This window comes from Gymnogyps californianus, chromosome 19 (genome assembly GCF_018139145.2).
Source record: "Gymnogyps californianus isolate 813 chromosome 19, ASM1813914v2, whole genome shotgun sequence".
Classification (NCBI taxonomy): domain Eukaryota; kingdom Metazoa; phylum Chordata; class Aves; order Accipitriformes; family Cathartidae; genus Gymnogyps; species Gymnogyps californianus.
Genome location: NC_059489.1, coordinates 10,697,487 through 10,768,086, shown reverse-complemented (window position 1 = coordinate 10,768,086; position 70,600 = coordinate 10,697,487). Strand labels below are relative to the sequence as shown.

At 52.1% G+C, this 70,600-nt stretch overlaps 1 protein-coding gene across 1 annotated transcript; it reads left to right on the top strand.

The window, feature by feature from the left end:
* The first annotated feature begins 26,610 nt into the window (after window positions 1-26,610).
* Window positions 26,611-62,245, top strand: LOC127024209 (heparan sulfate glucosamine 3-O-sulfotransferase 3A1-like). The gene is made up of 3 exons (XM_050908664.1): window positions 26,611-27,161; window positions 35,441-35,461; window positions 61,627-62,245. Exons 1-3 carry the CDS (start codon window positions 26,611-26,613, stop codon window positions 62,243-62,245), a joined length of 1,191 nt encoding a protein of 396 aa, XP_050764621.1.
* Window positions 62,246-70,600: the final 8,355 nt, after the last annotated feature.

Genomic DNA, 70,600 nt, shown 5'->3' with positions numbered 1-70,600 from the left:
AAGTACAGACACACCTGTAATACGCTTCTGAGACTGTAAACAGCGCTTCAGGCATGCGGGGTGGATTCGCGTGCTTGTTTCCCATGGTGTTATATATGGATTTGTACCTGTTCCTGCTGGAAATTAGAGCATCTTTATATCACCTAGTTGTACTCTGTATTTGTACAAGCAGGCTGTGTCCGCAGCGGGGTCCGTCACCTGTGTGCAGGAGCCGCTGCCGGTCCGAGCAGCAGTGCGGGTCTCAGCTCGCTGCCCAGCTGCGGGCATGTCAAGCTGAGCAGGTGGTGACACCATTTATTCTGATGTTTAGCCACTTCTTTGCAGCATGTGTAGGAGCTGCCCTAACTGCTCCAACACCCAGCAGTGACTTCTTGTCCTTGTAATATCAGAGCGTTGTTTCTCAGCAATTTTGAGGGGAGCAGGAGTGGGGCTGTTAACATGGGAGGTTAAATTTTCTTAAAATGCTGGAGATAGGCAAACGTATTTCAGATATTCTGTTCTGGCTGAGCTAAGAGAGAATACCAATACCAAGGAGTTGATTGAAATCCGTGGTGATTTCTATGCTGTTCTAGACAACACGTTCAGCTCTGATACAGGAAACGGTTATTGCAAAAACCTTCCAGGTCTTTTGTGAAGGACTTGGCAGTGGATGGGCATTAAAGTCCGGATGCCCATCCCCTTTAATGCTAATGGGAACCCAGCCTCCAGCTCAGTGGATTATGTCTGCATGCGGCTTAGCAGAAACGGTGTGGGAGTACTAGCAGAGCTCTCCTAATGTGCTATTCTGGTCCGGCTATGCTTCATGCTTGTACAGTCAAACCACTCCCTGCGATATAAGGGACCATATGGGAACTGCAGCTTTGCCGATATAGCCGTCTGTGTGCTGGGACTTGAGTGGACACAGTCCTGTCCATCGGTCATGTTGGTCTGTCCAGCAGCAAAAGGCTGGTGGGTTCCCATGGTGTGAGGCTGAAAAACCTCAGTTGTCTCCCTCTTCTCCTTCCTGGTAGCTGTGGGGAGAAGAAATAGATTTTGGGAGAGGGCGAAGAGTGCCAACGGCGCTCTTGCTGCTGTAGTGACCCTTGGGCGGCTGAAAGGTCATTAACACAAAGTGTGACACATGGCAGTGTCGCAGCACCAAATAATCCTGAAGGACTTTGCTTTGGGGTGTAATAAAAATCACTTTGTGCTCTCCAGCCAGACTGGTTGCCATGCTCCCTCCAGGTGGTCCATGCAGTCAGTTATCTCTGCTCTACATCAGGGAAACTGAGGCACTGCCATGGCAAACCCAGACTGCACAACACACCGGCCCAGGGAGCCTGGAGTACCCCCAGGTAACAACCCCCAGGTGATTTACAATGAAGGGAACACAGACTGTCTGGTTCTCCAAAGGAGAGGTGTCCGTGGTGTACCCAGGGCTGACAGGAGGCAGGGACACGGGCACTTTGCTTTCTTTGCCAGGACTCAGGAACATGCCGGGCAAACCCTGAAGCTCCCAAAAGGTCCTGGATTCCCCATGGAGAAGATGATGGGCTCTTGGCTACCCTGGGTTTACTAGGAAGACACTGTGCGATGACCCCTCATGAACACTAAACAAGAGCAAGCAGGAGCTAGCTGCTTCCTCCTCCAGCCGCCGTTATTGCTGTCCCCAAGCGCGAGAAAGGTCTGTGCCACAGCAGGAGCAACTGGTGAACTTCATTTATGGAAACCCCAGCTCAGCTCCCAAGGCAGGGTCCACTCTGCTGCCTGCAATGAGACTGGCAGGGCAGGCAGCACCCTGTGCTGGGTGCAGGGCTCAGCCCCAGCTGCACTGATACTGCACGGCACAAAGCCCTGGCACCGATCACAAGCAGGGCAGTTTCTGCTCGAAGCCTCAGTCTGATTTAGTTTAGGTTTCAGAGGCAACATATAAACATTCCCAGTGAAGACACTTCTTCCAAGGGGCTCGGCCAAGTGGGGTTTCCTCCTCCGTGTTTATGGGAAAGCATTTTGTTTAGATAGAAAAGCAAACGAGCAGATCCCCGCATTCCTCCCCAGCACATCTCAGCCAGCTTGCCGGCCTCTGGGATGGGAGATTTAGCACAAGCTCAAGGGAAATTTGCGTTAAGAGTCCCTTATTAAAATCCCGGCAGTGTGTCTGTGGGACATGAGGCACCACAGGCTGGCTTAGGAGCTGGGAGAGGGTGGGAGGCATCGTTGGTAATGCAGCCTGCAAATCAAGAGTTATCCTGAGATTCATTACAGCAGATAAATGCTTCTCCTAAGGACTCTTCTAGCCCATGACTCAATACCACAGCCTACTTACAGCCCAGGAAGGCTAGAAAATGTGGTATTGCTCGTACTGTGTTCTTGGGAACTATGAAAGAAGAGGTAGTTTGGATTTTGCCCTTCAGGGCTACAACTAGGTTGAAAATTCACTTCTGTATGAACACCAGCAGAAAGATTTATGCCCATGAAGTACCACTCAAAATAGGCTTTAAGTGAGAATTAATTGGTATCTATACCTCTGAGCAGGGTGAATTTCCCCTGGGCCTGAATATGTTCTGCCTGAGCCTTTCATGGAGTTATTATTTCTTTCATTAAAAGGGGAGAAAAAGGGATGAAAATCTCTACTGAGAACAGCTGGCTAATTTTCGCTCTTTCTTTATAACAAACTCAGGCCAAGATCTGGTTGCTGGCAAGCACAGACCCAACATCTGCGGGAGGAGAGGCCTCTGGCCTCCCCAGCTTGCTGGAATTTTCCAGCTGATGTGAAGTATTTCCCAAGTTAATGACAGCGTCTGTCGAGGCAGGGATGGGGTAGCCAGGTGGTCATTTTTTTGATACATAGCTGGGTATCACAGGGCAAGCGACTGAAGAAAAACCCAACCTTGTCCAGAGCTGGACTCCACAACCATGCTCCAAGGGGTCAGGTTTTCTTTCTGGGGCTGCTCTGAGGAACAGGAGCCTCCTAATCTCATGTTGGCCTTGTCCAGTTTGCTCCTTGATTTGGGGGACCAGTATAAGGGAAGAGTCTAATATCACTCCCATGTCACCACTGACCTCAAAAGATCCACCATCAGTCTCGTAAACACTGATACCATGGTGTCCTCACCAGCAAATTTCCAAGAGCTTTACACAGCAGGTCAATAAAGCTGTTTATTCCCATGCACCCCTTGGGAAAACGAGGCCCAGTGCCTCGTTCACTTCACTGAGAAGTGAATTCCCAAGCTCGCCCGTCCAGCAGCACCATCAACCTCCTAAGGGCCAATGTATGGCCATGGCCATGTTGGAAGGGCTGGTCCTTCACCTCCCGTATCTTTGTGATTTGACTCCAGATGCTTCCAAAAGTCCTTTTAGGGCTGATTGATGGCTTCAGCACGAAACAAGACAGTGGGATGCACCCAGGGGACCTGCAGAGCAGTGATCGCGTTTCCACTGGTATTCACAGGACTGGCACTGAGGGAGAAGGTGAGGCGTGGAAGCATCAGGACCGATCTTGCCTCTAATCCTGATCAAGCTGAAATCCCCAGACAGAGGCATGGGAAGGCCCCAAATTAGCTAACATCAGTCTTAGAGACTAACTGCCCTGGAGCTGTGATCCGGCAACTCTCACCTCCGAGCCCCTAAACCACCTCCATCCTCCTCAAAGTTCAGCCACAAAACAAAGGGAGCCAGTTCCTGATCAGTGACATGCTGGGCATCCGCGGGAATGAGGCAGCTCAGGGGTTAAGGCTCTTGGCAGCATTTCAGTTGTACGATGCAATAAAATATTTTATGACATTTTTACAATATTGTGCAATGGGATTTCGAGACCTCAAAAAAACCCACTGTGTAGAAGTAAGATGCAGCTGAGTGGAGAAAGCCCAGCAGGTACGAGTTTATCTCTTTTCCTCCCCTCTCTGCCCTTCTCCCTCTGCCCTTGCTGCAGGCAGGAGCACTTGCTCCCCACACCGTGGGCCAGCCCGGCTTCCCTGGCGCTTCGCAGCACATCTGTGCCATTTTTATGTGCGTGCCACATACTTCCACAGTGAGCACATATTACATGTTGCTACAAACAGCCCCAATAAACGTGGGAGCCAAGTGTGCCTAAATATTACAACATATTAAACACCTTTTAGCCTGATCTATAACCTTGTAATTGGTATAAAAATAACAGGACTCGTCTTTAAATGGGATTCTACAATTGCCATTGTCCATTTGCTGCGTGACATCGTGGCTTGGGACACCAGTGGCAGGGCCAGGAGAGGCAAGCTTGCAGCAATCAGCTAAAATTCTTTAGGTCACTAACTCGGTGGCCCCGAAACTAACCCAAGTGATCCTGAATCAAGGAAAAACACGCTCATCTTGAAAGGATAGGGGGTGCTTCATTTTATGGTGAGACATGGAAAAAGAGCAGATGTCTGAAAGGAAGCACTGAAGGGAGTTCATCAGAAATGAAGCTTATCCCAGTGGTTCAGCATCTTCATAACCATGTGGAGGTCACCCTCATTGCAGAAGACCAAGGTCACCTCTGGGCAGCCCTTGCCCTCCTGGAACAGCCACAGCAAAGAGCCTTCAAGCAGATGTGGAATTGTCACCCAGATGTGCTGAGCATGGTTGTATCTGTCATTGCACCGTTAGTCCTTGTAGGAGATGGTCTAAGGTGAAAGCTCAGGTTGTCTCCGAGCCAGAGATCACTGAGGCTCCAAGAGCATCCTGGGGAAGTGCCACTGTCCTAGGAACAGGACACTGGACGAGCTCAGCCTGGTCAGGACCAGCAGGGTCATTTTGATGCTCTTCTGTTACTGCTCCAGAAATGAGGCTCCCCTTTGAATGCAGCAGATAGATAGGTAGAAAATTTGTCTGCAATTCCGAGGTAAATTGGACCAGGACTGAGATCAGAGATCACTATGTAAAAACATGCAGGAGCTTTAACACAAATCCCCAAAATTGGGTGGTGGAAGAGGAGTCTTTAGCTCCCCCTCGCATGCTCTTCCTTCCCTGTTTCAACCCTTCTGGAAACAACGTGGGACAGGAATGTACTTTTATAACCAAGGCAGCGATGAGGTTCTTCTGTAATCACTTTATTCCAGGAACTGACGCTCTAAGAAATATCCCAAATATCACAAGGCTTGGCATAAAATCATACAAGTTGGCAACACTACATTCAGAGTGAGGCAAGCTAAGAAAAGCCTAATCCAATCTTACGCTTTAGAGTACCAGCATAGCGGCAGCAGATTGCCTGGGGTGGTTGGGAAGGAAACGCTTGTCCCTGCATGGGACGTGTCCAAGCTCTCAGCGGAACAGAGAGGGGGTCTCAGAAGAAGCCCCAGCGTTTGAACTTCTGCAAGCAGAGACATCCAACGTCACGGCTTATTTGTCTCATCAAACAGAGCAAATCCCTTGCTCTGATCCTGCTGATGGCTCTAAATTGCTTTAACCGTTGTTAAATGAACCACACAATATATTTTCAATGTAAGCAATTTTTTTTTTTTCTTTTTAACAGCTCTTTGGCCTGACTTCAGTAGGTGTTTCAGCTCCCTTGGAAGGTACTGCTGAGAAACTGGTGTACACGAAGACTCACCTGAACTAGTTTTGCTCTTTTGTTTCCTCCTGTTGACTATTAATGTGGTTTTTATTACATGGCTCCAGCCGTGCCCAGAGCCTCCTTACAGTGGATGCTGCACACGCTCACACGAAGGCACCTCTGTTCCGAAGCGTGTAATTACAGCCTAATTCGGCAAGAGGGAGAAGGCTGACCTGCACGGGGTCAGCCGCCAAGTTGAGGGTGGACACGAGCCTCCTGGCCCCCCTGCAGGTGGGAAGCCCCTGGCTCTTCCCAAAACAGGGTCCCCCTTGGGTGCCCTATGGGAAGCGCATTGGCAGGAGTTGTCACCCATCCTATAAATCCCGGTTGTGTCAGCTCCTGCCTCTCTGCAGCACCACTTCTTGATGCCAAAGAAACTCCATGGGTAGAAGCAATGAGAAAAGTTGTACGTTGAATTGCACTAAAACACCAGCACATTTGCTGCTGTATTACTCAGAGAGTTTTCCTCACCCCTTCCAGTTTTGAGGGTCTCCTGTGCCCCTCAGACTTCACATTTTTTGCAGTACTTTTGGAACTGGGTCAAACCTGGTAAAAATTTAGATATCAAAAGTTTGAGCAAAACTAACATGTGACACCATTTGTCAATCACAATGAATCTTTTCCTGCTGCAAAAGGTATTATTTGAAAGCCCTAAATTTTCTCACAGTGTGTATTTTCCAGCCAAATGGTTCCCAATTCAAATTTGTCATGAAATGTAAAAAAAAAAACCAAACCCCCAAAAACCAGGAAAAAAAAAAAGAAATCCTAGCCATACCTAGCTATATCTCCCTTAAAATGCTAAATTACTCTGCTTCTTCTGTCAAATACGTAGCAAGTATCTCCGATTATGAGGAGTTTGCCTGTGGGGTGGTAAGGAGATTTTTTTGGTACTACAAACTTGTGCCTGGAGTCTGTGTGCAAAATCCTGGAGGGATGTTCTGCTGGAAAACACCATCCTGCCTGGCAGAGGTGCTTCCCAAAGTGACACCTCAGGCTATGACTCCTCACAAGCCACAGAACCACTTCTCTGGGGAGCTGCTCTTGGACTGATGTTGTTTTACTGGGGAACCTGGGCATTATCCTGCTCACACATATATATCCTGGATATTTGTGGGTATCATGGGTGACCTAGTGAGTAAAGTATCTTAGTGTTCATCCATCCTTAGCACGATCTGCCTCTCACCTTGGTATTTCCCATGGGTTTTTTTGGTGAAACTCTTCCAGAGCTGCAAAATAATCCATCTTGCAGCAGGAGAGGCTCCTGGAGTCCTGAAGAGCTTTGGATGGAAAGCAGGAGCCCTGCAAAGGGACAGACTGTGTGCCGAAGCTCAGCTGCATCAGGGTGTGGGACACTGCTGGGTGGTGACAGAAGGTGACAAATGTTCTTACCATGAAGGGAGCTCTTCCTTGGGCTGCTTCTCCCCTGTCTGCAAAGCCCTGCAAAGTCACAAGCCTCAACGCCTTGAAAACCTTAAAGGAAACAAGAAAAAGCTTTGGCTCGGAGGATAGAAAGGATTTTTACAAGTGATGGCAGGAGGGAAAATTTGTGTCTCCTCTGAAGCAGCTGTGACTCCACCACTGGGCACGTCCACGCTCATAACAAGGGATCTCCTCAACAGGTGTCCCCTTCAGCTCATGTAATCCCAGTGAGTGGAAAACCCTTCCCATCTGCCTGCGTATTTATCCAAGTCCCTCTCCAGCATCTCACAGAGTGCCCACCATCACCTCTCAGTTGTTTTTCCCACTCCAGGCTTTCTTAAGACATGAGGTTTTGGTGCCCCAGCTTGGGCTCCCAAAGCACCTGCAGATCATCGTGGACACTTCTTCTTTCAGGGATGCTTGCAAAGCATCTGCCAGTGGCAGCGGCTCTCCCAGGAGAGCTGCGAGTGTGCCTGGACACCTCCCCAGGCACCCTGGCTCCCGGGCCAGCTGCTATCAATGGCATCAGAACTTGGATTACATCGATTCTTGTGACATTGCCCAACTGAAACCCTGCTCCCCAAGGGAGGCTCAGCTTAATTGACTGTGGTTATTAATATTGTATTATCAGCAGCCAGATGGTCCAGAGACAGGCAGTTTTCATACATTTTACTGATGTCCTTCAGTGGAAAATTATTTCCACTTATCTTTTGTCCTCATATACTTCAGGTAGAACAAAGTGTTAACAGCGGCACCCTCCAATGTGAGCAAAGTCACCATGAGGAAGTGCCTGGCTGGAGAGCAGACATGAAAAGGTGTCTGTGAGGGCTTTAATTACAACAGCTCCGTGGAGTGGTTGGGGGGCAGGAGGCGGCAGTGGGTCCTTCCTGCCAAGCCTGGAAAACGCCCAGAGCGGCTTTGCTGGAAAGGCTCTCCCCTTTGCTCTTTTTATTTCACTTTTCCTGACTTTTTGACTGATACTCAAAGAGCTTGCAGTGGTGGGTGCTCAAAACACAGAAGCCCCCAGAAGCATCACCAAAGACTTTCCAGGTAAAGCCTCCACACACAGACAGACAGGATCTACACAAGTCCCTGGGCCCATCAAAGCCTAAAACTCATGTGGATAAATAGAGCTCAGGAGTGAGGGGAAGAGCATCTTTACCAGCACGGTCCTGGGTAAAAAAGTGACCATGGAGAGGTGCTTCAGGGAGGTCTTTAACCAAGAGGTTTTCTGGCTCCCAGGGGAGATTCAGTCCAAGGAATAGCCAGATGGGTACCTCTTCGTAGGTCATTTCACTTGATCCTAGTCCCAGCACTGTCCGTTTGCTCCTTCTACACTTGAGATGCAAATGATGGTTGAGATAAACAGAAAGAAGACCCTGGGCTTTATATTGCCATAGGAAATTGTCCTGCATTGCTCCGCACGCTCCGTGGTGTGCAGGGCTGCCCCCACCTGAGGTCCCCAGATCTGAGCCCAGTCCTGGCTCTGACACCAACTCACCCCATGGCCCTTGGCATGTCCCTGCAGTGCCTCGGTGCCCACATTGATACCCCAGCACCACCCCTACCTCATATACCTGCAGCGTCGTGGGGTCTGCCAGGGCTTGTCCTGCAGGAAAGCATCTCTCCAAGGCATGGTGATGACAGGGTTATCCGATGACAAGCTAACACCTCCCTCAAAGTGTCACCAGCATGTCAGATTGGGAATGCAGACCTCTGTCGTTAACTCCCCTCCTAATGAGTGTTGCTGCTGACAGCTCCAGCGTGACCTCAGGGAAGGTTTGAGGGTGGACCGGAGGCTCAGGGGGTGTGGACGGCATCTCAGGAGAAAGTGCTGGTGGTACCAAGAGCTCTGGGGAACGAGCTGCACTCAGACTCATGATATAATTACAACAACCCTGCTATTCCTGTGCAAATTACAGCTTTGGCCCAGCCTCTGTTTTCTCCTTGCAGCGGGAAGGGTATAATTTGGGGGATTTGCTAGGCTTTTACCCAACAATGTGCCCAGCCAGCCTCCCTGCTGGGCAGCCCTTTAGTGCCATGACCGTGGCTCTTGGGGCACAACGTGCATCCACCCTGGCCACAGCACCGATCCTTGCCCACCACCCTCCTCCCCTCCCCACAACACAGCCGAGGGTCGGAGCTTGCTCCAGCGGCTTGGCTAAAGCACGTGGTCACTTGTGGGCTTTGTGGGAAGGAGGGGGAATGGTGGAGTCCAAGGGTACTGGGGAGGCAGGACCATGGGGGGATCCTGACAGCACAGCTCTGGCCCACGCTGGGCAGCTCCCAGTCATCTCAGGATGGACAGGCCACCAAAGAATAGGTAGGAAGCCTTTGAACAGACATTGGATATCTAACAACATTGATAAACTACATGGCAAGCTATGGAGCCTACTAAGCATTGCAAGGGTTTGTTGTACCCTGGGGAAGTTGTGGGGAGCACAGCTCCCCAAAGACAAACAGGCATTTCTAGAGTGTAAGTCCGTCCCATCTCAGGCATAGGTTTAGGTGCAAATTGCTCATTGCAGACAGTAGAGGAAGGCCAGATCAATAAATACCTATTTAGGGGTCCCAGTGAAGTGCTTAAAATGAGGTGAGCTGAATCCTCTCTAAGTGATAGTGCTCAGACAATCACGATGACATTTTTGGGGCATTGGATGATTCAAGGCATTTTGTGATTTGCTACGGAGACTTTTACTCCGTGGCCAGCAAGGTGATTTGGCTGAGCTCAGTGGAGGTGCACCATCTCCTCCACGGTTGCTCCTTGCTTGGCCCATGCTGTACCAGCCCCAGCGATGGGTCCAGTTCCTACAGGCGTGGGGTCCAACCACCCCCTCCCCTTGCCCGGGCCACCATACATGGGAACACGGGGCACAAATTTGTGCCAGCAGTGTAACTCTCATTCCTGGCCCAGATGCTTTGGTGCTTGGCCATGATATTTCACTGCCTTGGCCAAACCTGAAGTAGCTCATCCTTCAAGTATTGCTTCTTAGATAAAGTTTCCCCTCTTCCTACAACCATCTGATGAAGAGACACATCTCACACACAACCAGAAGTAGAGCCAGTCAAAAGCACGTTGCTGCAAAGGAAACCAGCTGTGGGCTGGGCTGGAGCCCCAGTGTCCCCAGTGATGCTTCTCCAGCCGCACGTGGCTGGACCAGCCCGGAGCCATGCTCTGACGCGGCAGCCGGGACCTGCTCCAGGACAGAGTGGCTGAGCCCTGGTTTAGTTTTTTTCCTGCTGATCCGCCAGCGAGGGCTCACCTGATGCCTGCGCTGCCAGGACCGGCGTGTGCTCCCCAGGCCGGCCGCTCACTGGGAACATCACCAGCAAAATAGCAAACAGATGTCATCCAAGATCGTTCATAAATATTTCATAGTGGCCTCTGAGCCACCCGGTAGAAGACAGAGACCTCAGCCCCGGCTCTGAGCTTATTACTGAACACCGACAAATGCTTCTAATTGGGTCGGTGGCAACAACAATGTTCTTGACAGCAACAGAGAGAACAACCCGCTACAGTTTATTTGCTTTGCTGTGGGTACCCATGCTAAGAAAATGTAAATTGAGGGGATGGATAAGACTTTGTGGAGAGCTTCTTCTCTGTCTTATTAAATGCAGAAACCCAAGCAAAGAGGGAGATGTTAGGGAACGAGGTGAAGCCTGCGGAGATAAGCGCTGCTCTGGGGTGCAGGCAGAAGTGCAAAAGGAGTCACTTGGCATTAAGGCATTCAGTGTTTTCAGCCAGCTGCACCCAAACAGGAGCCATGGAGTGAGGAGGGTAGAGGAATATTTTCCAGAAATCCAACCCGTTTGCTGTTGGATTGAACAGCAATCCTGAAATCCCACTGTGCTGCACGTGGATGCTGCGAACAGGGTGTTTTCCCAAAGGGCTCCTACTGCAATCAGAGCAAAAATCCCATTTTCTCAATTGTTTCCTAGTGCCAGAGATCTCAGAAAATGGGAGAAATGAAATGAAGTGGGAGAGGGTGCAGGACTCAAAAAGACTTTTGGCTTCTGTTCCTGGTTCTGCCGTGTATTTGCCACACACCACTTATTTCCCAGAGGCTGCAGTGCTGTCCCCGTGTCACCAGGGATGATGTGACGCTTGATTTGTTGCTGTTTGCAGAGCATTTTGAGGTCTTTGCTTGAAAGGAGCTTTTATTAAAGTTCCTGCATGCTAAGAACTGCCTAGGACTAATAAACACGGTTTAAGAAAAGTAATTTGGGGACATGACAGCAGCTTGGTTCTGTGTGCTTTTGGGTACATAATCGTGTGTGTGTGTGTGTGTGTGTGTGTGTACAAGTGCATGTAGTTCACAAATTCTCCTGAGATCCCCCTTCCGTTTGGAGGCAAAAGACTCCCATATGAACATAAGTCTTGGTATGGCAATATTTTATATGCAAGTATTAATCCTCTTTTTAAGCAGCCCGTTTATTAAAACTCAGCAAGTTTCAATTTTTGAAGCTTCTTGAGATGTCATTATCCTCCTGCTGGAGCAGATTAGCGGATTGCTAGGAGGAGGCAATTTGAGCTCAATTAATTCTGCTTCAAGTCCCAATTCAGTGTTGCTAAATAGCTCTCAAAACCTCTCATCAGGCTATCCAGCACTCCGCTGCCTGGTGAACGCTGCCTTGGGACTGCCTTTCTGCCGGGGCGGTCCTGCCAGGCTCTGCCCGACGCCAGCCCCCTGTCACTGGCAGACACCGGTCGTGTTTGCACCATTGCTCCCTCTTTTCTAGAGGACTTTTACAGGACTTTCTGCTCAGTTACTCTATCTTGTGTCCAGGGAGCAAACGCTGAGCTGGTCTTGCAAAATACCAACCCCAGCATTCAATTTTTCTCCTCTTCTGTATCACTTCTGTTAAACCAGTTAATCCATTGGAGCAATCGTTTTCATGTCTGCTTGAATACAGCAATGAGAGGGAACGGCAGAGCAAAGCAGATAAAATATAAAGCAGTCAAATAAAGATAGTCAGTTCACAAGCCAAGGTTTGGGTTTTTTTTTCCTTGGGTAAGACTTGCCTTGACTGTCATAAGTAGGATTAAATCAGAGCCTTGACTTAACCTGCCGAGCCCAGAGCCTGCAAATCCTCACTCATGTGGTTAGGTTTATGCGGGTGGAAACTGGGCTCCTGGCATGTGTAAAGTGAAGACTGTGTAAATCACCGCCGGAGTGGAGCCATCGACTGCTCGTTCTTCCAGGCAGGAATTGTCTTTCCTTTATACGCCTTTGCAAAACCTGTAAAATTGGGCCCGGAGCCAAGACTATCCAAATCATTATTAATCTTGACCTAGTTTACAAACAGGTATCAGGTCCATTTCCTTCGTTCCTGTCCTTCCTCTCTCTTCCTTCCTTGCTCTCCCTCTTGTGCTCACAAGTATATACTGCACGTCCCCTTTCCTGCTTCCAGCCAGCATCAGTTACAATGAACCTACCTTATTTATTTTTTTAACATAAATTCAGACCTTATCATGATATTCAGCAACCTCCCAGTCTGCCATATCTACTCTCACTGGATGCTCAAGAGAGGGGAGTTTAGGTACCAGGAGGCCATCTAAGGCATCACCATCAGCATGAATATGGAGCAGATGACTCTTGTAGCTGCTTCTACTACTTTTATTTTAAAACAAGGAGGACTTCTGAAATGCAGACCATCTGAAAGAGAAAGGACTGGGGCAGGTGGGGGGATGGAGCTGTTTTCTTGACAAGGGAGATGCAATGCACAGGGTGTTTCCAGCAGTTGTGCAGAGGGAGGTAAAGACCCATGACAGCTGCAGGCTCATCACCCACAGCCTCCTCTCTCCAAATGCTCAAGCTGCAACGTGACAAAACAGACTCTGAATTGCCAGGTGGGACCACAGAGCCCAAACAGCAAAAGCACTTGCCCCGAGCTCTAAGACACTAGTGGAAATGCCCACGTTGCTGTCTTCTTCCTCATGGTCTTCTAGATGTCTCAGGGACTTGCTTTTGTGCTGCCATACATCTGCCCATAACCTTTCAAGCATCACCCCAGGGCAGCTACACTGAGAAGGTTCAGTCCCGTGGCATCACTGCAAGCACAAAGATGCAAAACAGACCAGACACTGACTCTCACGTGCCCTGAGCTTGATGATCATTTATGCCCAAGTGAGCGTGCACATAAACCTTTGGAGCTGGCAATGTTTTGCACGAGCCGAGGACTGTCCAAGGCACTGGCAGCGCAGATGAGCCCTTCTGAACACGTCTCTCCACTGAAAGGCAGAAAACGCGGCTTGCTGAGAAATGTCAGCTTCAAAGGGATTCCCCTGGCACATTCCAGACCCTTGGCCCATCAGGCAGCAGCCTGAAAAAATACTTGGTCCCTAAAGGTCAGCATGCGTCGCAGCGGTGGCCCAGCCGGGGAGTGAAGGGCACAGCTGAGGGACGTGCCGGGAAGGTCCTGCCACTGGCCACAGGTGCCACACGCCAGCAATCCCCCGCCAAAATGCCTCTGCTGCCTCGGCGTATTCTGTTTTCATTCCCCTTTGCATTTGAGCTGGGACAGAAAGCCCTGTCCCTGCCCGTGCTGCACACTCGCATCTGCCAGGACACCCAGCCTGCGGAGCAGAGCGGGCTCCAAGTGCGGGAGTGCTGACGGCAGTGAGACCTTGCTCCCTGTGATGGATGGGGAAACCTTGGGAGAGATGCCACCGCCTCCGTGGTTGGTGTCTGAGTGCCGTGGACCTGCTCACCTGAACCCCGCGGGGAGGACCACGGCAGCGTGGGGGCAGCCAGCGCCTTCTGCGCTCGATGAGCCCCAGCGGTGATGAGGAGGCGACCTGCATCCCTGCGCTGTCCCCTCTCACTTACGCAGCCAGCAGCCTATGCTCTCCTCTGAAATTTTCTCCTTCCCTGCTATAAAGCTTGAGGCGTCAATGCCAACTGCCCTCTTGCCTGTCCCACATCTTACAGTTGAACACACAGGCAGGATTGCTTGGCTTTCCCAATGCTGTCCTTCATATATGGTGATATTAAAGTGTGGGAGTGCTCACAGGGACATATGTTAGCAGGTATTCCCCCAGGGATTTGCTCTGACCTACCAATCCAACTGTGCCCTATGGAGACAATATCCGAGCAGGGAAATCTGCACCACCCTCCACGTCCTGCAGCACAAGCCCTGGCTCTGGTGGGTCTGTACAGCCATGGCAGCACTGGGACGGGCAGCTCTGCATGCTGGCAGAGAAGCTGTGTCTGTGCTCCATCATCTCCTCTGCCCAGACCACCACTGCCACACTGGTGAAGATGCTCCCGGGGGTGCTGAGGGCATCCATCTCTGCTGCCAGCCGCCCCTGAACTGGTGGGTACTGGGACTGCCTGTTTTCCCATGCACTGCCATTGCCTCAGGGCAGCACATCCACAGCTGCTGGGGCTTTGCTGCAGGCAAGGGGAGGTAGGGACACGGTGGCATTTGCAGAGCGTGGGGGAGCAGCACAGTGCCAGTCCTTCAGCTGGTGTTTGTTCTACCGCTGGTGTGCAGAGTGGATAAATGCAGCCCTTCGTGCTGCTGAAACGCCCTTTCGCAAAGCCTGTACTGCGGATTGGAGGTTGAGGTGGGCACAAAGTCAGGGCAAGTGGCTCAGATGGGCCGCCTGTGTCCAGCCCACCCTGACAGGGCTGAGTGAGCCGGGGCCTCGTGGCACGTTGTAGCTCGTGGGACTTTGCTACCCTTCTAATGCAGCTGCACCGCGACCCAGCCCTCTCTCAATAACGCTGATCAGCCCTTTCTGCTTGCAAGGACCTTGCCACGGCTGTGGGTGGTTTGTAGCTATTGACTGAAGGGAGCTGGATCGATACACAATCTGTATTGCCTTTGTGGCTGGGAATCCTCCAAAACACAGTTAAATGCTTGGACAGGCCCAAAGGAGGATGTTGCAGCTGGGGATCATGACCCCAGCAGATGCCTGCTCCCGCGGGGCCACCCTGACTTTCCCAAATATCCCCATGGGGTGATTCCCAGCTCATGGGAATGACTGTGAACTGCACAGGCAGGGCTCGGATGCCAGCACATGGATATCATCTTACCATCCTGAGGCAGGATAGCCTCATGCATAGACCCAGCAACCTGTACCCAATAACTACCACCTGGAATAATCTTTGTTTTGGAGCGTGCTTCCAACCTTGAAGCCTTTCAGATGCACAAGTGTCCCAGCAGAGCTGAAAGCACCAAGCCATCCAACATCCCCCATGCCAAGGCTGAGCTGCCCTTGCCGGGGCTGTACAGAGCTGCTTGGAGGTCAGAACAGCCGCAGCCCTTAACCCGAGAGGCCCTGCAGACCGTGATGCCTTAAAAACTTCTCTTTACACATTAATTTTCCTGGGCAAACCCCATGGCTTGGAGACTTAATAAGAGCATCAGCTAAATGGGGAGGTAGACGGATGGCGCAGACGGACTTCAATGCTACACTTCCCTACCACAATTTCCAAGGCATTTTTGCCAGCTTACGTTGACAGCTTAAGTCTTTCAACCGCCACTGCATCAGTCAACCAGCAGCTCATAATGCCCAGCCCGGCTGGAAAGAGAACAAGCAGCTTCCAAAAATCGCAGCCCGGAGTCTCACCGCCAGCCCCAGCGCTCAGGGCAGGGGCAGGAGCCGAACAGGCCTGGAGAAGGGGCAGGGCAGGGGATGCAGCGGAAGAGCAGGCGGGGAGGAAGATGCTTTTGGCAAGCAGAAAAAGAACAGATTAGTGGAGATTTTGGTTTTTTTTTTTTTAAATGGGAACGCCCTCTGAAACACAGGCATATTTTTCAAGGACCTTTCCCAGTGGTGCCATATCGCTGGAGATGATCTACTGTTAAAATTATTATTACTGGTTGATTAAAAAAACCTGCCCCCACCTTAAGCCTAGCCGATGCACCACCTTTCCTTGGTGACGGTGATGTCGGAAAACTAGAACGCCGCCACCAGACCCCTTAAACGGGAGGTTCAACAGGTTTGACCCAAGGGTGAGGATCAGCTCCACAACAGCATCCAGAAGGAAAAATCACCTGACATATCTCTAGAGCAATTAGGTCCCAAAAGAAGGTGATTTGTTAACGCTGCGGGTCCGTCTCTTTTGTGCGGAGCCCGGACATCTGGCAGAAGCACGAGGGGCCGGTGGTGGCCGGCTCCATCCCCATTGCCGGCCAGCGAGCTGTGCTCATTGAAACACTGACCGCGATTCTCATGCAAATGGCCGGACTGCGAGAACAGATGTGAAACATTTGGTTCTGTTCTTGTTGGCTTGTAAAGAAATAATGCGACTGGAAGCAGGGAAAAAAGGGGCCAAGCAGGGTGCAGGGGGAGAAAGTTTATAACAATGGTTCTCCCTTGGTGGCCTGAAGCGATGGAGTTTATGTCAGGCTGTGCCAAATTCATATCTCTAAGTGAATGGGACTAGCCCTGTCAAGCTTTGAGGTAGGGGCAATACACAAATATTATAAATACAGGGAAGTGTAGAAGCTGTGTCATGTCCAGTGTGGAGCCATCAATCATCTCCTTCCCATCCTGAGTTTATAAAGTGGTTTCTGACGGTACTTAGACAGTTTACGCCGGCCGTGTGGACTGGTTGGAAAAGCTGACTGCATGCTCCAAGTATGTCGCGTTTGCTCTCAGGGAGCTCCGGTGATGAGGTGCCCTGGCAGGTTTTGTTGATATTAGCAGACGGAAAGAAAAAAATCCACCGGTGCAAAGAAACAGGCAAGCCAAAACCACAACCCACGCTCTGGCTGACCCCCGGCTGGAAGGAGCATGGGGCGTCTGTCACCTCCCTCCCCACGCCCTTGTTCAGCGCACGGGATGGGGAAACGGGGATGGTGGGAGAAGAAATCTAGTAGTGACACAGATGTATGATGATGCTCCGTCTTCTCTGCCGGTTTTCATCACGGCTCTGTAACTAGAGAGTTACTGCTGGCTGTCAGCATGGGACGCCCATCCAGACATAATGTGTCTTCAAAAATGTGTATAAGGCCCTTTTTCTGTGGACATACATGCAGAGAAACCTATGAAGACACACAACCCTCAGTGAAAAATATGCATGACATGCAGATGCATAGAGTTTGCACATTACAAACATGCAGATGCCCCCCAAAACCATATACATGCCCATACCTCCGTCTGCTCTCCTGTGCGTGCATACAACGCAAATGCTTAGACACAGACAAGAGCATCCCTTTGCACGCACACACACTGGATCCTGAGCTTGATTTTTCCCTTCTTTATCTATCTGGATACCTCTGAGCTGGGACACAAGCTCGCAAAATGAAGGGGAACCCCAAGGCTGAGGTTTGCCACCTTCAGTAGTGACTGAGCCCTCCCAGCATATTGCTGCAGATGCCTCTGACAGCTCCCAGGAGGGAGAGAAGGGCTCATGGGTGAACATGGAGGCCAGGAAGGAAGTAGAGAGAGTGGGAAGGGGGAGCCTGAGGACTGGGGCAGCTGCGAAATGACAGATGTGGTGGCCAAGAAGAGCCGTTGCTGGCTATCAACATGTTCAGACTAACCTGACCTCGTCTCAGCCCTCTTCCCTGTGTAAAGGAGGTGACCACGTCTCCCTGGGCATGTCCAACTGAGGCTGGTCAGGTGGACCTGTCTAACCTCCACCCAGCCGCATTGCTTCTCTTAGCTGAACCTCACACGCAGCTGCGTCAAGGGAAAGGTGTCTGCTTATGTTTTGTGAAGCACTAAAGATCATGTTTTGAAACAGCCGAGCTGACGACTGCCTGCGCAGCTCAGTAATTACACACTCGGCGCTGTGCTGTACATGCAAATTAGGCCTAAAATGACACTGGGATGTTGTGCTCCCAAGCTGTCAAAAGCTCCGTCCTGGGATTGCCTCCAAAACCCTCCAGTGCCTGGGACGCGCTCGCTGGCTGGGTGCTCCTCGGGGCGGGGGGGGGGGGGGGGGGGGGGGGGGGGGGGGGGGGGGGGGGGGGGGGGGGGGGGGGGGGCTGGCTCTGGGGGTCGTGGTTGCACCCCACTCTGGTCGTATCCAGACCTCATCCCAGCGGGGCGATGGGCTTATCCGCGAGCTGGCGTGCGGGGGTGAATCCCCATAAACACCCCCGGCGCACACCGGCAGGTGGGTACGGACACGCTGCCAAACGCACAACAGGGCAGGTTCCCCTCCCCGGGATTTTTCTGGTGGGTTTGGTGCAGCGGTCGCCGTTGCTCAGCCATCACCCAGCGCTATCTCAAAGCCTCAGCGAGTTATCCAGGCGTGACTTCACCCGCCGCTGAAGCGCAGCCATCTCAGAGCTGGCAGCGTTTTGTAGCATTGCCTAGCAGGAGCGCGGGCTGTCTGAGGATGGGATGCTAAGAATATAGTACTCATCCCAAACTCCTGGGGTGATGCAAGCAGGCCAAATTTCCCATACAAGGCAGGAATGTGCGTCTCTCGTTCCCCCTTCCAGCAGGAACTAATGCTATGTTTCTGCTTTGCTTCCTTTTAAAGTGCTCTCTTCAGCCCAGCAAAGCCAATAAGCGGAGCTGTCACCAGCTCCACTCAGCCAGGACGGAGCAGGAGTGGCAGCGCAGGGTCTCCCGGGGAGGGGGGCAAAGCCCGCGCCCTTGCCCTCGGCAGCCCCCGGGGATTTGCCGGCTCTGAGGCTGGTTTGATGGGGGGTGCATCATTGCCCCTCTCTGCTTGCGGGTTACACCGTAGGGCTTGGTGTTTTCTGGGTGTTACAAACGCCCCGGGAGCATTGTGGGGCTCCGGGCTCAGGTCCTGTCGCTGGACCAGTTGTTTCCAGCTGTGGTTTCAGCCCTCCTGAGAGGGGGTGGGATATTTCAAAGGGGTCGCATGGAAAGAGCAAGCCATGAGGCTCAAATTGGTGCTTCTGCTTTCAACCCCCACACATGCCATTGCTGTACAAAGGACAAGTTATCCCTTAAAACCTGCTGTGAAGGGAGAAGCTCGTGGGCTTTACACCCAGCCCTTCATCAGTGGGTCTCTGGCTCTTCCAACCAGTACGGCTGCCCTGTCCCAGCCCTTTGGGAGCCTGATTCAGCCCTCAATGCTCTCCAAGCATTGCTTGGTATTCAATAAAGTCAATTAAAAGACTGCCCTTAACTTCAGAGCTGCTCGGTTAAGCCTTTGCAGAGAGCCAAGGCTTTGTACACTCTCTCATGAGGAGCAAAGTGAACCAGGACGTGAGCATGGGCAGCTCCCATCTCCGCGGAGGGTGCACCTTGTCTCCAGTCCGGTCCTTGGGGTCATTTGGTCCGGCTGGCATGTCCATCCTGGACTGGGAAAACTTTACCAAGTATATCTTCATCAAAGCCAGCCCTTCTCCACGAAACACGCCACTTTCCCCAAAAGCTCATTTTTAAAAGAAAAAAAAAAAGTTTTATCAACAGTTTGAAACCAGCCTTCCCTGTGTATTTAATATAGAACCGTAAATGCAGATTTAGGGTTTAATTTTCCCTGTATTGTTTTCATTGTCTGGCTTGGCATTTTTTTAAAAAATGGAGAATAATATTAAAAAGCACAAAAGGCCTAGAAGGTATTTATTGTTGTTCCAACCCGTAGCCAGTCACAACTGTATCAAACCCAGCACAATGAAGCACGCAGCGCACAAATAAAACGAGACACAAACAAAGGTAATAAAAGAGACAAGTATCTGTTTCAAAAGCACTGGAAGAGCAGCAGGAGTGTAACTACTTCATGTTCCAGCTAATATAGCTGTCTGGAGTGATCCTCAGAAAGCTATACCAGGGAGCTGTTTATGGGTTTCCCTTGAAGAGCTCTTGTAAATATTTGCCTGCAGTGGCTGAGGACCATTGGGAACGCTGGGGAGGGGTTCATCATTTCGGTTTGCCAGCCCAGCTAACAAACCCGCTGTTTGGGGTGTCTGTATAGCGCACCCTGCACCGCGGGCTGTAGGCATGGACGTGTAGACAGGGCATCATGCCGTTATTCTCAGGACGTGCCCGATGCTAGGTTACTCTGAGAGTGATTTTTCCATGGATGAGAGCTGCTGATGCATAAGCACTCTTGGGTGTAACAGCTCGCTTCAGGTGTGCAACTCCCCTGTGTGCAGATTTGGGCTGAGCACGGCACATCCCCATCTCTGCTGCCTGCCCCAGCTCTCCAGGTGGAAATCCATTGCTTCCCGCAGCCCCGTGCTACCTGGGGAGGGGTGGATGTCATTTGAGCCAACCCAGAATGACATAATGCCTTTCCCCATCTGATAAAAGCCAAGATGAAAGCTGGGCTCAGCACCCAGACCCCTCAACGTAGCACCTAGACCTCTCAATGTAGTTCTCAGACCCCTCAATGTACCACCCAGACCCCTCAATCTAGCTCTCAGACCTCTCCATGCGCTTGCTCTTCAGGCTCACAGCCCTTTGCAGCCAAGCGACTCCCACCATGGCCCCACGGTACTGGCCTGCCTGGTGTAAAGGGGTCCTTGCCTGCTCTTGGGGTGCACTGGGGGGCTGCAGCCATTATCATGGTGCAAACAGCCTCCCTTATGCAGACAGGATGGGTGGTTGCTTGCCTGTGGGGTAAGTTGCCCGTGACTGGCAACGTACCCGACGTGCCTTGTGTGTTTTAGATGGCTGAGGAGTCTGACAGATGCGGTGCCAGTCCCCTGAGGTTGCTGGTTGCAGTAAGTGCCACTAGCTGAGGTCCATGGGGCTGCTCCTCGTCTGGACCTGCCCCTGGCTAAGCACCAGAGGTGGACGCGGTGCACCGGCGAGGCCCCCGCTCACTTCATGGGCTGCAGAAGGAGCTGGGGTGAGCAGGCACCCAGCTGAGCATCTCAGCGAAGCACCAAGGCTGCCGAATTCGCCCTGCCTGACTCCGCTGCCTCCCAGCCTGTCCCAGTGTCACAGCAGCCTGAAGCAGTGGTAGGGCCACCAAAACCGTGACTGGGAGCTGTGGCTTCAGTAAACAGGGGAGAAGCGTGATCAGTCCCACTGGCCCTGGAGGGTCCGTAGCCCACACCAGTCTTTGGGAAACACTGATGCACCTGCTTTCATGGGAGGCTGAGCTGTTAACAAGCTGCGCAGGCCCTCCAGATAAATCATCAGCCCGTATATCTCAGGGCAGGACAAACAGGGATCATTTAAAAGTCAACCCTTTTGCCCCCTAGATTATATTGCGCATGACAAAGCGCCCCGCTCCAGGCCATGCTCTCCCCTCCTTTATGGCAGAGGCATCACCCTGAGCGTGATGGCCGCGTTGGGAAGGGCAGGTCCAGAAATCCGGACCCTGCCTGCAGCAGCCGGGCAGCCGTAGCTGGCAGCCCTGAGCTCCCGTCAGGGCTTTGAATCCCATTCAGTCTCCTCCTCTTACCGTTCTTATTAATTCATGCTCCCGATCCGAGGCTTCCCAGATGTCCTCACATCTTGTGCCAGCTCTCTCATCAAGTTGGCCTGTTCTCCATCCCTGCTGGGCAGGAGGTATCGGGTACAAGGTGGACAGAGTGCCATGGCCAGACATCAGGTACAGAGATACATTGCCTCCTGCCTCAGCCAAAGCAGGACTAAGATTTCATCTGCTTTCTGCTCACAGGTCTCTTCACTTTTTGGGTGCAGACATTGCATATTCTGTAACAGGCCAAGTCATTTTTTCAGGTTAAGTGAGTGCAGGCTGAAAATACTTCCTCAAAACTTGTTTTTCTTTTTTTTTTTCCTTCTTTTTTTTTTCCTGGTCTATGTGATATTTCCTGTGGATACTCTTGTCCTTCCAAAAAAAAGTAATATTAAAACCAAAAGAAAAATCCCGTTCCTACATTTTTACTGTCTATGGCTGAATATTTCAGGATACCTTTTCAACAAAACCCCCTTCACTGGAGATGCTGCTCGGCTGTCCAACATGTCTCCAGCACCTGCCCCTACCTGCTTGGCCCCTGCGGTGATGCTCCGTGGGGATGCGGTTCCCATTCCTAGCGCTCGCAGGGCTCCGCAGGGCTGCCCCGTACACCCTCGGCACATGCTGCGCCTAATGAGGACTCTGCAGATCCCGTAAGAGAAAGACCACAGTTCCTTTTTTAATAATACAGGAGCATTCGGCTGGGACCTCGCGGCGCCAGGCTCTGTACGTCCACACATACTCTGCCCCAAAAAGCTCAGTGGAGCCGGCACCCATCCGGGAGCCAGAGAGCACTGGGATGAGGCCAGCAGCCACAGTCCTCCTGCCACCGCTGCCAGCCTGGGGCTGGGGACATCCCAGGGCTGCCCAGGCGACAGCAGCAGCTCATCCCTGGCATCCCGGCCCCTCTCCGGGGCATTTCCCACCAGCCTTCCCCATGCCACACCTCGCTGGCTGCCGGTCCCGCCGGCTCTCGAGGACAATGCATGTCCCTCCAATCTCAAGCCAAGAAGTCCTTGAACTTTATGTGTGATTTCAAGGGGGGGAAAGCCCAGGAGATTACGGAGATCAATAGAGGATTTGGGTAAAACAGGACCCGCCATTGACTCCTCCCTCTCCTCCAGGCTCTCAAATCCTCGGCTGCTGCTGGCCTGTCCCCATTAGCTATTGTTCCTATTCATTTTCCATGAAGGGGCTTTTGTTGTAGGAGCCCATGCGGGGTCACATCGCCCCTCAGTTATCAATCTGTTTCTCTCTCCTCTGTCCCATACTCCATCTCCCCGGTACAATGGGATGTTTTCTTCGGCAGCAGCTTCCTGACAGGCAGCCGTTCCCTTTGCCTTCAGACCTTATAATCACTTGTTAAGCTGCGCTAGCCTCGGGCTCCCCGGTCCCTTTTCCACCATACTCCCAGTTTAACCCCTGATCCCATCTAAGCGATGGGTCACCGGGAAAAGGGGAAAAAATACAGCCGTCCCCGTGGGGCTGGCGTGGGCTGTGCATGCATGAGGCATCTGAGCTGGAAGCCTTCCACTTTTCCGACTGTACGGGAGCACCTGGAATTATCAGATGGTGGAAGCGAAGTCTTCAGCTTTTGTTTGCCAAAGAGTCAGAGGATTTGGGTGGCTGAGTTTAAGCCTTTGCAGACTCGCTTGCCAAAGGGCTCTCCTGGTAAGCAAGTTTCTTCGGTGCCCCATGAAGGGACCCCAAAAGATGGGCATCCCAAACCAGCCCATTTGGAATAGGAAACCTTGCTAATGGGCTGCTGCTGGCGGTGGAGGGGGATTTTGGCAGCAGCCGTGCAGGGAGAAGAGCCCCACTTGCTCTCAGAAGTAGCACCAGAAACGACTTGTGCAGCGGAGCATTCCTTGGAGTGGGAGGCAGGAGGGGAGCAAGCAATAAAACAATAAATAGATAAAAGGAGAAAGGAACAACCGAGCAAGGTAGGGAACGAGTGCAAACAGGACGACGGAGGAGAGCCTGCCAGGAGCATCCCGGGGCTGAGCCCATGCCAGCAGCGGGGCCGGTGCCAGGGAGCCGTGAGTCACGGGCATGACGCGCAGCCCTGCGAGCTGGGATGGCCGCACTCGCCTCTGCCCTGCCAGCCCACCGGGGAGGGTGATCGTATGCCCACGCTCCTGCCACGGCACACGGAGCTCCCCTGGACCCCGGGGGGATCCCGGCACCCCGAGGCACCCCGCTGCTGCCAGGCTTCGGGAAAGGCACGCTGGTGTCTGTGATGGCGTGTAGTGAAAGGCTTCGAAAGAGGTAGATCGATCAACGCGGCAGAAATTTAAGGGGAAAAGAAAGAGGTTGCACTGAAAATGTTAAGTCAGTTGTGTAAGAGGCTGAGTAAAATGGAAAGCACCTTTTGCTCCAAGCCTCTAAGTCATTAAAAAAAACCCCCACGTTATCCCTGAGAAGGGTTATTTTTGCATTAGGGCTAAAACAGATAAGAGGTGTAAATTCGCAGAACTGGATGTCATGACGTCAGCCACCCAGTTTTTCTGGCTTTATAGTACGGCGCTCACCAAACGGTCTTTGTACCGAGAGAAACTCATCTAAAAATAAGGACAAAACCAGGCTGCTAATAAAGCTCTGCGGAATCTCACGTTTGCAGCTGTACTGGCAGAGCCCGCAGCAATATGGGGTACAGAGGGGTGAAACTATTCACTATTTTATTTCCCTGTATTGCCCTTTCCACCAGGTAAGACAGCTTCCTTCTCGGAGAGCTGTTGCTGGCTGCCGGAGCCACCGGTGCCTTCAGCCCCAGCAGGCAGAAACGATGAGTCAAATTCTGAAAAAAATCACAAGATTGCCTTAAATATCGTAAGGCTGTTTTAAATACAGATATATTTGGCTTATTGCTTTCTAGACACTGAAACTTTTAAAATAGACTCTGGTCATATTTTCCCTAGGCAACTAGCAACTTTTTAAAGGAAAGCTGAGATTCTCACCAATGTTTCCAGGAAAAAAGCAGCAAACATGAGTCCTGCGATACGATCGCAGCAGATAGATACACACACATGGTCCCTCTGCACTCTTTCACACTGATTTCACTTCTCTTTTCTTGCTTTCTCTGCTTGAAATGACCATTTATTCAAACAGAAAATGTAGCATTGTTCTAAGTGTCTAGGAAAAAAGTATCATAATAATAACCAGCATAAAGAAGTCAAACCACTTTGCATTGATCGCACTCCTTCTACAGGGCCCACTCCAAAGCCCATTGATGTCAGCAAAGTCCTTTCATTGACTTCAATGAGCTTCGGATCAGAGTGCAGATTTATAAAGGCATTTAGGTTCCTAATGATGTAAGTAGTTGCCTAGAGGTGTTAGGGGCCTAACCTGCTTATAGCCTTTTGTAAATCACACCAGGCATCTACTTACATGTTGAAGCATTGAAATACCTGAAACGCTACAGTATCTTGAAGTCACCAAACATACCGAGCTGGAATTACGCTCACTAATTTTAGATAAAGTGATCTGGCTGCGTTGCAGCTGGGGTGGGTACGGATTTGGAAATCCATATATTCAAGATAAGTTTCTTTGCTTAGAGAGGAAAAATGTCATAAAGTTGGGAGAAGATCTAATAGAATAATTCATTGCAAATAACAGTTGTTATTAATTTTGGCCTATTTACTATTTGGAAACATATTTTTATTAGCTAGCCAGCTCTGCAGATGGCTGATTATTATTCATTGCAATTTCCCCCCCCCCTTTTCATTGAATAATTTGTGGATACACCAGCTTTATTTCCAAGTAGTTGAAGTTTAATTCCTCAGCTAGGTCCACACCAAACAGAAGGGGAAAAAAAAGATCTAAGTCAAGTGTTTCATGTGCAAGTTTGTTTAAAAATTCTATAATCTATGACAAACATTTCAAATTAAAAGGGCATTCCCACAGGCAATGAAATAATGAAGCCCTTAGAATCAGGCAGCCGAGGCATGAAGCTGATAGCTATTGCCACAGTTTATGTACTCTCAAAGGAGAAGAGCAAATTCTGAGAGCAATATCATGTGGTGTTTGTAGATATTTCTTACCAACTGCGGGCCAGATTCTGCAGCCAGCCTAGGGGTAATTTGTTCAAGTGAGCGGGGAAAAGTCTGATTTCAGGTCTTTCTGTGCTGTATTCAGTACAGTGCTTAGCATAACTGTTGGCTGTAATCCTGTAAGTATGTTTTGCACCAGTGTCAGTGGTTTCACTGGTTTTAAGGGGGGCTGTTCTTCCATGTAAAGGTATTTGTGTATGTAGGGGTGGATATGATCGTCAGGCAAATCAGGAATTTGTGCTCAGGTACCAGAGGGATGGAGGGGGGTTAGTTCAAAAATCTGAGTGGACGGACAGAAAGGGGGATAGAGAGCGGTCAGACGGACATCACGATCTCATCACACTGCACACGCTGAACGGAGAAGTCCTGCGGAGTTTGGCTGACAAATGAGCCTGTCCGCGGGCAGCGGGCTGGATTTCCTACTGCAGCTCCAGCGGGCGGCTGGAAAGTCAGTCAGCATCTAGAGAAACGCTGCAGAGAACCGAGACCCCCGCTCTGCCCTACGGCGCATCCCCGCACCCCCCGGGACAGCCTCCGGGGCATCCCCGCACCCCCCGGGACAGCTTCCCGGGCACCCCCGCATCCCTCTACGCCCCGGGACAGCCTCCGGGGCACCCCCGCACCCCCCGGGACAGCTTCCCGGGGCACCCCCGCATCCCTCTACGCCCCGGGACAGCCTCCGGGCACCCCCGCACCCCCCCCGGACAGCCTCCCGGGCACCCCCGCATCCCTCTACGCCCCGGGACAGCCTCCGGGGCACCCCCGCACCCCCGGGACAGCCTCCCGGGGCACCCCCGCACCCCGCTCCACCCGAAGGCGCTCGGAAGCGGCTTCCCCGCGGGGCCCGCACCGCCACCCGCACCCCTCGGCTCTACCGGGGCCGGGCCGGGGGCGGCTCTGCCCCCCGCCCCCCGCCGCGCCATTGGCCCGCCCCGCCCCGCCCCGCCCCGCCCCGCCCGCCCCGCCCCGCGCCCGGCGATGTCTCCGCCGAAGTTTGCCGCGGCGGGCGCCGCACGTGGGAGCCCCCAGCACCGGCGGGCTCCCGGCACCGCTTCCCCGCCCGGCCCCGGAGCGGCAGCGAGGGTCGGCGGCGGCGGTTCCCCCCCACCTCCGCCTTCCACGGGGGATGCCCCCCTGAAGCGCCGCCGCGGCGTGGCCCCCGCGCTGGGGATGCGGCGGCGCGCAGCCCCCCGCCACCGCTGAGCGCTGCGCGGAGGGGCCGCGCCGGGGGGCGGCCGCGGAGCATGGCCAGGGCGCCCGGCCGCCGCCTCGGGGTAGCATGGCCGTGAGCGCGGCGGCCGCCCCCGCCGCCGAGCCGCTGCCCCGCAGCATCTTCAAGAAGTTCCTGGTGATGCTCTGCTCCCTCCTCATGTCCCTCTACGTCTTCTACTGCCTGGCCGACCGCTGCCAGACCCTGCCCGGACCCATCATCGCCGCCGGCGCCGCCTCGGAGGAGGAGGAGGGCGGCGGCGGCGGGTACCTGGGGGGCTCGGCCGAGCTGCCCCCCTGGCAGGCGGCGGCGGCGCGGCGGAAGCGGCTGCTGCAGCGGCTCAAGCAGCGGCGGCGGCGGCAGGAGGCGGCGCCGGGCGAGGAGGTGCCGGCCGGGGGCGGCGGGAGCCGGGCCGGCGGCTCGGGCGGCGGCGGGGGCAGCGCGGCGGGCACGCCCGGCACCCTGACGCTGCTGCTGGGCGAGGGCACCAAGCGGCTGCCGCAGGCCATCATCATCGGCGTGAAGAAGGGGGGGACGCGGGCGCTGCTGGAGTTCCTGCGGGTGCACCCCGACGTCCGCGCCGTCGGCGCCGAGCCCCACTTCTTCGACCGCAACTACGAGCGGGGACTCGCTGGTACAGGTACGGGACGGGCTGGGGCGGGCGGCGGCACCGCGGCGGGGCCGGGGCCGGGGCCGTGGCCGAGCCGGCAGTGCCCCCCGCTGGCCGCCGAGCCCCTCCGCCGCCCACCCGCGTCTCCCGGACCCCCAGCCCCTCTGCCCCAAGCTCTCCTCTCCCCGCAAGCCCCATCGCTGCTCCTCGAAGCCCCCTCCCCGCTCCCCAGGCCCACCCGCCGATCCTTTTCTTGGCCCCTAGCCTCGCTTCCCCCAGCCACCCTTCCCCGTTTCCCAGTTCCCCAGGCACTCTTCCCCGCATCCCCTCTCTCTCCACCCGTTCTCCCATCCCTGCTCCCAAACCCCCCAGCCCTTCTCTCTCCCCACATCCTCCTCCCTGCTCCCTGCCACACCATCCCCTAATCCCCACCCCTCCTCTCCCCCCCGACGCCCAGCCCCGCTGCCCCCCTGCCCCGGTGCAGGGTCCCCCCGGGGGTGCCTCCCCGCAGCCCGGGGTCCTGCTTGCGGGGGGGGCAATTGGAAGAGCAGTGGGTGCCCCATCGCCCTGGGGACTGCACGGGGATGCTGAGGCAGAGCTAACATCATCACCGCCCCCCCCCCCCCCCCCAGTGAGCACAGGCCCCCCAAGATCTTGCTGCTCCCTGGCTTTTCGCGGGGGGGGAAGCTTTGCAAAACCTGTGGCTCATCCTAACTCCCAGCCGAGTCGCACCGCAGCCCCGGCTGCCTCCCCTTGCAAAGCATCGTATCATCACCTCCCGCAACTCCCCGCCCAGAGATGCAGCCGGTAAAAGCAGCTTTCCTGCATTTGGTGAGGAGAGAAAACGTATTTCCCATGCAAATGTTTCAGCAGCCCAGTAACGAATAACCCAAAATGTCAGTTCCGGGAGTGCAACCCGTGCACTCACCTTGCCTAAGAAACGAGCAAAAAGGTAGATGGGGTTGTTCTTTCAATTAATTAGTTTCATTAAACCAAATAAAAGGTATCCCCTTTAAAATGAGACAGTAAACGTTAAAGGCAAGGGGCAGGATTCTCATTAATGTTGTTTAGATGTTTTCCTTCTGTGTTTTAAAGTTAATAGAGGAACATCTTCTGGCAGATTCCTATGGAAAGGATTGGTTAGGGTGGGGACGAAACTACTCTTTCACAGAATGTGTCTGTGGCTTTCTTGAATGAACAAACAAAAAGGAGAGGATTTCGGGTACCCCCGGAACCTGTTTTACTTTCATGTTAAGCCCAGCTATTAGCAGAGAGGAGAGGATGATTTTGGCTCAGCTTGCAGTGACAGTATTGAAATGTGGAGTAGGATAGTACTGCCAGTCCGAGTGTTTATGTAAAAGTCTTAACACGTGGAAGTGATGAGCTTCCTTGTGTATCCGCCAGTGTCAGAAACACGCCGGGTTTTTGCAGGCAGCAGAGTGTGGGTTCTCCGAGAAGAAAGATTTCCTTTCGTGTGGGCTGAAGCTGTCTACAGAATTATATTTTTAGTGTGCGCTTATTCAATTTCCACATGCTGACCCTGTATCAGAAAGGAAACATTAAAAACGAATCTGAAAAACCTCAAGAACTTTAATCAAGTCTTGACTTTGAAAAATAAACACATGGCTTTGGGGTGGCATCTACTGAAATTTATGGTGGATATGCAGAGAAGCTCATTTATCAAAGATGCTCTCGAAGTGTTGAGGAGCAGATGGCAGTGGGATAGACCCGCTTCTGGAAACAGTGCCTGAGCGAGGAGTGCAGACCTAGACAGAGGAGGAGCCACAGGCATTTAGGGCATAGTACAAGTCCTTGGTGTAGGGGATTTAATTTTCCAGAGGTTTGGTCTTGATCTTGCAGCTCTTACTCATTCAAGGTGCTGCCCTGCACGCTGTTTGTGTAATCATTATGTTTTAGCGTTTGGTACATGAGCTCTCCCATTAATTGCTGCAGTTTGTTTGTTCTGGTATTTGATGTACTGAATTTCACCATTATTTTTTTTTTTTATGAGCCCTGTGGAGGCTGAGGTACAGTGAATTCTTTGTATGGGATTATTCCTTTGAGACCTAATCTTGCCAGCTTTGCTTGTATGAGTAATCTTTACTAACACACAGAGTCCCGGCGTGATGGCAGAGCTGCGGTGTCAGCCTGCTGGTAACCAGTTACCAGCCTGTTATAAATATTCATTTAAAAAAATATCTGTCTCTCTCCATGGGTTTGCTGTAATCTTTGATGAGGGTTCGGTGCTGGGGAAATTGCCAGATGTTTGCCAGGGGTCCTGATTTCTTATCTTTGGCATCAGAGGCTTAGGTTTCACGTGCATTTCTGTTTCCCAGCGGTCAGACTAAACAGCATCATTACAAGGTATAAACACTTGGGTTTGCTTTCAGCACCCGCAGGAAGCCGGCGCGGGCAGCGAGCGCCCTGTCCAAGGGAACAAAAAGCTCTTGGCTGTTTGCAGCGACACAGGCTTGCAAATGGAGAAGAGCCAGCCAGCCTTCGCGGCTGATGGTCGATGCCGTTGTCACTGGAGCGCGGAGGTGGGCTGTCACAAGGATGCCACACCAGGACCAGGGTGGCTGTGGGGTCTCCAGCATGAGGGGGACCTCAGTTCCTCCTGGAGATGAAAGAGCAGCTCCGGTAACAGCCGCTTGTTACGCAGCGTGAGGGGGGGGTAAACGGGGCTGAGCCGTGGCTGCAGCAGCAGGATGATGCTCCCGAAGCGGCCGGTTAGATGGTGGTACCTGTAGGGCAGTGGCTTGCGAGGCACGGGCTTGGCACGTGAAAGTCCTGTCACCTGCTGGGGTGCCACACAATGCACGAAAAACACTGTCCGTTAAATCAAGTGGAATAATCGCTCGGCTCTTATAGCCTGAGCTGCGCCTGGGTAAGAAGGCAGCTGTCCTACTGAGAGGCTGATTTTATAAAAAACAATCTGAGCGGTTTAATTTGGTAAGTGTGACACCTCCGTGTGTGCTCATGTGTGGGTTGAATATCAAGGGAAGTTGTGTGCCGAAAGCAGCTTTCTCCGTTTCGGGTTTACAAGTCCTCTCTTCGTACGGGGACAAAAGGAGGGAGCGGGCAGCCCACAATGCTCGCATTGACTTCCCAGCACAGAAATCTCTGCTCCAGCCCTGAACAAGGCTATTGAGCTAACAGAGTTCAATAGCAGGTGAGCATGGGTTTTAATAGAGTTCAACTGCCATCCTCCACCCCAAATACGGCTGTATACAGCCTGGGGAAAACTCCCAAGAATAGGGGCTAAGCCAGTCAAGTAAAAAAAGATGCCTGGATTAGAAAAAAAAAACGGTATTTGTGGGTGATATTGCAAGTCTGGCTGGTTCCCTCTGATCCTTTGTTAGTCTCGCGCTGATTGAGCTGCCTGTTGGAATGTCATTATACTGTCAGTCACCCCAGGAACATTTATTTCATATGTTTCAATCTCCCTGCCTCCGTAGCACCGATGCCAATTTCACCAGAGCAAAGCCAAGCTAATGTCATTAGATTACACCCGATCCAGGGGAAGATGAAAGATGATTCAAAGTTATTCCGTCAGGTTGGGATTTTAAGTATTGCTCCTCCCCGATGCTTCCAGAGCTGGGGAGTTCTGTCTCCTAATTAATGTCCCCTTGGGATTTTTTTTCCAAGGCTTTTTTTTTTTTTTTCCTTCTTTTTAATCTAGGCAACCACTGATGTTTCTGAATCAAAGGGAACAGTGAACGTCTCAGTTGCTGAAGAGGTCTGGGATGGAGGAAAAGGAGGTTTGTTTGGGGGGGACGTGCTTACAGCAGCTGTGAGCAGCTGCATCCCACCTTGTGCCGTTTCCCATCCTCTGTGCCTCAAATCATGGTGAAATCGGAGCCCTGGGGATGGAGGAGTCGGGCTGCTCCTCTAGCAGCGGATGGCCTGGAGGTCCACGGGGTTTTGTGGTCACCGTAATTCAGCAGCGCAGTCTGTGAGCGCTTTGTAAGCGTGGAAGTGAGGATGGGAGCATAGGTGTGGGGGGCAGGAGTGTGTGGATGATGCCAGGGGAGACTTTGGGGGAGCGAGTACTATTCATGAAAGGTGGAGCAGGACCAGATGGCCATCAGGAGGAAAGACCTTGTTGCAAAACCCCCTGCGGGAGGGAGATGCTGTAGCAGTAGTTGCCTTAAAGTGATCTTCTCCCCCCACCTTTCTTCAGCCATCCTTGCAGCCTCTGCAAGAAACACCAGGTCTGTGAAGGTGTTCAGGGTGTGCCCAGCCCAGAACATGAGCTGTGACGTTGGACATCGAGTTTCAGCGGTTTGGGTTTTCCACTCCCTGCTGTGTGCACGCCTGCTTGTAGGAAGGTCTGGTTTAGCAGTGCCTGCTCCTCGTCCTGGGAACATCTCGTCTCCCAAACACATCTGAATTACTAATAGCACCAAGCGCAGCCTGCAGCAGTTTCTCTGGAAATTGCAGCCTTGGACAACCACATGCTGAAGAGGATCAAGGTCCTTGTTTATTTATTAGCTGTGTAATCAGATACCTCCCCGTACTGAGCTCATGGTGCCAGGTGCTGTATTAAAAGGGAACAAAAGATGGTCTTGGCCCCAAAGCGCCGGTAATTCACTGTAAACAGCAGGTGGAGATAGGCTGAGACAGGCGCAAAGACCGTGGAGAGTGGGTGAGTGGGTTGGTTGGGCAGCATGGGTCTCCTGGCCAAGGAGACATTGGAGATGGAGGATGAGGTGGGTTTATGGGTGGTTGAAGGGACTACTCCGTGCTGGGGAAAAGCAAGGGGGAGGAGGAGCTCGTTGGAAATGCTGATGAGATCAGGGCTGGGGTCATTGAGTCTGTTATAAAAAGACAGTAACTGGTTCTGGTGTCATGTGCTTTGCCACTGCCTTTGTGCATGATCTGGACGCCGATACACCAAGGCATTTTGGTAAAGATTTGAAATAGTTTGAAGGCTGGCACCCTGCTGCTGGGGAGATGTCTTGGTGTGCCTCAGTTTGCCCATCTGTAAAGTGGGAGGGAAGTCACTGCCCTGTGCTGCAGGGTTGTGACTCTGCAGCACCTCTCTCCAGCGCAGAGATGAGGTGCTATATGGAGTCTGAGCTTGTTGGGCTATGCTGTGGGTTAAATAACACCCAAAGCAGGTGAACCCCCCCAGAGCTGCTGGCAGAGGTCCTGCAGCCTCCGCACAGCTTCGGCTCGCTGTCCTCCTCTCGTGGCGAGGTGGAGTGCCACCTAGTGTGCACACCTCATGGATGGCACCATCCAGGGATGGCACCGTCCGCACACACCCCCCCCAGCAAGATCTAACTGCAAAGAGCTGGGGCTGGGCTCCTTCCGCTCTTACTCCTTAAATAAACCCCAAAGGGTTATTATTTTTGGTGATTCTTTTAAGCATTTTGCAACTATACGTATCACTTCTGTTTTCTGTTAATGGAGAAGTTCATATCCAGGATTTGTGTCCGTTCCTGATGACGGGGTGAGCTCCTGAGTTGGCGTATAAGGAGATGTCGACCCTATTCCCATTAGAAAGCATCAAAAATAAGTATTGGGATTTTATTGGACTCTTCTCTTGGCAGATCCTGTGGTCTGCATGGGGATATACCGGGGAGGTTCAGAAGTCAATAGACCCCATCCTCCTCTTCAGCACTGCTTCACGCCCCGGTCCCTGGGGCGCGGGAGGCTGGAGGGGGTCGGCACCTTCCTCGTCCACCCCGTGGCTCTGCCTGGGTCGGGGCGCTTGGAAACGGGGGCTCCCCTGGCCCTGCCTGCTGGTGCTGAGCAATCTTGAAAATATGGCCTTGACTGTCCAAGATTTTTGTCAGTTAAATTCATAGAGCTGGGTCTCGTGAAAAGCAGCGCAAAGCTCCAGCTGGCTGGGGCAAGAGCCCATTTATGGCAAAAATTATGCTACTCTTTAGAGAAGCAGCAGATTCACCCCGCTTAAACCACTAGTCCTCCTTTAAGGTCGGATCTCGCAAATCCCCACCTATGCACGTAGCCTGTCCTCCTGCCATCAGCTCTGCTGCCTTCGGGGGGGCTCCTGCGAGTAATTACATCGAGTTTGGGGTCCAGGGCCGTGCTCTGGCCACACCATCACCACCAATATGTCTGTTCACCGCAGCGAGCTAGGATTTCACCCCGACCTTTTGAAGTCTATAATAAGAGCAGTTAGGTCAGGGGAGGGGGAAGGGAGCTGGTGCCTTTCCAAAGAGTTCAGAGCAAACAACAAGTGATCAGAAAACATGAGAATAACCCCCTGTGAGCCCCCTCCCTGATGTGGGCATTAAAACTCCTGAGCTGCTAATTATGCTTTTCCCCTGGAGAATATCAAGGTAACCCAAACTGCTTTCGCAGGGAAACAGCAGAGGCTGGTGAGGGGGAGCAGGGACGGTTGTTGTGGCCATAAATCTTTGCAAATTCTCATTATGTGCAGGTATTCTGGAAGCGAAGTGGATTAGGTTGCAGTTAAAGTTGCGTTGCTGGGGTTGGATACTGGGGTTTTACCCCATGACAAAGCCCCGTGTGGGTCAGCGGGGCTGTTCATGCAAGGTCTGTAGGGCTGGGGCCATCTCGGGGACCATGACAGTGGCCGGTGTCTCTGTCTGTCTCCTGCGTAAGCCACCTCCTGGGAAATTCAGTTTTTCATGGTTTGGAGTTAAACATGTTAGCCTCCGAGCTGCGCCCTCCTGCACCCTTGCGACTCCCTGGGGGGATACGTGAGCAGGACGGTGCTCGCAGTGAGAATATAAATAGAGTTGCTTGAGGAAGTGAATTATTCTTGGCGTTTCTTTCATCGAATGATGCGATTCTGCAGGAGGAAATCTTTCAGCAAAAGAAATCGCCGGTTCCCTTCATGCATGGCAAGACCATCCTTCTTGCTTCCTGGAAGTGAAGAGATTCATAACGTGCTCTTTCTGTTGCAACACCATCTGTTGCAGAGATATAAAGATCCCTGCTCAAACTCCCCAGGCTCGAGGCTGCTGCCGGGTACATCTCTGGTGGGAGATAGAGGAGAAACTTCCCATCGCTGCCCCAGGGGAGCTTTGGAAACCTCGTGTGGTTGTTTTCCCCGCTGTTGAGCAGCCGTGCCCAAGCATCACTAAGAAAATCCCACCTGGGCAACTCCAGGCATCCAGACACTTTCCCCGCACAAAGCCGTGTGGATCGTGGATGCCAGCACAGCAGCTTCAGCGGGATCCTGCCGAACTCCCGGCTGTGAGGGGCGATGGAGCAGCCTCCCCTGCCCCAGCTGCACCGCTCGGCTCCAGTTCCTGAGCGCAGCCGGTGGCTGGAAACTGGGATGTGAACAGTTGGATCAGGTCTGACCACAACCACCCTTCCCACACCTTCCCCTGGTGAGAGATGTTCAGGTTCAAGTGCAAAGTCGGGATGGGAAGCTGGCTGTGTATTTATTTATTTATTTGTATCTCTAGTGGGATCTTTTTTTGCTAAAAATTTCAAAAAGCCAGGCTGATTTGTTCTGACATCGCCCATTGGAAAAGGGCTCCCTCCCGCAGCCGTGCTCTCTGGGGAAGCCTTTTATGGGAAAATATCAAATCCAATTGTTTTGACTTCCGTGTGTATCTGATGGTTTGTGTGTGTGTGTGTATGCTCATGTGTGCATCTTTGGGCTCTCAAGCGTTGCGTTTTTGTCATTAACATTTCATTTCTGCTTTCATGGTATTGTATTGTAACGTTGAGGACCATATACCAGCATCTTTCGACTTTATTTAAACACTTTTGCACTGTCTGAGCTGGACTGTTTGGGAAGCCCTTTTGGGGGAGAAATTCCCAAGCATTGGCATGTTCCAGCTCAGAGTAAAACAAGTGAGGAAACATCTGGATTTCCCACCTGGGGGAGGCTCTGTGTCCTGACCCCTCTGGCACAGGGTTAGCGAGTGAAAGGCAGGAGATGCGATGGCCTGGGAGAAGTGGTGTGCAGAGAGCCCGAGGAGGTGACCTGGCTCGGCTGAGACCCCCAAAAACACGCTCCAGGATCAGCGACCCCATGGTGCTGACGTGCTCCGAGCCCCCATAACATGCCAGCTGGAGATGCCTCTTTCCCCATTTTGCGTCTGGACTTTGCTGGCTCCGGAGTCCTTCCCCTGGCTGGAAATTTGCTCCTTAAATCCCTTCGTTCTCAAACATTGCTGGAGTCCAGGTTGTGCCTTGCCAAGTTTTGCTTTAAGCCTCAGTGAAAAGGTGTTTGGGAGGACCCTGGGTCACCCGGTGCAGCAAGGAATGGCTTTCCCCTGCTCCTGCTGGACCTGTCCCCATGGGGGGGTCCCCAGGCCTGGATGGGGGGAGCAGTGGGTTACCCTGGGTGCGGTTAGTATTGTGCCATTAACAAACTGTGATTTGCATAGGGAAAATCGGCGACAGCAGGAGGAGGCTGTACGATGTGCCAAAGCCAGCAGTGGGGGAGATCTCCCTCCTCTGAGACACAAACGCTGGGTCAGTGGCATCAGCCATAGCGTTTCTTGTTTTCCAAAACCATGCTGTTAGGAGGTGTTGGCAGAGCCACGGCACGGCCGTCCCCCCCGGGTCTGGCAGCCAGTCCTGGGTTAGTGCAGTGCCACGGCCATCAGCAGCGTTGGTGGAACGGAGGATGCTCCACTCTACCAGTGGGGAAACAGGCAGAAAAGCACCCAGAGCCTCTGGCAGAGCAAGGCTTAGCACATGGGACCTCTTGGCATCTAGCTCCACGCTGCTGTTGATCTCGTCTAACTGTGGTAGGAAGGGAGGCTGGCTGGTACAAGCATCAGCAATGGGCGTTCAGCGTGTGCTGAGCTTCCCTCGGCATCAGCCGCGTCCGCCCCCGGTGCTGCTCTGCTCCTCAACCTGCTCCTCGTGCTGAAGGTCACGGAAAGTTCCCCTGACTCCTCTTACAAGGGTTGAGGGGGCTAATCCTCACATCCGGGCTAACTTCCAGCTCAGGTAATTCTAGTCTCTGCCCCTAAAAATTAACTCTGCAGTTTCAGCTGGCTCCAGTTGTCTTCGTTCCCCGTCCATGGACCTGCTGGGCACCGTGCTGCTGGCAGAGACCCACCACAGGGCTCAAGGCAGTTGGCTTTTGATGGCTGGGAAGTGGTCTTTCTTCTGGGCTGCAAGATGATTTGGGTTTTTCTCCGTGCGAAAGCTGCATGTCATGGCAAGGGATAAAGCTAATGTTGTGCAACAATCCTGCTCTCTTGCACTGCTGAACTGTGCTGTGTGAATATTAATATTTGCCTGTAAGTGTTTGCCTGCTATTTATCAGTCTTGTACCTGCGTGACAATGGTTGTTAGCTCCTTCATCATCTCTAAAGAAGGAAAAAAACCAAAAGCCGAATCTCACTGCATGCAGCAGGCAGAGCACAGGTAGTGACATGCAGAGCTGGGTGAGAGGAGCGTGGTTTGGGATCGACAGCTGGTTCAGCCGCCGCCTGCGCAGGGCTTGGTGAGACCCGGCTTGTGCATGTTGGTTCCACCAGCGTCTGGCTGCCCTGTGTGCCCTGTCCCAACCCGCTTCCCCAGCAGGGCAGGGCCATATGGAGGAAGAGGAGGAGGAGGAAGATGCTGAGCACAGGCATGCGTGCACACGGATGCACTGGTGCCTCAGTGCTCGTTCTTCCCCAGCCTGGCTGCATTAGGGGCAGCGAGGGCAGTGACCAGCTCTCCCCGCAGCCTTCGCTCATGGGGTTTACTGGGTTTCTTGCTCTGCCAACGTGTTAGAGATGCACAGCTTTACCATGCGCTGGGAAAGTCTCTCCACCTGCTTCTGGGCTGGGGGCCATCGCTCCTCCAGCTCCCCGGCTGTGTCTGCGATGTCCACTTAGTTGCATCTTTATCTCCTTGGGTGCTCACTGTCCATCTTACGTTTCCTCCTCCCCTGCACCCATGCGCTGTATTATCGAGTGGCCGTGAGCTGTGAAACTCTCCCAGGAAGGGAGCTCTTGAGCCCTGCTAAAGATCTCCCTGCAGCCCGGGTCCAGAAGCTGCTGAGAGGGAGATTTCATGGGGTGGCTGAGAAGACAGCGGCCATCCCTCTCATGTCTCCATCTGTACTATCAGCAATAGATTGGAAAGAAGCAGAAATAGGGACTTTTTCAAACAGCGTGAGATTAAATTGTGAAACTGGCTGCCACGGGAGGTTTTGGCTAAAAGACTCTAAAAGGGCTCCAGAAGTGCTTAGCAAAGAAAGGTGCATCAGGAGCTGTTAAGCATGAGGAACCAGAAGCAAAGTCCAGCTGAGGGAGTCCCTGAGCCTTGGCTGGTGACCAGGGGTTTGCTCCTGCTGCTGGCACAGGAATTAGTTCGTGGGTCAGGGGGACCCCCCGGGTGACCCAGGGAGCTCATCTTCCCGTAACTGTTATCGGCGGAAAATATGATCGGTGTTATTTGGTTAGAAATGTACTTTCTGAGAGGGGATGAATTTTTCTGGTTGACATTGAATGGCTGGTGGTTGATAGCAGAGAAGAGAGCATTGCACTTTGCACTCATGGGCTGGGTCATTTCAGGATAAATGACCATCGGCCTGGCCAGCTCTTATGCTGAAGAGCCTGGATGTGTGTGTAACTGTCTTAGTTCATACCAGATGCAAAGAGAAAAAGAAAGATATCATTTATCCCCTACAGGCTACTGAGAGCTGGGTAAGCATGGCTGAACTTTCTGAAGCATCCTTTTGGATTTATGCACTTCGAAGCTACCTGAGGCTGCTCCCTCCGTGCGGCAGCAGCAGGCAGGGACTGGCAGCGACCCGGCCCCGTGGGCTGAGCTGCTGCAGCCCCGCCGGGAGGGACGTTTGCTTTGCAAACATTTGGAGTGGCTTAAGGTCCCACTGCTGCCCCAGCTCTTCATTTCTGCCCGTCTGCTGGAGGGTTTTGCTGCCTGGGTGGACGGCATGAGCCCCGCTGCTCTGCCCCATGCAAACCTGCCTGGGTTTAAAGGGCTGCTGGCGGTTTCTGAGCAAGCACAAAAAATCCATGGGTTTGGATGGCTGGAAGGCGATATGTGCCCCGGGAGAGATGCAGCGGGGATGGCTGCATCGCCTGGTCCTGCTTCCTGCGGCATGAGGTCACGTAGCGAAGGGGAAAACGTTGTCCTGGGGAGCAGGCACGGGGCAGGCGGGAGGGGAGGGACGAGCGCAGAGCTGCGTGCTGGGGCTGCTGGAAGGAAAACTTTCTGCCAACACTCCTCTTTCCAAGGAGACCAGCAATGCCAGCTTGCCCGGAGCAATCTCTCCATTTCGTAGCAAAGAGGTGAAGGTATGAAAGCCTGGACATTAAATACCTCGCACCAAACACCAAGGAGTTTCTTGTCTGGCTGCTGCTGCTCCTTCTTTGAGATAGGGTGGCGGGTTCCCACCTCACTGTTCCCAAGCGTAGCAGGGTCTGGCTTGGGCTGGACCCTCCTGAGGGCAGGAGATGGGATTTTGTTGTGCACCTGCGGTGATAGGAGAGCTGAGCTCCTGGGCATGCTGTGGGCATTACCACCATGCAGATGATGCATGCTGTGTGTCTCGTGTTGTGTCCAGGGCAGCGAGGAGGCTTTGGGACACACTCAGCCTAGCTGGGTGGTTGTGAGCAAGGGCCTGTTCTGGCCTGTGCCTCAGTTTCCCCATCTGTGAAATGGGGTTATGCTGCTGAGCTCACTCACCAAATACTAAGGTCATTGGTAAAGGTGCACGTAGCAGGGCTGGGACTTGGCTTTCCTGCCATCAGTGAGCACCAGGATCCGTCCCTCCGGCATCACCCTCTCTGGGTTGCGTTTGCTCCAACCACAGGCAGATGCAGAGGACACGCAGAGGGTTGGACGCAGAGTCACATCGGGTTTAAATGTTGTTTCCACACGCACCGAGTGTGTTCCCCGCTCAGCCCAGCACAGGAGCTGGGCTGGGGGCAGAGGTGCTCAGCCCCTAGAGCTGCCTTCGTAACCAGTCACGATGCCGCTCCGCCTGCTTGCTCCCGGCTCTGCCGCCCTCCCTTCCAGCAGCAGTAAATCCTCTGGAAGAGCCTCAGAAAGAAAGAATTTAGTAGGACACGCAAGCGGTTAGCCCGGGAGCCTCTGAAGGGGCCGAGACGGGGGGAAGGACTTCATGGCCTGACCCAGATGCAGTGCGCAGCATTTAATTGAGTTTGACTGGCTCCAGTGCCATGGGTCAGGGTCAGCCCCGGCGGCGAAGCCCACCGAGGCGCCGAAGCCGCTTCGTTTGGCACTCGCACAGGTTGAGCTCTGCCCTGCCTGCGCGGGGGGTCGCGGCCCTCTGTCACGTCGCGGGGACCCGCTGCCTCCACGGCATGATGCGGCAGGGTCGGCGAGCCAAGCTGTGAGCTGCTGGCTTCAAGGGGGCTGCGCCTCGGAGTTTTACAGCTTCGTCTGCTCGTTGCTTCCTAATTGCAGTTGAGTTGTTTGGCCAAGTGACAGCGAACTGCCGGGTCACAGCTGATGCCTGGATGTGTCCCCGTTTCTGGCGCTCCCATCCCTGCAGCCAGCTATTCAAGGGGCTTTACAACAGTAAAATCCAGCATTCATTGCCCTTCCTTCCAGCCTGCCCCAAAACAGAGGTGGGAGGAAGAAATCAGTGCTTCCTCATCACCGCCTGCCTCTGCCGGGCCGTGTGGCAGGGCAGCAGCTCACCTCCTCGGCCACCAGACCCGGGCACCAGCATCGCAGGCAGTTTCCTGCAGCAGCTAAGAGGAGAAGCCATGGGCTTGATTTATCCATCGGGACCCACCAGCCTTCCCAAGCCAGACGTAAAACCTCTGGTTTCCTAGTATACCTCTGGATTCCTTGGTACGTGACAAATATGCTATTGCAGCACTGGATTTTTAAATTATTATTTATTTTTGGACAATATAAGCATCTCCCCAGCACATGCTTCTGCTGCTTTCTTGGCTCCCACCCCAGAGCAATGCTCCCAGCCCCGCTCTCACTCGGAAGCTGCCTGGGCCCAGTCACATTATAGCCCTGGGAAGGTAGATGGGAAAGGCATCAGGGGTGGTGATTGCAGAGGCGAGGAAGGAATTTGGGTGTGTTTCCTCTGGAGTAAATCTGGCTTAAAATTATGAGCGACTCTGGATTTTATTAAAGCCCTGAAAGCAGCACTTGGTTTTGTTGGCCAAATCGAGCAGCATTGTAAAAGCTGGTGTAAGCCCACACCTAGATGAAGGAGCCCAAGCCTGGGTGATGGGAGCCCAAGCCAGCCCTGCTCAGCCATGGCTGCTCCCAGGGGCTTTCCTGGCCATCACCTCCCTGGGCCATCCAAGGGTGAATGGGGTGGAGGAGTCCGGACCCAGACTGGAGCCCACTGGGTGTTTTGGCATGGATGAGGACACAGGTCCTTCTCCACCTCTCCATCCCTGGGAGTTTCTGCTGAATATTGCATGGTCAGCCCGGGATGGGTGCCCTGGTGGGTCTGGCCTCTGCTTATGGTCACCTTCCTGGTCACCTTGGTTGCTGGGAGCCAGCTCTTCCTGGAGCCTACCCTTTTCCTTACACATCCCCGGTATAAAGCGGATTTATCAGACTAGTGAGTTTTGCACCAGCAGCTGAGCCTGCTCTTACAGGATCTGTCTGTCTGTCTGAGCGGGCTGTGCTCTTGCCTGCCTCGGCTGCTGGGGTTGCCCCGCATCCTGGATCTGCAGGCGGCATCCCTGGATCCGCAGGTGGCTCTGCCCAATGTGGGGAATACATTCAGGAGTTGCTTGAGCCTGTTGGCTTCCCAAAGATGCGTCAGCAAAGAGATCCCAAGGAAGCTCTGTCCTGGCTGATCTCCTAAGCCAGGCATTAAATGCATGGCATACCCTAGGAAAGGGCTTGGAAGGAAAGTGCACCGTGCACTGAAGGCCATCCCATCCCTGCTCTGTCCTCGGGGAGAGGGCACTTACCGCACTCCTGTACTTAGGAGTGGAGCCCTGAGATGGTCCCGCTCCTGCCCTGACCAACCTTTCCCAGCCTACTCCAAGCCTTCAGGTCCCCAGAGCCATAAAAAGGATTCCCATGGGATCCTGGGGATGAGGGGAAGGGAGAGACCTGGGCAGACCGGTGGTGGGCAGAGCCACAGCCAACAGGCATGTCCCTTGCTGGGAGCCGTGGGCCATGGGGCTCCCGGGGGGCAAAAGGGCCAGGAGGGAGCTTTAAGGAGTGATTAACGGCCTCAGCCACGGCAGGGCCATGGGTCAAAGAGGTCCAATTATTTCCTGGTGATATTCCTGCTGGAGGGGGTGATAAGCCAAGACGGCAGATACGGGTCCACCTGACCCCCCGGCTTTGGAGCAAAGGGAGGGCAGGGCTGATGGGGAGACCCCCTGAGCCCCGTTCACGCTCTCTGCAGAAGGACTTTCAGGCAGAAGCCTGTGGGTCACCCCAATATTGCTGACTCAGGCATGGTCCCCCCTCTCAGCATGGATTTCCAGGAATGCCGTCCTTAACGTCTCCCGCTAGGCAAATCATAGCCATCATATGTTTAGGGGTAAAATTGGATTTGCCTTGTAATCTAATCAATGTTAAATAACAGTAATTCTAACTCCGAGGCTTTGTGTTTAAAGTGCTGTTGGTCTCTGGGGATCATCGGAGTTATTTAATCTAATGAAATCACCATTACGGTCTAATGAGGGTGCACCACGGGGATGTCTTTCCTGGGAAGGAAAGCAATGGTTAAATAATTGGCAGTCAGGGCCAAATATTCAGTGGGGGTAAACGGGCGGAGTGCAGTAAGTTGAAGGCTTCACCTGGTAGGGATCCAGAGCTCTTTGGCTGCATCTTTCTAAATAGTGACTGTCATTGCTCAAGACGTGGTGGTGGTGAGCACGTGCCCGGTTCCTCCCGTCACCTCCCTGGGCAGGCTGAACCACACCGATGCCACCTTTTCCCTTTTTCTGGCCCAAGCAGGAGTGATATTTTTTAACCCATGTCAATACTCCATCCTGCGTCACAACTAGCTGTGCTACCTCCAGCAGGTTGCTCTCTGCGTTGGTTCTCCCTGTGGTGGTCCGGGGTGTGTTGTCTGCTGGTTTTTAAGATGTTTTCCTCCAAACCTGCTGTACTTTTTTCATTTTCATTAAGGATTTTTTCCTTATCTCCTTTTTAGAGGGAGATAGGACCTGTTCCAGTTCACATTTCCCATGCTGGCTTCGCAGCAATTTCTGAGCCACCAGTCGATTCAGTCATTACAGAGCAAGCCGAGCCATATTGAGCCGGTTCCTTTGCTACACGCTGACTTATTGTATTCAAATATATTGGAGTTATATCAGCAGCAGGCAGGGACTCTGCTGCTGTCAAATGCCAGCACGGCTGTATCCCGTGTAAAGGGGGAGTGTTCCTTCCCTGTAGCGCATGCTCTAGTTTCCCATTATTATTTCTTTAATAAGACTGATACTGACTGTACATCGCTCATTTGCTGCTAAAATTGGAGCCATTAGAGCAATAAGTGGCAATTACCTTCTGAGCGGTGTGGCATGTGAACCCAGCACGGTGCCTCCCCGAAGGAGGAGGCTGAAACCTGCCTTTCCGGGAGCAAATGCCCGCGAGCGGCAGCGTCACGCCGGAGCGGCTTTGTAGGGACAGCTGGGATGGCTGTCAGGGGTGCCCAGCATCCTCCGGAGGGAGGATTGCACCCATGGGTGCTGGGAGAGGACGCATCTGGCTTGATGTCCGCGGATGATGGGGATGAGGAGGGGTTGTGGCTCTGCACGTGCTGCTGAGTTATCTCGGGACATGTTGCCCATCCAGCGGCCAGGCTCCTTTGAGCAGCCCGTCCCCAAGGAGTGGCTTCCCCCCTGGAAAACAATCTCCATGCTGAAAAAGAATAAAAAAGGAACATATCTGGTAATTTAATCATATTAAGTGCTCCTAAAATCAAGTCTGCACTGCACAACAGCATGCCAAAGGTCTCTGGAAGAGCAGACACGGCAGGACCGGTGAGGATTAGGTGCAGAGAGATGGGGCAAAGGAGGGATTTCTGGAGGAGGGAGGGTGAGACATGCCAGCAGGCAGGTCTGAGAGCGCCATCCTGCGTGATCACAGCCCGGCCAGCACTGCAGGACACCAGCCCTTGCCCCCACGGGGGCAGCACTCTGTCCTCAACGCCGGTGTGGATGAGCCACGGCACGGGTCCCCTCGGCGTGGCGTGGGAGCGCAGGCGATGGCCCGCGTGCTAACAAGGAGGTCCAGGAGCCGCCGTTGGCGAGGACGGTCCCCACGGGCAGCCCCTCAGCGACAGCCGGGACGTCTGTGTTCATTATGCACATCCCTTTCATGCCGCCTTCATTATTCGCCTGCTATCTAGTGTCATTAAGATATCAAGTTCATTTAGGTACATCCACATTGGCAGTTTAATTATGTCTGGGTACTACTCCGTATTTTATTCATGGACTATCTGGGGGCGGTTGTCAAACACAAGCCCAGGAGATAAAGGTTCGGTGGCTACAGAATGCTAATGTCCTGCTGGTTCCCTTTTGACAAATACACATGCCAGTTATTACCAAACTGATTATTTCATTCATTAACACCACATACATCAGCTCCCTTCACCCGGTATTATTGTATACATTCATCTTTTCATAAACAATTACCTGACAAGGTTGGGAAAGGCAAGTACTGGGGAATTAATGCTCCGATGGGAAGCTCCTGGCGTGGGTTAGTAACAAGGTGCTGGGGGTGTGTGGAATGCCCTGTTAGCGTGATCGCTTCATTAATCAAATTAGGGACAATAGCACGTCACATGTGTGCCGTGTTTCCCAACAATACCGAACCTGTTTGCATTGTGCCGGGGGCTCCGCGGATGGGGCTCCCCGTCCAGTTTGCGGTGATGGGGGAGATGAAATGAAAGCCAGGGGACCCGGCGGGAAGGCTTGGAAAGCATTCACTGCGGCTGGACCATGAGAAACCAGGACAGTTTCTCATCTGCCCTTTTATTATTATTACTGTTGTTATTATTGTTGTTGTTCTTGTTATTATTATCATTATTATTATTATATTATTGTCATGAGGAACATTTGCATGAGAACAGGTTCTTTGTTTATTGTTTGTGCCTTTTTTCTGGCTTCCTCATAGTGCTTTCCTGGAGCTGTAACCCTCCACGATAGCATTAGCAGTGGTGGTGGGAATGATTAAGACACCACGAACACGCAACGATCTGGGGAACAAAACAGCCCGGGTCTTCTTTCTACATTTTTTAACTGTAAAAGGCTGGTGATGGAGAAAAAAAAGTACAGGGAGACATGAACAGTGAAGAATAACCCAACTCATGAAATAAGTGATTCCTGCAGCTTTCTTAGAGATCATGGTGAAACCCGCTGGAGGGGACTAGTGATGCTGCTCGCCCTCGCAGTCTGGAGCTGCCGCGAGTAGCATCTTCCAGCACATTACGTCCAGCGTTAACCCCTGTGGAAGGAATCGGACCTGGAGCCACTCTCAGTGATTTCCCTTGAACACACAGCCCACATGGTTTCAGTGTGTTGTTGGTCCCTTATTTATTTCTTTAAATACATCGTGCCCTCAACTGTTCCCACCAGCAAGCTCGCTCCCTCCGATACGGAGAAGGAGCAGCTGCAGGAGGCCACCAACGCAGCCAGAATCAATTCAGCTTTTCACTCAAGCAGACACGCTCAGAAAGTAATGCTTCAGGGGTCACACTTCTGCACTACTCCAGCGCAGGATTTGCAAACTAAATAAAGCATCCGAGTGAGATTTAAGTGCCTAACTCCCTTAGGCCCCTTTGAAAAAAGCCCCACTGGAATAACTAAGAAGCTTTCACTGTGCTTTTGCAAAAGCATTAATCCTCCTTGCTATCTCCACGAGTCTCTTTGATCACACTTCAAAATCTTCATCTCCAGGGGTCCTGTCTGGGCTTTCTAAAATGGCTTAAGAGCAGACGTCTCGCTGCTTCTCGGGGAGACCTGGGCTCCCAAGACACAGAATCACTTGTCAAAGCCCCACCGTGGCTCTCCGTATTGGGACGGAAGGATCACACCGTGCCAAGGGTCCCACTGGTGCCACTGCCCTGCGAGCTGAGACCCCGTGCCCCGACCACGGGGTGATGCCCAACTGTCGTGGTGGGCCATGGTGTCAGCATGGATTGGAAATCCCTGCTGCTGTTAAAGAGTATCAGCGTGGGCTTAGCCAGTTTTTCCTGTATTTTCTTACATTTTTCCAGGGGAGTGCAATGAAAGAGGGAGCACACTCAGGCTGGGTTTTCTCCTCTTTGTGGATGCTGAGAAATGAAGGGGGAAGGAGGGTTGGTCTTGCTAAGCCGGGCAGCCCTGGAAAATGAGAGGTCATCTTCAGGAGCCAATCTGAAACCCCCAGCCCATGCCAGTTCGGTGCTGAGTGAGGAAGATGAAGGTTCATTGGCCTGGATCCAAATGACTCAAGCTGACTCATGAAGCTGAGGTCACTAATTGGGTTTTTTTTCATTCATTCATATTCTGGAGAGCACTTTTCTTTCTTTCTTTCTGTTGTTTTTTTTTTTTTTAACATTAATGAGCTGGATTCACTCTTGGAAACCGTAGTGTCACGCTAACGCCCAAGCAACGGCCTCTGCCTTCCCCCCACCTCCCCTGTGCAGCGAGGTGAAGGTGAGCGTGGTGCAAACCTCCGGACCAGCCGGACCTGAGCTAGATACTGTACAATTTACTCATGAAATTTAGATCCACTATCAACTAAAACTTGCTGAAATATGTCAGATGGCTCTGTTTGATACCGGGTTAGACAGTGATGCATTCCCTGGGAGGAGGTGGAATAGCTGAGCATGGAAAAGAGCTCTTAATGTGCGACCTTGTGAGCTGTGGCTAAAATCCCTTAATAGACTGCGGAGCTGGAGGAGGCCAGGGTGTGATTGCTCGGCGCAGTTTCTTCAGCACTAGCCCCTGCCTTGCCCAGAACTTGCAAATTAGGCTAGGAGGAATCTTTTTAAGCTTTCTATTTTCTGGAGACTTTTGCCCTCTTTGCACTTGACTGCTTTGCTCCAGGAATGAAAGTAGGGAGCCCTTTCCCAGCCATTAAAGTTTCATTTGCCAAAAGGACAAAGAATCGGCACAGGAAGGATGAAGAACGACTGCGAGGGTAAACTTGTGTGACTCCGTATATTTTAGATCACAGCCTGAGGTCAGGCTCTCTTTTTTTATAATACAGATAGAGGATTTTTTGGCCTTGCAGCAGGAGGAAAAGTGTAGTGATATATAAAGAAGTCACTTCTCAGCATAATTTAAGAAACAACCTCTGTTCTCAAAGGTAGGGGGTCCTTTGAGGTGTCTGGCTCTTTCATAAAGCTCTCCGTTGATGTGCACACGCGCGCACGCACTTGCACACACACACACAAATATACATGAAGCATCTCTGGCAGTATAGGGCATGTCACAGTATTTTCCAAACTTAATAATCTCTGTTGAATTGTTTAGGATAGCTTGGAGGACACATCCTTTTATCTCTGCAGAGAAGGGAGAAGGCCCTTCTCCTCGCTCCCGACAAACCCCGGCAGTCGGTCCGTTAACCTGCAGGGACACAAGGGTGCCCAGAACTCCCCAGGAGTGCCCGAGTGGCCCAGCTGGGTCTCAGCCTCCTGCACCCGCTGCCCATTTCCAATATTATTTCCCTGCCTCTGGCTTCAGCTGCTTTAATTTAGCTACTTTAGTTCCTGCACTCACTAGGTCCTGATTTCTGGTGTCTGAGATCTGGTGGAATTTCTCTTCCTCCAGAGGCAAGGAGGATGGAGGAACACCTTTTTTTCCCAAATCATGTCCATTCAATGGTTTTCTCTGTACTTCCAATTTCCAGGCAACGTTTCGTTCCCCTTCACGTTGCCTGCGGCTTCTCAACTGCCGCCCCTCTCTCCGGCTCCGGTTCCCATCCTCGCTCCTCTCCCATCCTTCTCCTCTTCTTCCGTGGGAAGAACGCATGTATTGCGGTGAATGTGCATGGCTGAAGGTGCGCCTGTGTTTGCGCCTAAGAAAAATGAGGCAGACATGGAAAACAAGCAAATCACATTATATATTGCAGGCAATAATATGTAGCTCCCAGGGGACAGAGATAATATAGTGAGAGACAAAGGAACAATAGACTTTGCTGGCCTGAGTGCTCACTTGATTGTGGCTTTTCCGGAATTATTCTTGACTTCCTCCGCGTGAGTGGTGAATCAGGCCGCGGAGCTGATAAGAGATCAGGATGTGGTCCGGGGGCTGTGGCAGGGATGCGCATCGTTTTGTACGGGAGCCCTTGTCGTACATATTGCTCTTAGGGGGAGACTCTTGCTCGGCACAGGAGCCCCGCAGCACAAGGGATGGGGATTTTTTTTAAAGCTGGCTGTGATTTTTGTGGTTTGGAAAAACACGCCACTGCCTGAGGGACTTTGTCCAGAGAACTGTATTGATTTGTGTTCCCATTTAGGGGTGGGTGCTGCGGCGCGGGGCTGGCGTGCCGTTAGCAGTGGGGGGGAAGCAGCGGAGATTCCCTGAGTTTCGGATGCAGAAAGAGGCATCAGGATGAAACCGCTGGCATTAACCATGCAGCGCGCTTCCCCCCACGCCGCATCTGGGGCTTGGGGTGCTTGCAGGACACGACGGGGCTGTTACTCCCCAGGTTTGCAGGCGGCTGAGCGGGGGGCACAGGGCCAGGTTAAGGCAGAGGCTGTCGGGGTGCGTGATGGGGATGGCTTTCCTCACCAGCCCGGGTGGCGAGGAGCCTTCCAAACCAAAGCACCACTGGAAAAACCCCAGCTGGGATGCTCTCCTGGGGTCTCCCCGAAGTTCCCTCTACAGAGGCAGCCGATGCTTTGAGATGTGCTTCAGACTTTCCTTCTTCTTTCCTTCTTTCCTCCCTTTCTCCCTTTCTTCTTTTTCCTTCTCTCCTTCTCCTTCCTTCTCTTTTTTCTTTCTCTTCTCTTTCTTCTTTATTTTTTCTTTTCATCTTCTTTCTTTTCCTTTCTCTCTGTCTTTCTTTCTTTCTCTCTTCTGCTTTTTCTGTCTGTCTGTCTTTCCACCTTTCTTAGACCTCAGCAAATTCCAGGAAGGCATAGTTGTCTTTAACACCCAAAGGAAAAATCGAAGGGAAGGGTTCAATTACTCGCATGAAAAATGAGTCTCCTAACCGAGGTCTATCCATTTGCTAGTTGTGCTTGTTTTAAAACTGAATTATAGAGACTGCACATTTTTCTGGAGACAAATGCATTAATTTTTCTCAAAACAGACAAGAGGGAAGCAGAGGGAAAATAAGATAATAAGAGTTTCCACAGTGATTTATATGCCTTTGTGAAAAATAATGGGGGCAGACGGCAGCACGCAGCGGCAGCCCGTGGGGGAAGGGGCAGGGGGGTGGCAGGGACGACTGCAAGGAAAACTGCCAGAAGTCCAAGTATGATTGTTGGTTTTAGATGATATAAGATCACTTTATGTCTCTGGCTGGCTTGAAAAATCTCTCTTTCTCTCTCTCTATATACACACATAAAATATATGCCATATGATGCACTTAAAATCAGCACAGGCTATACTGTTTACACAGGAAAGGATTGTGTTTCTCGCCGACCTCTCCCCAGCCCTCCTTCTTCTGCCGAAGGATAAACTGGGACCTTTAGAAAACAAAGTGGTGGCTACAATTTTTAACAGATTTGCTCTTGCATATATTTATATAGGGCAGGCGAGCCCTTCCCCAGGGCCGGCTGCCTGCGCTCTCGGGCAAAAACCAGGGGGGTTGAGTTTATTTTTTTTTATCTGTTCACTTGGGTTTGATTTATATGCTAAAAGAGATATTTTTATTATAGTGCATAGTAAATTGGGTTTCTTTATTGCTCATGAGAGCTGTTTTCCAAAATTGGACTATTTATATAGTACACTGATTGCAATGTATTTCCGATCTTAATGTCTAACTGTGGGGAATAAAAAAAATTATACCGAATCGTATTTTTTAAAAAACTGCAACCTCTTTTGAAATAAGATGAAATGGGCAACTTTTTCTCGAGAAGATGTTGTGGCACTCAGCAGCTCTCAGGAAATTATCTCTTTTTAGCAAGTAAAGGCTTTCGGTGGGAACTGGAGACTCTGGAAGGTTTTGAAGCAGTTTTGTGGTTTGCCCGTTGGCGTAATCCACGGGAAACACGTCCGGGAGGCCAAAGGCCACCGGGGCTGTAGTACCTACGCTGGTGTTTCTCTCCAATTACTTATAGGAGTGATTCAGTGAATTTATTCCCTGTTGGTTTCCGAGTAGAAAATCCTGCGGCGTTCAGACGGATACAAGAGCAGAGGGAGGCTGGAAGCGATGCTTTAAAGCAAAACCTAAATCTGTTCCAGGGCAGATGGTTAATTGTGTGGTTCAATTTATTTGCCTAATGCAAATCACGTCCCGTTTGCCCGTGGTGCCGGGGGAACCGGGTTCCTGTTTGTTTTGCTAAAAACTGGGCTGAGATTTCACTGCATCTTCTGCAGCTCCCACGTGAAGCTCCCCTGCAGCGAGAAGGCTTTGTGGTCCGCAGTGGAGGATCACGGTATCTCCAGGGCTGGTGGAGAGGAGAAACATCAGCTCCCGTGGAGAAGGGCTGGGATGGGAATAAGCTGCCAACACCGTGTTGGTTTGCAGGATTCAACCTCCCATCTTCATGGCTCCAGGCCTGTGAAGGTGCTTTAGTGGATGGCAGCATCCCCTTCTCCCACCCCAAAACCAGGCACCGGGGTGTGTCTGTGGGTCTGGCCCCCCGGTCCCCTCCGGCCTTGGACCAGGAGGGCGTTTCAGGGGGGTTCCCAACTTCCCAAATGGGCCTAATTGAAGCCTGAAGAGATTTTTCACAGATTCATGGCTTTTCAAAGGAGAAATTTGCATATTAATAAGAAGCTGTTCAGACTGATTGGCTTAATGTGTTTGGGGTAAGTATAATTAAATGTCAAGGGAAATATATCATGAAGTAATGAAGCTGAAGCTAATTTATCAAAAAATGAGTCCTAGAGAGGGAGACATTTCCAATAATAAACAGTTCTTTAACCTTCCTCTTTAAGATGATTTGCTTAGTCAGGGCTGAAATGTGCGGTCTTGAAGATCCTCGAGCGAGAGACATGAGATGGTTATTGGTTTGGGGGTGGAGGTTCTTCCATGTTCTCCCCAGTGTAAACCCCTCTGCCCTGGGACCCCAAGGCTGAGCCCATCAAGACGCTTCACCCGGGTCCCGGTGGGGGAAGGTGCAGCTCCGGTCCCTCCGAGGCCACCGGCAGCTCCTGAGAGGATGTTTTTGGGGGAATGTACACGTGTGAGACTTCAGAGGTGCCCTTAGGGAAGAAGAACAGGCTTGAAGTTTAATTATATCAGATGCTGGGTCACTTATGCCCTTTTTTTCCTCCTCCCTCAGTCTTTTCTCTTTACTCTGTAAGCTTTTCAGAGCACGTGCCATCTCCTGCTCTGTTCACGTACTAGCCGGGGATAAAGATCAGCCCATATAGGCACATCTTTAATACAAACAAAAAATGCAGTGCACATTCAGAATTGCGATGCAGGTCCCAAACCTGGGTATTTTAACATCATCATTGAGGAGGGTGAGGGCGAGGCTGAAGGCCAAGCTGGTCCCTGTGAAGGCTGTGACTCTTCCACATCCTTCTGTGTGATGGAAGGAGGTTGTGAGCTCCCTCCCCATGGCGCAGCCGTGCAGTGGGCAAACGGGCATGCACTTCTAAGCGAACCTCTGCTTTGGGGGAGCGCTGGGTTCATAGGATTCATTTCCAGCCATGCACTGACTGTCCTCTGCCGTCCACCTCCAGCAGTGACTTACTCCCGTGCGCGGTGGGAGTGGGGCTGGGAGCTCTTGGTTTGCCCTTGCAAGGGAGAAAGGCAGGGCGCAAGGCTGTAAAAGGATCGTGCCCATCGTCTCAGCTGGAAAATCCTCCTTTGGCATAATATGGCATAGAGGGAATCAGCAGGTTGCAGAATAATAGAGGCATCTGTAGAAGACAGCAGAAGTAGTGTCTATTTTCATTAAGAGGCACCACAGTTACAATAAAAAACAGCACCAAAAAGCCAAGAGAATGAGCCACCAGAAGCCTGAATTTATGCAAGCAAATCCATCCGGGAAATGAGGAATCACTTTTCATTTGGGAGTTACGTTGGAAATATGATGAAATCACTGTGGGCCTGATTTGCTCCCTTGTAAGAATTAGCTGGTGCTGCAGGGATTTGGCAAACGGCTCGTGCCTCACACTGGGAGCCCCAACCACTGCTGGAGTTTTAAGCTCTCGCTGGGGAAGGTACGTGGTGCTGGAGAGGCCACTGAGATGTAAAAACACGGGGGATCAAAAAATGCATGTGGCCGCTGCCGGTGGTGATGAGCGCTGAGTCCAGGTCTGATGAGGAGAGGCAGGGTTTGTGCTCCCCAGTGCATGGCATACCCCAAAACTGCACGCTTACTAAAGCTGCTGGGAGTGCCTTGAGAGGAGCTCTAAGGCTGGGTTAAAGAGCAGGCTCGTGGCCAGGCCAAGGGGGAACCACTGCCGGACTCCTCGGCGGCAGAGATGGCTGATGAACCCAGCCCCAGCCCCAGCAGAGAAAGCTCCTTTAGATGGTGTCTGGTGGTGTCTCCATTCCCACACAAAGGATGGAGACGTGGTAAAGGGGGCTATGGCCCAGGACTCCGGAGCTCTTCATCTGCTTCTGGTAGGCAGACGGCTGGGATTTACCAGCAACGCCACCAGGCAGGACCCAGTGTCCTCCCAGACGGATGCAGAAATGTGCCACGATGACTTGGCTTTTTAGCCATTGGAAAGAAAACAACTACAAAACGCCCCTTTTCCAAACCGCAGCTGGTCAGCCCGGAGGAAGCGGCGGTGCCACCCGTGATTGCCTCAGCTCCGATGAGTTTCTTGTTCCAGCAAAGAAAATCAATGGCTTGCATGGCTAATGGCATCAGAGAGTTTCTGCTTGTCGATAGCACTTAGGCACTGGCGGTCTCCGGGAGATGCCCAGATGTGCTTCCCAGCACAGCAGATTTTCGGGAGCTTCTTGGCACAGTTGCTTCGCCCAGACCGGTCACGGGATGCCGGGACAGCGGCATCGCCTCTCGCCGCTGGCATCGCCTTCGCTAGGAGCCAGGAGGCCACCGGGCGCCTGCCTGAGCCCAGGGCTCCCCGCTTACCTGCTGCCCTCAAAGCAGCGGCTCTGCCCGTCAATAATTAATCAGAGCAATTAGGCAGAGGGCTTGCATGCCGTAATTAGCTCTGATCAGTGCAATCTCCCTTCCCGGCGGGGGCAGCGAGGCAGGAGCTGAGCGCTGAAAGCACAGCGGGGGGACAGTGCTGTTGAGCAAAGACCCCTGTGCAGCCCCTCTTCGCATGCAAATGCTCCCCTGCCCCTTCGAAACGCCCCACGGCCCCATCGCTCCAGGGCCGGGGAAGCCGACACGAAGTTACGCGTGTGCCTGCTCGTACGGGGGGGCTCTCGGGGGCAGAATGAACCCCTTATCTTGGGGACACTGCTGCTTCCTGCCGGGTCACCGCAGCCTGGGGTCTGCGGGGCTCAGCCACCCTGCCCTTGGCCAGGGATTGTTCCTGCTCTTCCTGAGCAAGGTCACGGCCCCGAGATCCGGAAAGAGAGTATCCACCTGCGGAGTTATCAGCAATGGCCCGTGCAAACACGCCACTTTCTCTGCGGCGTTTCTTTGATGGGTTTCCCAGCTCCTCGGGAAGGAGAAGGCTTCCTGGCTGTGACCTGGGGACAGGGTGACACTGGCTGTTACCCCCATGAATGCTACGCTGGGAGCTTAGTGTCCAAGTCCCTGTTTTGGAGGCAGTGAGATTTCTGGAGTGTTTTTTCTTAAATGCTGAAGTGGTTAAACCCGCTGGTGGCAGGGAGCAGAGCTGCCCACGGCGCTTGGTGTGCAGAGGGGGTGCAACTGGGGGGGGGGGCTGTCTGCTGAGGGCCCCCCGAGAGCCCAGCCCTTGGGTGGACTCACAGATGCCTTTGCTAGGATGCCCATACGATGGGCACAGCATGGATGCCTGGATGGGCACGGCCGCTTGCCTCGTCCCTCTGTCTCACCCTGCCCTGGACAGACCTCGCCTGCCAGCAGGACTGGGTTTGGGGCTGGGACAACTGGCTTTGGTTGCTGCTGGGGGTTTGGATGGGGACAGGGCAGACATCTGGGGGTCCCTGTGGCCCTGCGGGCTGCAGTTTAGGCAGAGGTTTGCACCACGGGTGCTAGCTGCATCCTGTGTCGGGCCGTCAGCCATCTCCTAAACTTCAGAGGGAGCTTAACGGGAAGGAGAGGAGGGAGGGACGGGGAGGCAGCTCCACTGATAAGATGCTGCTTGACAGATACAGCGTGGAAACAGATGCTACCAGCTACAGATGTAATGAGATACATAAATACCGAGACTTGCTCAAATAAATGCTGGCATCCGCTGTAAGGATGAGCTCGGGAGCTCCCGCCGCCGCTAACTGTGTGCCAGCAGCAAGCACAGAGCAGATTTGGGGGGTGGGGGGAGGAGAGGCCCTGTCTCTGCGAGAGCATTTTATTCGGGAAGGTGGCATATTCTCGGTGTGCCATGTTTATCCCCTGCAGCGATGCCTGCGGCCGGGGCTGTGCCTGCAGCACCCAGCAGTGACCGTCCCTGCAGCCCGGGCTCCAGCGCAGGGCCGGCTGCCTGCCACCAGCTCTGGTTTTTGGGGTATTTTCTAAGTGCCTAAAAGTGATGATAACACCCCGTGTGCTTTGAGAACTGCCCTTTCATCCCAGCACAGCTCAATGCAACGAGGCCCTGTTTTCATGTATGCTTGGATTTTTTTAAACCCCTCTGGAGTACTGGGGATAGTAAAAAACCTGTGTCCTGCGAGGGACCTCGCTGAGCTGGGCGCAGGGAGCGTGCCAAGGTGGCAGGAGGCTCCTCAGCACATCTCGAGGGAGCAAATAACCCAGGGACCATTGACCGCTCGTAGAAATGAAGCAGTCCTGCTGGATGTCTTTCCGGCCAAGGGAACAGAACCAAGATTATCCCAGCAGGCAATGCACTCATCCTGCACAGCTTGCAGTGGGGGGACGGAAGAGCAGAGCCAGAAGAAAACCCAAGGCCCCTGACTCTACTGCAGTTGCTTCACGAGGGTGCAGGCATCCTCTGGGAGATGACGGTTGTGTTGTAGGTCCCCCCAATAACACCTAGATTTCCCTGAGTGTTATCTTTACCCAGAGAAAATGCCTCGGCAGCAGGATGGGTAGGGATGGGAGAGACGCACAGTCTTCGTTGTCCTCTCCCAGGGCTATTCCTGCCTCTTATTTTGCTCCAACCTCAGCCCAATCCATCTCCATTAAAACCAATGGCAAGGGTGTCCTTTTGATATTAATGTCAGTTGGACTTGATTTTTACATCCAGCAATGCAATGAGTGATTTTCTTTTTTCCTTCCAGACCTCTCTGATCTTTTGCCACTCTCCTTTCAGCTTCCTCGGTCCCACAGCTTTTCTTGGAGTTTTTTTTAAATTTTTATCAGTTTCCTGAAATGCATCTTTCCATTTATTGATTTCACGTGACATCTAAAGGAAGGCAAAGCAGGAGGCTCAGTTAACTCCAACGTGCCCTCACAGCTTATCAAAGCAAATTTAGAGCCTTGCTAGAGCTGCCAGGGCAGCACAGCCCCTGGGCTGAGACACTGGCCTCACAGGAGGGACACATTCGTCTCTTTAGGCAGCGTTTTTTAATTTATAGATACATACACGCTACTGGTTACATCAAGTTATCACTCTTGCCAGAGCATCTTTCTTTTCAATCATCTCCGGTACACGCTGTAATGGTACTTCTGGGAGTGTGGGCTCGAGGGTAGGGGAAAGGCAAGCGCCTGTGATAGCAGGTTTTGATTTTTTTATAAATTTCTGTTGCAGAGTCACTACTTAAAATGATTCGGAAGAAAAAGAGAAATGGTGGCGGGGGGAGGAGAAGACAACTTGCTGGTGGCTGCAGTGGTACAGGGAGCAATGCACACTGCTTCGGGGGCGTGAGGCTGCATCAAGTCACAGCGCTTGCTGTGCCTCAGTTTCCCCATCCTCCTTGTTCGGTAGCTTCATGCTGGAGAAGGCTCCGTGTTTCCCCCAGGACTGCCAGCTGTGTTACCTGCCCGTCACCGTGGTGTCTGGCCCCTTCCTGGAGACAGAAATTCTGGCAGCATTTCTAGAGAGAAGTGAGAGCTGAAATAAGCCCCCTCAGACAGTTAATTTTCCCTCTCTGCTCTGCTCTCCTAGCCCTGCCATAGCACCCACCATCATGCCAGTCACTTAATACTTGACATCTAGAAGGCAGCACACAAGGGAGAGAGGCAGAAAATGCCGTCAAGTGGGGCTAAAGGGCACAAGAGTGCCAGCGCCCATCTCAGTTGCTGCTTGGGTTTTCGTGTGGCTGATGGAGGGGGGGTTCCCTCAAGCCTTGAACACTGCTGGCTCCCAGAGATGAAAGGAATGTATTTTTCCTGCTCCTTCTCCTCTTCCTCCCATACACAAAAACCGGATAATTTTGCACGAACAAGCCAATTTCATTTTTAACCATGCTGTCGCTTCATGGTGCAAAGGCAGGACTCGGGACGGGTGTTCGCTGGTGGGAGAGTGTCCGATCCTCCCCGTGCCCCTGTGTTACATTTCTGGGAGCGGATTTGGCCCTTCCTTGCCGGAAAGGCTCTTCCGTGGGATACAAGGTCTCACAGCTGATTGCAGAGCTGTTGGGCTCTTTTGGAAAGAGCAGCATTTCTTTGATAGGGTTTTTCCTGCGATGACCTCTTTGGTGGCACTTCCTTAAAAACAGCACTTGCCACCGCGAGAGCCTTCCTTTCCCACCGCTGCGGCGGGCTGGGGCGCTCCGAACCCCAGCCCAGCCCTGGCCGTTGAATCTGGAGCAAAACCAAACTGCAGCTGGTTTCAGCTGAGCGGGGCAAAAAGTAACGGAGGGCAGATTTTTGCTTTGAAGATTGCTCTAAGGGGTCTATTATCACATTCGCTGGCAACTCATCTCGAGCCATGGAAACGGGGAGGCTCCTTGGATGCTCTCATATCTGCCTGGGGGTTTTCCTTCCTCACCATTTCTTTGCGTGTATCCCACTGCTTGGAGCAGTAGCTCAGGCTAGTGGCAAGGATGGAAAAAGCACCTGGAGGCTGGAGCAAGGTGCCCCCCAGCCCAGGCTGTCCGGGGAAGGTGTCTTGGGGTGCAGCATAGGGGTAAGCAATGCCCTTCTGCTTCTGCTGTGTCTCATAACCCCGCTGCAACTTGCAAGCTGTGTAATGGCAAGATCCTGATAGCTAAAGTCACCAGCACCTTTGGGAAAGCCCGGCTCTGTGTAAACAGGCTGTGCGAAACTCCAGCTTCACGTTTCTGCTTCATTCCCATCCTTTATCCAGCAGATAGTTCCGGGCCTGTGTGCCCTTTCAGGGCTGCGGCCAGGTCAGCGGGAACGTGGCCAAAGATAAGGGTAAAGATCGGCATGCCGGAGAAGGGGGCTCTGCAGCGGCAGCTCCTCCTTCGCTGCCTCTCTGCTGCTGCAAACGGGTGGGGAGAGCACTAAGTCAGCCCAGCAGCATGCTAGAGGGGTCCAGGGACACAAACAATGTCCCCGAGCTGCCGCTGCCGTGCAGATGCCCCGGCTGTGGGCTTTTCTACATCTTAGGACTTGGTTGATGGTGGTTTTGCACTTCCAGGCTATAGCTCTGCCGTGTTTGCTGGGGTGCTTGCAGACCCGCTCTGCTCGCCCCTGCTGCACCACGCGAAGCTGTGGCTGTCCCAGGGACAGCAGAGGCTGTCGGGGTGAGCGTGTGCCCACATCTCCGCCACCCCCGGTTTGCTGGTGCTGGGACCAGGACATCAGCATTTGGTGAGCAGGGACTAGTCTTTCTTCTTCGCTGCTCATTCCCCCTGGGTTGTTCCCTGCTCTGGCATCGAGGGCTGCGTTGCTGCAAGCTGCGAACCCCAGTGCTGGTCCAAACCCGTTCTCTGCATCCTCCTCCTCCTCAGTTATATTGCAATTGCCATTTCAGGCAGTGCACAAACTCACTTTTCTGCTGTGGCTGAGCTTGAGGTAGACCTGGCCGTGCACTCCGATAGAGAAGGGTGTGCAAGACCCCGCAGCTGAGGCGCTGCTTCGACGCAGGGCAGCACTGACCCTGGGAGCACAGGGTGGGGGGACAACACCATCGTTCCTGTCTATGGCATCAGGCTTGGCACCCCTTGTTCTGGATGATCATTTCAATCCATCCAGCCTGGATACCCAGGCTCTGACAGGCTGATTATTTTTAAAAAGTCATACTAGGACTGCCAGGGAGAAGGAACTCGCCTTCTGGGGTTAAGAAGAGATGAGTCCTGCCCTTAGCACATGATTGGGGCAGGTATTACTAGAGGCCAGAGAGCACGTGGAGCTGATCGCTGTAATCACAGCAGCTTTATTTATTGCTCTGGGTTGCGATGGCATGAGGCCTGGTGAAGAGCTGCCCTTATCTACCGATATCAGCCTCCCTTCAACAGAGATCTGGACTAGATTTACGTGGGAAAGGTTTGCAGCAAGTCCATCCACAGCTGCTTTTAATGCCTTGCATGCTGCCAAGGAGCCCAGGAGGTCCTGAGCAGGACAGGGCTTGGTCCAGCTGGGAGCAAAGCAGCAGATGGACTTTAAATAGCAAACTCACCTCGAGTTTTCTGGATCCAGTGACCAAAAGCTGCTCCCACCTCCGTGGGAAACAGCAGCACAGGGCTGCTCCTCCTACATCAAACAGGCTGTCCCTGCCCAAAAATCTCATTTCTGGAACAACCAATGCTTGTTTTCTCACTAATCACCAGCTTCTCTTGCTGCTTCGAGTTGGTGGGACAGCAGCACAGGTCAGCTGAGGCAAACCAGCTGGGCCAACCCATTTCCCGGCCCCTGACGGAGCCGAGGCGGGTACCCAGCATGGGCTGGTGGCAAACACCAACGCCACGTATCATTGCATCTGTTCCTCCAAGCTGAATTTCCAGAAACACAACCCTTGGGTGCTCAGTCTTGTAAGGAGGGAGCCTGATATGTTATTCTGGTTTCTTGACATAAAGCGATGCTTGCTTCTGTGGAGTTGTGCTCTTGCTAAGAACAGGGACTCGAGGTCAGGTGGGGTCTCTGTGGACTCTGATCTCCAGGGTAGGGGTCGAGCCAACACCCTGCCTGCCCCGGGAAACTTAAAGTCAAGCTTTTCAAAGGCATCATTGTACAGTCCATAAAGAGATACAAAAGCCATAATAAACATGGCACCAAAGATCAGTTCCCACGCCAGGAGCGTCTGAGGGTTGGGAGCCTGTTACTGGGACGTCCTAATGTGAGCCCAGCACTAAAGTGCCGATGTCAAGGACTGGCACGGCAGGGTGGATCAGGAAATCCCAGAGCAGCACCGCCTGTGTCACTGGGACCTGTAACCGCCTGGCATTCAGCCCTTGCACAGCATCACCCCCCCAGCCCGGCCCTCCGAGGCAGCCGACCCTGCAGCTGCGCCTCTCCCACCCTGCCCGGGTGCTGGAGGGTTTGCTGCGCCGGCTCTGAGGGAAGACGAATCCAAACTGTTGCATGACCAAAGTGAAGTCCTGCGAAGCCCATTGGGGTAGGGAAGGGGCCACAGCCCCGGCGAGCAGCAGCCCCGAGAGCTACCTCCGGGGGCTTTGGCCAGACACGGGACCGGCCGTCTCGGACACCACTGCTGGGAAGAAAGTATGGACCTGGAAAAGGCCAGATATGAATATGCATGCATAGCCAAAATGCTGCCTTTGAGGAAAGTCTTCCTCCCCTATTAAGTAATTAAATAAAGCCCTGAGCTCTACTAAAATTAAAATAACAGAATCCATTTATTCTGGCAGGGCCCACTGGTGGCTGCTCTTGCCAAAAACATTTTTGTGGTTCTTGTCTTTTCAAGTGGCTCTTTTGCAATAAAACCCAGATGCCATTAGTCCAGGGAGGCCTTCAGGCAACTGTTTACGTCCATGAAAGATGCCTTTTGTAATTAATTAATCTCCCAAAAGCTGTGGTAGCGCATTCCCCGTGGCTCCTGGCGTGTCCCTGCCTGCCGGCCCTGGCAGCAGAGGTGCGTGCTCATTCCTGGGCGCTCAAGAAAGCTTTTGTCTTGCAGCCTCGCCACGAAAAGGGTTAATCTCCTCCTTGGGAAGACACAGCGGAGATTTCAACACTTATCAAAACACAAACAGAAGCCAGCGCGCCTTCCCGCTGCCCTTGCCCCGCTGCCGGTTCAGCAGCTCCTGCTCTTGCTCAACAGCAGATTGCAGTTGCGGGAGGCTGTGTTACGGGGCAGGGATCAGCTGGGGACTGAGCCGGCAGGCGGTGGGGAAGGGGGGCACGACCTGGTTCCCTCACCCTTTCGGGGGTTCAGGTGCCTCCAGAAGACTCAGTGGTTGCAGGGTTTCCAAAGCAGACGGCGACAACACAACAGCTGAGAAACGAGGGCTTGGTGCACGTGGGGGGAAAAAAGGTGATTCGTGAGACTGCCCTGAGCAAAATAACATACGAAGAGCTGCACCAGGCCAGGGCAAAGAGCCGTCCCGCCCAGCACCTTCTTCCAGATGGTGGCTGGTATCGGGTATCTGCAGAAGAGTGTCTGAAAGCTGGTGGTTTGTAGGGCTCCTTCTCTTGTTATCTCCTCCCAGCTGAGGGCAGTCGGGGCTGAGGGCTCCCTACGGCTGAAGTGGCTCTGGGACTCTCACTTTTCATCGCCACCAACTCATTTGATCCACCATGAATTTGGCCAGTCTGTTTCTGAACCATTTACACTTTTGGCCTTTGCAGCATCAGGTGATGGCAAATCCCACCGTAAAATTATGTGTCTGCTCGGCAAAGGCCATCCTTATGCTGGTTTTTAATCCGTCTCCATCCTTAGTGTCAGCAGCCTTTATGTCTTCACATCCTTCAGGATGTGCGAGAGCTCTCTCACACCCCTCAGCTCGTTTCTTCTCCAGCCTGAATATCCCAAATTCATGGAGTTTCCCCCAAGCAGAGACCCTCAGCAGAGACCAGCAAAGATTTGGCTTCTTTAGGACCATGTCTTTGCTCAGCCTCTATATAATGTGGTCGCAAATAGAAAGAATTGCTTTAGGAAGGGTCAGTCCTCGCTGCCTCATTTGTAACATAACGACTCAGCCTGGGGTTTAGTTGTTATTGGTGTTTTTAGCTGTTGTTGGCTTTTCATTGTTGCTTTTTTGATAGATGAGTTTAATTTTGCTGGCATATTGCACAGGTTTGCAAACCAGATGTTGCTGCTGCAAGACGGTAACAATAACGCAGGCAGGGAGCAGTTCATCACGGCACACGGGTGTCGCAACCGCGGCGAGGTCAAAGACGAGGGGTCAGGGCGTGGGGGGGATGCGGGTCCCTGCTCCTCGGGACCCGGGGCCGCAGTTGCCATGAGAACTGCTGGTGGCACGGCAGTGAACCTCGCCGGCGCTGCGGCCCCCTCCCATCCATCTCCCATTCCCCCCGGGAAGGACCGTACCGTTGGAAGGAGACCAAGCTGCGGAGAGGAAAACTGCTGAGAGCCGGGAAGGAGGGATGGGTTTGTGTCACCAAACGATGATCGTGTAAATCACTGGGTTTTTGCAGATGCTGGCTCCTGACCGGGGGTGATACACGGGGTGATGCGAATGTGAGGGGATGGAATGTAGTGTGGCAGGCAAGGGGGAGCAAGGAAAGGAGCTGGGAGCACCCAGGAGGAGCAGACAAATGGCCACCCATATGGCTCCTACACCTTTCTGGCTTGCCTTGTTTAACATGGAGGAGCTCAGGTTATCCTGCAGCCAAAGCCTGCGGTCCTTTAGCAAATCACACCCAACGCCTGGCGCTGGAGGGCTTTGAACTCTCAAGGGGACCATGGAGCAGGATGGACCCTGGCCCGAGCCCCAAGCCCCTTCCCGCTCCCGGCTGGGAGAGCTTCCCAAAGCAGCCTGCGTGTAGGATTTCTTTGGGTGGAAGAAGGAAATGGCTGAGGTCAGGGGGCTGATATTGCCCATTTTTATGTGACATCAGCTTGCTGCCACCTTGAAAATACCAAAAGATAGTCTTACATCCTGGCCCTTGAAAATCCCTTGTGCCCTGCAGGAAGCGAGTGTTGTCACTCAAGAAATTCACTGTTATTTCAGGGAATTTAAGCCAATGTGCACAAAACCCCAGCGTGGGCAGAGAGGAATTTAAAGGGATAGGACATTAGGATTGTAGAGATATCCTCTGTTCTTAGAGTGCCATTGCAAGAAGGGAGGTGGGATCCCCCTCAAGAAGTTCCTTAGAGGCCTTGAATAGGCAAAATGGATTTAGGTCCAATTCTAGGTAAATAGGCAGCCAAAGGAAGTGGGAAATCAGGAGAGTGTTTAGATGCTTTGCCGAATCAGAGCATCATGGGCCTCCTGACAATCCATGCAAAGAGGAAAGCAAGCTGGGCTGGAGGCGTGAGGCTCAGGAGCATCCTGCCCTTGGTACCCGGGACATCCCTGGAGCACTGCCTGCGCTCAGCTCCTCCCCCCCTGCCCAGGGGCGTTCGGCACTAACGTGTCCCTCTCTCCCCCTCTCTCAGAGACCTCATGCCCAGGACCCTGGAGGGGCAGATCACCATGGAGAAGACCCCCAGCTACTTCGTCACCAAGGAGGCCCCAGCCCGCATCTCCTCCATGTCCAAGGGCACAAAGCTCATCGTGGTGGTGCGGGACCCCGTGACCCGAGCCATCTCGGACTACACCCAGACGCTCTCCAAGAAGCCCGATATCCCCACCTTTGAGAGCCTGACCTTCAAAAACAGGACTACGGGCCTGATCGACACCTCGTGGAGCGCCATCCAGATTGGCATCTACGCCAAGCACCTGGAGAACTGGCTCCTCTACTTCCCCATCGGGCAGATCCTCTTTGTCAGCGGGGAGAGGCTGATCAGCGACCCCGCGGGGGAGCTGGGCAGGGTCCAGGACTTTCTGGGCCTCAAGAGGATCATCACCGACAAACACTTCTACTTCAACAAAACCAAGGGGTTCCCGTGCCTGAAGAAGGCGGAAGGCAGCAGCAAACCCCACTGCCTGGGGAAGACGAAAGGCAGGACCCACCCCGACATAGACCAGGAGGTGGTGCAGAGACTGCGGGACTTCTACCGGCCCTTCAACATGAAGTTCTACCAGATGACGGGGCAGGACTTCGGCTGGGACTGAGGCTGAAAAAAATAATTTAAGAAAAGGAAAATATAATATAATATATATTTTTTTTACATATCAGTAGAGAGGGGGAAAATACAGAAAAAAAATAATAGTTGTGCTGAAACATGATTTGTTCTGATTTTTTCTTTTCTTTTGACATTCCTTTGTTTTCTTTCTTCTCTCAGAGATGAGGTGATGTGTCTGTCCAGAAAAGGCGGCTGTGAACAGCAACCTGCTCCTATTGCCATCGCCTGCAGCTTGGCTGCTTCCTTCGATGGGCCCAAGGTTTAGCACTGTCTCTGTTAAAAAAAAAAAAAAAAAAGCAGGTGCAAAGTTTTTAGATGTCCTCAGGGCCACCTCCAGAAGTGACAAGGGTGCTTGGGGGAGCTCAGAGCCTCACTGCAAGGTCAGCCACATTTTGGCTTGCAAAAATTTTAGACCAGACCTCATCGCTTTTGACAATGAAACAAAGGAGGCTTAATATCTAATTCAGCTTTCAAAACCTTACCTTAGGGGACTTTTTTACTGTGTGAAACCTTTGGTGAAATTTTTTTTCATTTATCCAATTTTTTGTTTGACTTTTGCCCCCCCTAAATCAAGCTCTTTTCATCAACCAACCTTATTTTTCATCTTATAGAAGCCAAAACCAATAATCCTTTGTTTTGTTTTGAGACAAAACAATTTTGGTAGCCAAAAGTGAAAGAAAACAGATGATTCTTTTGACTCTATGATGAAAATTGCCAGGTAGTCAAAAGGCCTTATTTACAGGAGTTGGCTCTAAACCAGTGTTCCCCATTGCCAGCAACGTGCACCCCTTTTGCTACGCTGACAGAGCTCAGGGGGGCCCATCTGAAGGGATCTGGGTGATGGGAAAGGGAGGTCCACACTGAGATGATGCTCATGGTACACCTGTCTTGAAGGTGATGGGGGACCCACCACCCCACCACTCGTATGCAGGAAACAAGTTCACAGTGTCTGGCAGATGCTATTTAAGCCATAATGAAGAATGTTTTAAGTTGGGCCAGTCTTAAAACAGTGGAGAAAGGGTTGTTTGGGAAAAAAATGAATAAAAATCACGTCCAGAAAGGGGAGAGAATGAGGAGAAGACGATGGAAGTTTTCTTGTCCTTTCTTAAAGGAGAACCGAGGGGGAAGCAGGAACAAGAGCAGTGGTTGTGCAGGGCTTTAAAAATTGTCAGGCAAAACGAATCTCCTGTTTGCAATAACCAGGAGCTTTAAATTCTTTGCTTTGATCCTTATCACCTTTTTTGGCTGGTAGAAATGTCTCAGCGACAGAAATCTATTAGTGTAGTAGGATCTTGTATTACTGTGGGCTCATTTATCTGCTGGCTCTTTATCTTCGGCATTTTCTGGACTATAGGAGCACCTAATTATCGCTTGGTGCTGTATAAACACAACACGATGATGCTCCCTCTCCTGAGTCTAACTTTAAAAAGCCCCTGAAGGGGTAAAACAAAGTAAGTGTGGGATCCTAAAATCTGTTTAGGAAGAAGCCTGGGGACCAAGCTCACTGGCTGCCTGCACACCAGCCAAGATCTTAATAAAATCACAGCAGAGCAGAGATTTCAAGGAGTCTGAAGAGAATCGTATCTGAAATTACAATTTAACCCAAGAGGGAGTCATTTCCACCTTGGGCTGTCTTGCTTGACAGGTTAGGAAAACCGCTTGGTGCCTGCTCAACTTCATGGCACCAAGTTCCACTGCAGGTGTTGAGCCACATCCCCTCCTGGCTGCCCTGAGCCGCCTCCTTCCCACCCATCCCTACACGCCTCCCTCCGTTCCTGAGGATGCAGAGTCCTGGGACCTTCCTATCCCCTGAAGACACAAACCCACATGATTTTGCATGCAAGGTCCATTTCCCAAGGTAATTAAAATAACTCCATTAGTGTTGCGAGGCCCCAGGACCTTCTCCCACTGTTGTCATCCCAAAGCCTTAGCTGAGCTCAGGTTTCCATGCCCCGGCTGGTGGAGCAGTGGTGATGGGCTGGTGGCACCAAAGCCAGGCTGTGCTCAGCAGTCTGTCCTGGCACGGCATGGCTCAGTGCCACCCTCGCCACCTTTACTGATACCTTCACCCCCTCCCCACTATTCTTGTTCCAGTGTGTCCCATTTTAAGCCCCTTCATGGCAATGTCCTGTGCCACATCTGGGTAAACATTTTACGTAACTGCCTGCTGCAAGCACCTTACAGCAGAAAGGCAGATGAGGGAACACACAGACCCCCAACAGCCCTTTCTCTTACCTGCCTCCCTTCAGCCCCTCAATGTTCATGCAAGAGATGATATGAGAAAATCAGAGATGGTCAAGCAGCTTTGGCTTCATAGGGTCATGGTCCCCCCCGGCATCTCTGCAGCTCATTGCTGGAGCTCAAAGCTCCCAAATCAGAAGCTGGAAGAGTGTTGGGCTCTTGGTAATGGTCTCCCCAAAGTGTCACTGGAAACGAGGGGAGCAATCTGCTCTCTGCCTATGCCAGCCAGATCAAGGGGGAATGAGCTTAAGGTGTAGCCAAAAGGACGAGGGTTAATTATTGGGAAAACCGGTTTGTTGGGGCAGGCATGGGAGATGGCCACCATCCCTCCCACGCTGTGCTCTTCCATCCAAGTGCAAAAGCCAAGCTGGTGGTGAGGACAAGGCATCACTCGCTCACGGGCACAACTGAACAGTGCCAGCACTACCGAGGCACAAAACCTGAGGTTTTCCAAGCTGAAAAGAAGATTTAAGCATGCTGTTTCTTTGGTATTTCAAGGAGACTTAAGGTTGGGCTAATCTGTACATGCCTTTGACAAGTATAAATATCACTTAAGAGTATGATTTTAAAAAATCAATATGATTATATTGCTATTGTCTCTCATACAGTCACATTTAGACTAGTAGAAAGCAGCTTTATAGTGCTACAGATTGCTCTTCCCATATTGAACTAGCTAGAGCAATACCAAGCACCTTCATACAAATGAGCTTCTACAACTGCCACCAAATCACTGTCATTAAATCAGCATAGCTTCGGCGCGTACAGAAGCCTATCATACGCGCCTTTAAAAAAACTCTACCCAGCACATTGAACTCGGCTACATAGACATACTTTCCCAAAAATGCTTGAATGTTTTACTACCGCTAATTTCTGAGGGTTTGAATCCCTTGCTGCACACCTAGTAAAACTATTTAGGGATCTGAGACTGTAATTGATTTTTTTGATCTGGGCCGTAAGTATTTTTGAAAATCCCTCCACGTATGAACAATGGCTTTTAAAAAGAGGTCATGCAATCAAATTGCTTTGAACTCTAATAACATTTAAGCCTCTAAACTCTTTAGGCTTATTTTAAAATCCAGCCATGAAGTTTAGATTATTTTAACCTAAGAAGAATTGGAAGTAAACTATTGAAAACCGCACCCCTCCTAGGCCTACAGTATTGAGCATGTGTATTAGGAGGGGAGAGCAAAAGTAGCTATAAACAAAAAAGTGACCTATAAAGTTTGATTATTTTTTTTAAAGCAGAAAAATCAATACGTTAAGGATGAGAAACTAATTAGGTGTATTAAAATTCTTCTGGTTTCAATAATCAAATGTGCCATTAGGCACTGATGAAGTTTAGGCTTAGATTTTAGAACGTTTGTTTTAAGAGGAAAAAAGAAATCCTTTATAAGGCATCCTATCAATGTCAAGTGCCAAATTCATCATAAGGAAGAAATTTTTTACAATGAGGGTGGTGAAACACTGGCACAGGTTGCCCAGAGAGGTGGTAGATGCCCCATCCCTGGAAACATTCAAGGTCAGGCTGGACAGGGCTCCGAGCAACCTGATCTAGTTGAAGATGGCCCTGCTCACGGCAGGGAGGTTGGACTAGACGGCCTTTAAAGGTCCCTTCCAACCCAAACCGTTCTGTGATTCTGTGATCTTTGAGCAGACAGACACACCTCCTTCACCCTCCCATTTGCAGCACTGCACGGGTGCCCATGGTCAACAGGCAGTGGGTCGCTGTGGGTTTGCACAGCGCCTTGCCCAGCCCAGCCCCACAAACAGGGCACCGCAGCCCTGGTGCACAGAAACCACCAGGAGCTTCGGCACAGGGGTGCTCAGCACAAGTATTGCCCCCAAGGTCTTAAAAAATCAGGGTTTTTTTTTTCCACTGATGGTGACATGCTTTGGCACAGGCTTGTAGAACCCAATTCTGAAAGGCAGTTGAACGTGAGACCTCCCTTTAGCCCACTGCAGCGGCAGCTTTCAGCCAAACCTGAACTGTGGGAAGGCTCTTTGCACTGTGTTTCAACTGGCCGCACCTGGAAAATTTCAGAGAAATGGGTTTTTCTTTACCAGCACAGTTTGGCAAAACAAAAACTGGGCCGTCTGCTGCTGCGATTCGCATTGCTGCGATTTCTGGAAGGGCAAGGACCGGGCTGCTGCGCCCACGTTGTAGTTGGCGCTGATTTCGTGCCGTGGGGAATTCAATCAACTCCTAAGGAAATGCTGCCACCCAATAATTTACACAGTTAAAAGGAATATAAACACCAATGTGCCATGTATGAGACTCCTCTACGTGGTATTCGGGGTGGTCTTTGGGGTGCAGCACTAAGAAGTTACATTTCCAGCAATGACTTGGCCATGCCTACCCTGCACTGAGTTATTTTGACTAACACTGATCCTTAGCCTCCTCGGTTCTTCTGCCTACACACTAGCATACACAAAGTTAGGTCTCCAGATTAGGGGAAAAAAAAATTGCCCATTTTCTTAACCATTAAAAAAATTCTAGTTCATATATAACGGTTTCTGGGTTTTCTCTCCTCCCTCCCCTTTGCTTGGTGATACTGTCATCCTTCTCCCTTTGGTGCTATTTCAGTATGAAACAGACTGATTTTAATTTAATTTAAGAATGAAAAAGCACACATTTAATAAAGTTTACGGGTACTGAGAGGCTGTGCTCTCTTTTTGCTGGCGGCAGCAACCTGGAAAGAGCGGGCAGGTTTATGAAAAAAGGGGAAAACACAGAATTACCCACTTGTGTCTGATTTTAGTCTCTTAAACCTAATGCCAAACTCCACAGCAACTGGGGGGGCTCTGCCTGCTGTGAATTCCCCAGTGGCATCGTTGGCATTGTTTCCACGACCTCTTATCTTCATGTTTCTCCAGCAAGCTTAGTGTCACACTCCTTTCTTTAGATTGCAAAAAACCTTCAGAAGTCAGGTCTTCATGGCTTCCCCCGCCATTCACCTCTTAGCCATCGCTGGCCCTGCCACGTCCACAGCGTTTCGCCACCGAGTTTGATGAATTCCTGCTTTCCTCCAACCTGGGAGGAGAGGAACGGACCCAGCTCACGGCGCATTGCCTGAAACCTGAGGTGGAAGCAATCCACCAAGAAATATATACAGCGGAGCAGCCCCTGTATATCAGGTTTTCTGTGTGGTCAAGTAAAGTGATATTCTATTTACTTTTTTAGATGTATAAACAGATTAAGTCCCAGGGAAAATATGCTCCCAAACTTCATAATATTTTATTAAACCACTGAAGTTTAATATAATCTTTTGGCTTCCACAGAAAAATTTTCCATTTCTTTTCTGAGCACCTTTGATTTTATTTTCTTTTAATTACCGTTATCCGGAGTTAACAATGTGGGTTTTGCACTCCACCCAGCAAGGACTATCCAGATTAGAAGTGGGGAATTTTGCTGAAATACAGAAATATCTATGTGGTGGTAAGAAGTCAACGACGCCTGGGCGGAAAACTCTGGAGAAGCCAATGTGCAGAATTAATTCCCCTCCGCCAGGCAATAACAAGGCTGCATTCCTCAATTCATAGCATTTATTACCTAAGACATTGGCCAGCCATGGCTTTTGAAAAAAAATTATACCTCCTTCATCTTACGCCTGTCCACACCGCTGCGCGGGGGCTGGCATGCTGCTCAAGCTCGCTCCATCCCGGAGGCAGCGCAGCTCATTGCTCCGTGGGGAAAGCTCTCATTAATTCAGGTCCGACGCTGCCCTCAGGCTCAGTACCGCTCCGTGTGAACACAGCTTTGGATGCATCGTCCATCCGGGTGTGAAGTTGCTAGCGAAGGCCAACACCGTGCTGAGCCTCGAGCACACCGCTTGGCCCGGGATCTTGCAAATCTGATGACCGAGAAATGCCCTACGGATAGCCCGGCTCATGGTGAAAGCTGCTGGGAGCCAAGCAGAGCTCTTCAGGAAAGACTCAGCACCTGCATTCCAGCATCGTTAAATAGGAATAATAATGGTAATCATCATCTCGTGGTTCTTAAGACAACTGTGTAACTTCTGGAGGTCAAATTCACTGGTGTGAGCGTTACCCGAGGTCCTCAGTGCAGCAGAGGAACTTCAAACGCAGCTTATCAGCCACAAGTACGTCTCCCTTGCCAAACCTCTTTGCTATTTCCTCTCCTGCAACTTGGAACAGTGCTGGTAACGGAGGGTCCTTCTTCAGACACACCAGCATCTGGCCTCCGTGAGTTCCTCCAGTAATGCCGGGGCAACGGTGATGTTGTAGACAGGATTAGACCTGCTCGGCCACAGTTTCTCCAGCTCATTTCTTTTGTTCTTTCAGCAACAGCTGTGATTTAGGGCATGTGAGCAACATCTAAAGGAAATGACTGAGAGGTATTGGCTGGGGAGCACTTACCTTCCCTTGTACAGGGCTTATGGAACAGAATCAATAGATTTTCTATACTGCTCACTGCTGGAGACCCCCCATGGCTGGGCACAGAAGAGATGGCAACGGAGTGACAAAATTCTCCTGAGAAGGACAACTTTAGGAGAACAGAGGAAAGCAGCCAAATGCATCATATCGACAGGGCAAACGCAGTCACGAATCTAATTACCTGCCTCTCCGCACGCCTGCAGCTGCACGCTGCCTTGGCTGCAGCTCACCGGGGCTCTGCCGGTGCAAAACGGCCTCAGCGGCTTCCCGGGACCCGCAGCTTCAGGGTGGGCAGAAGGGTTTGTGCTTTGACCACAGGCTCCCCCCGTGATCGGGGCAGGCTCCAGGCAGGCGCAGGGCTGGTGGAGGCAGAGGAGAGCATCCAGCCGGGGCCCTCCAAGCACATTATCAGTTCAGCAGGATCACAGGATTTGCTGGATTGCCAGGAGCCATTTCCTACTTGTTTTTTTAATCAGCTCTTCTGACCAAAAGAGCACGTCTGCTAGGCTCAGGCAGGGTCTGTTGTCCAATGTGAAGCCACAGTCCAAGGACTCCAATTCAGGAGCACATCCTATCCCACAGACACGTCTCTAGCCGCCTGCCATGGGAATTATAAAGATATAACCAATGGCATCACCACACCATGACATAAAAAAAAAAAACCCTCACTGTGGTTCTTGTAACTCAAAACCAGTATCGGCCTGAGACCAAACTCCTCCATTTTCCACAATTAGAAGATTCAAGCTTAAACAAAGAAATTATTTGTATGGCTACCCATGTGAGTTGCTGGCAGGGCTGGGGCTCGGGACATGGCCAGCTCTGCCCATATAAATTGGATATTGCCCCTGTATGTCTTGGTGAGCAAGAGGTGCCATATGAGCTCTCCCTGATCCGCAGTTACCCCGGCTGGCACAAGCCATGTCATCCAGAGCATTCTTGTAAGGGTGGTCTGGAAGATGCTGCTGGTGCAGCAGTGGACTGCGCGTATACATCATCCCATCTGCCATCGGGATCAAATCTGGGCTTTCACTGCCTCAGAAAAGCTTATTAATGGAAGAGCTGACCGGTCTCCAGCCGAAGCCCAGCCCTGGCCGCAGCACCCTGCACCCCTGCGTGGCTAGATCCCGGGTGCGGATCCCGCCTCGATCAAACAAGCTGTGGCTCATTTTCCAGGCAGCGCAGGAATGTCCATCCGAAGTCGGAGTCTCGCGTTTCAACCACCTAAACCCCTCTCAGACACAATGCGCCCCAGAGTCGGGGAGCTCATGGGGAGAGCACGGGGTTCGCGGTGCACGTTGGACCCTCGGCACCGGCGCTCCAGAGGGAAATGCCGCAGAGGAGCCTGCCCGGACGCAACCGCTGCCTGGCCAGCCAAACTGGCCCGGGGAATTCATCCTGGTTTGACACCCCGTATTTTACCAGCTTTACTGAAGAGAAAATTGTCATATGCTTCTACTTTTCGAGGAGCTGAGCTATCCTTTAGATAGCAGCTGCCAGCATAAATATACATGAGAAACAGGTTTTTAGTTCCTGAAAAAAAGTCTAAAAATTGTAAACAATTCTCAAGTCATATGGGGATAAACAGTCAGAATTTCAATATTGTTTATAGATTAAAAAAACAACAGTCGTTTGAGTTCAGTCAAGCCAAGCATTTTGGATAGATAATTTTTAAACATTTGGTTTCAATTCTTCCAAAGCTTCAGCAAAG

Bases quoted from the DNA above. Each gene is read 5' to 3' on its own strand.
- LOC127024209 (XM_050908664.1), top strand. From the start codon at position 26,611: ATGGCCGTGAGCGCGGCGGCCGCCCCCGCCGCCGAGCCGCTGCCCCGC. The intron at 27,162-35,440 runs GCGGGGACTCGC...GGATGGGGGGAG, and splicing joins TTCTTCGACCGCAACTACGA to CAGTGGGTTACCCTGGGTGC. The intron at 35,462-61,626 runs GTTAGTATTGTG...CCCCTCTCTCAG, and splicing joins AGTGGGTTACCCTGGGTGCG to AGACCTCATGCCCAGGACCC.